Source organism: Lissotriton helveticus (genome assembly GCF_964261635.1).
Source record: "Lissotriton helveticus chromosome 1_1 unlocalized genomic scaffold, aLisHel1.1 SUPER_1_unloc_50, whole genome shotgun sequence".
Taxonomy (NCBI): domain Eukaryota; kingdom Metazoa; phylum Chordata; class Amphibia; order Caudata; family Salamandridae; genus Lissotriton; species Lissotriton helveticus.
The window spans coordinates 341,181-413,269 of NW_027611693.1; the positions used below are offsets into that span (position 1 = coordinate 341,181).

Genomic DNA, 72,089 nt, shown 5'->3' on the forward strand with positions numbered 1-72,089 from the left:
CTGTTTTTTCATGTCTCTCTGGATTCAGCAGAACACTGAGCGTCGGGCTGTTTCCCTTTCCTCTCTGGTATAAACTTTAGAAAGCGCCGGTCTGTCTTCTAGGTGGAGACTGCAGAAAGCAGGGACCTGGGCGTCTGCCAGCGGACGTCTTGTCTGCTCAATGTATAGCGCCCAGAGGCCTATGTACTGCTGCTTGGCGCATGACCCGCCTCCAGCAAACTCGGAATCAGGCTGCCAGCCTGTAGCGCTGCGAGGGCCGAGTCGGTGCGCTCTTTCTAACTCTTGCTGTGTGTGAGAATGTATCTACGCTGTCTTTGGAGTTAAAGAACAGCGGGCGACCTGTGAAGAGGGTCAGTGGAGGTCATGTGTGTTCACGTGCACAAAGGCTGCAGCAGAGCGCACTATGCTGAGATCGGTTACAGTCGTGCAGTGCATGGAAGGCAGTCTTCGTGGCACCCTCTCACAGCGCCTTGCAGTAATAACAGCCGCTCTCTCGGCACTGCACAAAGCCTCACTACCACGGTGTGCAATGGAAGCTGCAACACTCACTAGATATAGTGCCTAGAGGTAGCACACGTACAGCACACTGTATCAGCTGAGCACTCGTGGGAGTGCAGCCATCACCAAGCACTGCGCTGCTGCTGGCTTCGAGGCGCTAGGTGTGTCCCCAGATGTCACTCATCCACACTCTCCCTCTCATCCTGTCTTTCACTTCCCTTCTCCTCTATTGCAATCCCTTCCCTCTCTCTCCACCCCCATCTCTTGTGCCTCCTCCGGTTCACACTTTCTCCCTCTCTCTTCACGTGAAAATACTCTAAACGAATAGCACCACTTAGCAATGCTTCCGATAAACACAGCTTGGAATTTTTTTCTTGAAATAAATCTACTTTCTATAAGTAGGAACCGGAAAGATGCTGGTTGGCCATAGTGTGTTTAAAATATCACTACCAGCAATGCAGCCTTGCGATTATCTTTAATGTGGGTGATGGATTTCAGCATTCTTTTTCTTTATTTTTTGTCAAGGTGGAACAATTGCTAGCAACATTTTAGATTTCCAGAACTCATTACACACGTGGGATTTTGTGATTTCCTCTTCTAAAAACGCACTTGTTGAAGTGTGCTGTGCTTTATGAGGGGAGTTTGGCCTTGAATGAAAAATTTGACTATGTAGGCATGACAGAAGCCTGAAGGCAGGCTGGCTCTCTGAAGTACAACTATTGTGAACACAAGTAAACAGATAATGTCAGGTGCAATGTGTCCGTACCACGAAGCTGTGCATGGACCCCAGCACACCCAGACTCCAGCCTCTGGCAAGCATAGCACTGACATATCATGTTCGCTGCCGCATTTCTGTTTATTCAGGATGTGCATTTATGTAAAATGGATGTTTATAATACTTATTAATCTGTGGGTTTCAGTAATCAATTAAATGCATCCAATCGCATAGCCAATAGGTCTCACCTTTGAGACCTTATAAGTATTTAGATATGCAGCACAATATCCTTGGTGCAACAACATCAACTGTTGCGTGGCTAAACACTTATAAGGTCCCAAGGGCGAGATCTATTGGCTATGCCAATGCTTCTTTTAATTTCCTTTTTGAACAATCATTTCAAAATGCAGCTCCATCAGCCATCTGCCATCTACCATCTACACCTGTCACCCACGAATGTACAATGGTGATTTTGTTCACTTTGTGCTCGGCCTTGCTATCAGACAATTGGGAGGCTCTGTGACTTTTGTTAATGATCCGTCACTCTTCTGCAGAGAAGCCCTGTGCTCAGCCCGGCAATCACACAGCATGTGGGTCGAAGACTTTGTTAATAATTCATCTATGGTGAACAGAAGTCTGCCTGGCTATCACACAGCTGCAGCATCTCTGAGACCTTCAGTATTGATCCTGCTCTCTTCTGAAGTGGAGCCTTGTGCTCGGCCTGGCTATCACACGGCTGCACCTCTGCGACCTTCATTATTGATCCTGCACTCTTCTGAAGTGTGCTCGGCCTGGCTATCACACAGCTGCAGCTCTGTGACCTTCATTATTGATCCTGCACTCTTCTGAAGTGTGCTCGGCCTGGCTATCACACAGCTGCAGCTCTGCGACCTTCATTATTGATCCTGCACTCTTCTGAAGTGTGCTCGGCCTGGCTATCACACAGCTGCAGCTCTGTGACCTTCATTATTGATCCTGCACTCTTCTGAAGTGTGCTCGGCCTGGCTATCACACAGCTGCAGCTCTGCAACCTTCATTATTGATCCTGCTCTCTTCTGAAGTGTGCTCGGCCTGGCTATCACACAGCTGCAGCTCTGTGACCTTCATTATTGATCCTGCACTCTTCTGAAGTGTGCTCGGCCTGGCTATCACAGAGCTGCAGCTCTGCAACCTTCATTATTGATCCTGCTCTCTTCTGAAGTGTGCTCGGCCTGGCTATCACACAGCTGCAGCTCTGTGACTTTCATTATTGATCCTGCACTCTTCTGAAGTGTGCTCGGCCTGGCTATCACACAGCTGCTACTTCCTTATTGATCCTGCACTCTTCTGAAATAAAGCTACATGCACGGCCTGCCTCTCACAGGGCTGCTCCTCTACGACCTTCATAATTATGTTTTTGATAAATCTTTTTTATTGAGAGAAACAACGAGAAACAATATCAATAACCCATAGTTGTTCATTATTCATGCATCCATCCATACCAAGTAATTTGAGCATCTTTTAACCTTTTACCACTGTGTTTTCAATATAGTAACACAGCAGCAGCTCACTAATATTACAGCAAATAATCTCTGTGACACCCCCCACGTTCTCCTATACAAGGTCCGGATTTGATCTAAAAGAAACTAATTTATAGATGTTGCATGAAACATAAACAGAACATTTCTCTGCAGATGTGTGCAATACACTCTCGCTCATCACCCACATTAGTTAAAAACGTATAAGGTCCCAAAGGTGAGAACGATTGCATTGCAAATGCTTATTTTTGTATATTAACCCTAGGTGTGGACTGTAGAGGCTGCAAGAAGGGCACCTCTGCCTAGAAGAGGACCGTGTCTCATTTCATCATCTTGTGCATCACAAAGGAACTGACTGAAGAAATCTGCGCTCAGTCCCCGAGAGCAGAGTCCTCTGCATCAGCACTTGTCAGGGGTGTTCCTGTGGCTGAGATTTACTGTGCGGTGAAATGTGCTTCGCTCCTCCACACCTTCACTAAGCGTTATTGCATGGATTCAGAGGAGAGGAAGGATGGCCAGTTCAGACGTTCAGTGCTTCAGGGTCTTTAACAGCGTTATTTAACACCGCAATGACTCTGGGTGTGGTTCCAGAATCATGGAAGTCTTCCATAACTGTGGCGATTCACAAGAAAGGGGGGGAAAGATGACGCCCCCAACTATCAGCTAATTTCCCAATTAGGCAACATCAGGAACATTTTTGGGAAACTCTTACAGTCATGACTCGAGACCTGGACAGAGGAGAACAATATTCTCTCTAACCTTCAGGCCGGATCCTGAAAAGGCCAAAGTAGAATCGACCAGGCTCTGAGGTTGTACATGATCTGTATGAAGTTTGTGTCCCTGGAAACTCCCTGCTCTTCTTGGTCTTTGGGGACTTAAAAACAGGATTCTATTCTGTCACCGCTCGGTCCTTCGGAGTCTTCTTGAGGCAGGAGGTTCCCAAGCAACTATTTGAGTATCCGAAAGGATCTGCACCGGAACAATCATTCCAGAGTAAGACTCAGAGTAAAAGGAGAATGCACGTTTGAAATAAACAGTGGCGTTGGGCAGGGTTGCCTACTTGCCCCAGCTCTATTCAACATTCACATCAATGGAACTGATTCTCTCAGGAATCTTCGTCTTGATGTTCTGATATTGGAGAAGGAGAATATTCCGATGCAGATGATACAGTATTATTAGCACGTACTGAAAAATCAATGCATCGACTTTTGGAAGGCTTCGAGCTATTCTGTAAGGAACGGAAGTTAATAATCAATAGAGAGGAAAATATATGATAATTAATCTTAAATCAAAGTTATTGTTGACATTCAGGATTTATGGTAAACCAACTAAGCAAGTTAAAACATGACTACCTAGGCATATGAATGGATGACCAATTACATTGGAAAGCTCATGTGGCAAAGTCGGAAACAAACTTAATGCCACTATTCTAAATTTTGCTAACTCAAGCAGCAAGAGACCAATAAAACTAGCACTGGTGCATTCAAGACAAATGCACGGGTGGCCTGCTCTTATGGTGCTAATTGTGGGATTTTACCAAAGTTCAGGTCCTTCATAAACGGTGAAACATCTTCTTGTGACATGTACTAAACCTGGGTCCTGGAACCCCAATGACAGAATTAACAGCGGAGCTGGGGTTCACAGGAGGATCTCATCCCGTAAGATAATGGATGCGAGTGTGGTCAAATCTATCCTGTGCATCATATAGAATGGTCTCGCAGGAACTACGACGATGCAGGATTACAATAGTTTACCCCGGTTCAAGCACGCTGAGAACATTCTAACATACACTAGTTGAGTAGAGAAATAGAATCATCTGGAACTGATGAATAAGGCAACACTAGAACTGGTTAAATAGAAATATTGGGCATTCATGTGGAGCAAGCAAGAAGCCAGGAAAGGCATCCTTCAGACTAATTACCAGAAAGTAAAATGTGAACCGTGCCTGGAGCAGGTCTTGGACTTGCTGTTCCCTGCTGAGAAAATGGCTTTATATCTCATGTTCAGATTAGGAATTCTTCGGGTGCGGGCCTTTACTAAATCATGGGTAAAGCCCCTGGAGTTGGATCTGAAACGTGTCCCCGTACATACGGAGGCACTCAGTCATTTATGAATTTTATGCTTCTGTGTGATATGCCGCTTAAAATCCAAAGGTACGTTCACTTTTTCTAACATGTACTCTGAGATGCTGCAGTGCAGCACTTTTCTTATGTTATAGAACTGATCGTATGGAGATTTGCCAGGCAGTTGCTTCGTATATGCAGACCTACTACAAACAGCAGCGAAGGAAGTGGGTGCAAACCATAAACCAACTGTAGTGATGGTTTTATAATTTTCCGTTTATCTCTGGGGGCTTTGCTCGTCCTTTGACATATTTGCCCTCATAAACTGTAGCGTGGCTCGACTCCAACATGAAAGGCACTGGAGAACCTTATGGACTGGACAGAGCATCGAGAGGCATTGTTGCACATTTCTACTTGTACCTTCACTTTATAAAATGCTCGCTTAGGTGTTGGCCGTCTATTGGCCCATATCTGAGGGTTTAATTTCCACCCGGCTGTCAGCAAAACAAACTATTTGGACAATCCTTGTTTTTTTTAACACACTCGGTAACGTCTGCGCAGCAGGCTTGTGCTCTTCTTTTATTTCTGATGTTTATAAGACAGCTGTCAGGCTTGCTAGGGGTTTACTTGCTCTGAGTAGGCAACAAGCAGACGGAGACGCCGGTATCTGCACCTATGTACGTGCTTGTTAGCTGGTACGCTTTGTAAGATCTACTGACCGCTCTTTCTAATTGATTGGTTTTAAAAGTGATATACGTCATCCATTTGCACTAGATTATGCGCAAAGTGTAGTATTTGTATGAACTGTGCTTAAGTCGTTTTAAATCAACAAGAATTGTGATTGTTTTATTATCTGCTGTAAATAACGCTGACAATAAACCTACGCTATCAAGTACCACACCTGCAGGAATGCTCAGTGGGTTGTGCGAAGCTAGATTTAACATGGTCGTTTGTGGAAGTGTGTCCCTCCAGAAATCAGAGTAGATCATACAGTGGGGGTCAAGAAAGGTTTATCAGCACGGCACAAGTCGGGGGTAGCCACAGTTTGAAGGGGTCCCCCACTATTATCTAGAAACTTGACTCAGTTCCATCTAGCTCCTTAGCCTGCGACTGTTTGTTTGTGTGAGTGGCGCAAGAGAGGAACAGAGAACTTGACAAAATTAGCCCTTCTTTGCTTAATACACAGTAAATGTGAACCACTTTGGGGCTTAGGGGCTGGATAAAGAATAACATCAGGAAACAAACGCAAATTAAAAGCACATTTTATTTATTTGCTGAAAATTGTTTAAAAATGTAATTTCAAAGTTCCACATATCTGTTTAAAAATATTTACACTTTCAGTCATTTCCGAGTTTAGTTACAAACTAAAAGTGGGAAAAACAAATGATGTATAAAAACTGAAACCAAAAACGTATTTTTACATTATTTTATGTTTCTTGTTTTTTGTTTTTAAAACAGGCCATCAACCTTTCACATAAAAATTATTATAAGGACCTGACATCACTTCTTGTGATGTCACTACATGTGACGTCACTGTAATTTGCATATGATACTGGGCTCCATACTATTTTCCTTACTTGTGCCCTGTTTATTGGCATGACATGGGTCTATAGGTATTAAAAATAAACATATAAATTCACAGGTTTTCAGCCCGTTTCTCTGGTGATGTCACTCATTGACATGTATTCGGCTGCTTCTTCTATTTTTAGGTGAGTACATATAACGTGCCGTTCCCCCTCCTTCCATTTCTCTCTATTTCTCGCCCCTTTCTTTGTCTCTCTCGCTCTCTTTATCTCTCACCGTCTCTATCTCCCACACACTCCTGTTAGCGTTAGCTTCATGAATGTCACTGCCACTTCTGGCATTCATACGACAAATCCTTTAGAACGTTTGAGGACAGGGGACAATCAAGTGTGGGAGACGAGTTGCTGGGAGTGCAACTGATTGTCCTGGCACATATATGCTTTTCATGTGGGATTTCGCTATTTCACCACATTCTTCAAACAGAGTCGGCTGCTTACAATGGCTCAATTCTGGTAAAAAGAAAGAGTTTGGCAAGTCACAAACTGAATAGGGAGAGCCATGTCGGAGAGGAGCCACGGGTCACACTTAGTTATAAGGCCCGAGGCACGAGCTGATCCAGCAACCGATAACAGTGTGTAAAAGATGCAGCAAACATTACTTAAAAACAAGGTATGTGCTCTTTTATATCTAAAAACAGGTTATTTCTTGAACACCTGTGCTTCGTTTTAGTTCATTACATATACTGCAGTGGCATTTGCTAATAGCAATACATACATTTTACCAATGAAGCTTCCATCTCCAGAGCCCTGACAACGTGTTCACTCTGGGTGTGTTTGGTTTATAGGTTTTATCACTAAGCCGACAAGTTAGCTGAAAATATCGTTGCTAGTCCCAGTATTGTTCAGTGTTGCTTTTAAAGGAAGTGTGATCAGGTGCAATTGAATGTTTTTCTTTGTATCTCTTCTTCACCAAATAAAAATCAACAATTTTTCTTTTCTTTTAGTCCACATTGTGCTAGCCTCCCACTGTGTATCCTGGTACATCATGCTGCTTTGCTATGTGTACGGAAGTGAACAATCACTGGAAACAAACACTTTTATAACTCTGCAAATACTGTTATCTGTTTTCCTTCTTTACTGCTAGTCCGGTCTTCTATCATCTGGCATTTCAATGTCCCACATAATTTGAATTTAATTTTTTTCCGTAATTCATTCCTCTCACAATAACTGCACTGTTCTGCTCTTGTCTTTGTCTCTAAGGGGTCAATATTATTTTTGATGTTCTTAAGTTCTTTCCAGAGTCTCTGTGTTCGCTGATGTGTTTGGAGGTTTGATAAGTTACTAAAGCTTTTCCTACATTCACTGCCGTTGAATAGTTTTTCCCAAGTGTGTTTTTGCTGATGACTTTGAAGGTGTGATAACTGACTAAAGCACTTTGCACATTCACAGCGCTTGAATGGTTTTTCTCCTGTGTGTGTTCGCTGATGAATCCTTAATGCTGAAGAGCCGCGAAAAGTACTGTCACATTCATTACAATGTTAGGGTTTTTCCAGTGTGTGTTCGCTGATGATTTTGTAACACTGATAATTGACTAAAGCTCTTTAGACATTAATGACACTTGAATGGTTTTTCTACTGCGTGAGTTAGCTGATGATACCTTAATGCTGAAGAGCTGCGAAAACTACTGTCACATTCACTACAATGATAGGGTTTTTCCCCTGTGTGTGTTCGCTGATGATGCCTTAATGCTGTAGAGCTGCGAAAACTACTGTCACATTCACTACAATGATAGGGTTTTTCCCCTGTGTGTGTTCGCTGATGACTTTGTAGATGTGACAATCGGCTAAAGCTCTTTGCACATTCACTGCACTTTAATGTTTCTTTTCCTGTGTGTGTTCGCTGATGATACCTTAGTGCTGAAGAGCCATGAAAACTACTGTCACATTCACTACAATGATAGGGTTTCTCCCCTGTGTGTGTTCGCTGATGTGTTTGAAGGTTTGATAAGAGACTAAAACGCTTCCCACATTCACTGCAGTTGAAAGGTTTTCCCCTGTGTGTTCGCTGATGTCTTTGTAGGTCTGATAATTGACTAAAGCTCTTGACACATTCATTGCACTTGAATGGTTTTTCTCCTGTGTGAGTTTGCTGGTGACGCCTTAATCCTGAAGAGCCGCAAAAACTACTGTCACATTCACTACAATGATAGGGTTTTTCCCCTGTGTGTGTTCGCTGATGTGTTTGGAGGTGGTATAAGTGATTAAAGCTCTTCCCACATTCACTGCACTTAAATGGCTTTTCCCCTGTGTGTGTTCGCTGATGTCTTTGTAGGTCTGATAATCGACTAAAGCTCTTCCCACATTCATTGCACTTGAATGGTTTTTCTCCTGTGTGAGTTCGCTCATGATACCTTAATGCTGAAGAGCTGCGATAACTACTGTCACATTCACTACAATTATAGGGTTTTTCTCCTGTGTGTGTTTGCTGATGACTTTTTAGGTCTGATAACCGACCAAAGCACTTTGCACATTCACTGCAATTGAATGGTTTTTCCCCTGTGTGTGTTCGCTGATGTCTTTGTAGCACTGATAATTGACTAAAGCTCTTGACACATTCATTGCACTTGAATGGTTTTTCTCCTGTGTGAGTTCGCTCATGATACCTTAATGCTGAAGAGCTGCGATAACTACTGTCACATTCACTACAATGATAGGGTTTTTCCCCCGTGTGTGTTCGCTGATGACTTTGTAGCACTGATAATTGACTAAAGCACTTTGCACATTCATTGCACTTGAATGGTTTTTCCCCTGTGTGTGTTCGCTGATGTCTTTGTAGTACTGATAATTGACTAAAGCTCTTGACACATTCATTGCACTTGAATGGTTTGTCTCCTGTGTGAGTTCGCTGGTGACGCCTTAATCCTGAAGAGCCGCAAAAACTACTGTCACATTCACTACAATGATAGGGTTTTTCCCCTGTGTGTGTTCGCTGATGACTTTTTAGGTCTGATAACCGACCAAAGCACTTTGCACATTCACTGCAATTGAATGGTTTTTCCCCTGTGTGTGTTCGCTGATGTCTTTGTAGTACTGATAATTTATTAAAGCTCTTTAGACATTCACTGCACTTGAATGTTTTTTCTCCTGTGTGAGTTCGCTGATGATACCTTAATGCTGAAGAGCTGTGAAAACTACTGTCACATTCACTACAATGAAAGGGTTTTTCCCCTGTGTGTGTTCGCTGATGTCTTTGTAGCACTGATAATCGACTAAAGCTCTTGACACATTCATTGCACTTGAATGGTTTTTCCCCTGTGTGTGTTCGCTGATGTCTTTGTAGTACGGATAATTTGTTAAAGCTCTTTAGACATTCACAGCACTTGAATGTTTTTTCTCCTGTGTGAGTTCGCTGATGATACCTTAATGCTGAAGAGCTGTGAAAACTACTGTCACAGTCACTACAATGAAAGGGTTTTTCCCCTGTGTGTGTTCGCTGATGTCTTTGTAGCACTGATAATTGACTAAAGCACTTTGCACATTCACTGCACTTGAATGGTTTTTCCCCTGTGTGTGTTCGCTGATGTGTTTGTAGATTTTCTAATCGATTACAGCTCTTCCCACATTCACTGCACTGGTATGGTTTTTCCTCCGAGTGTGTTCGCTGATGTCTTTGTAGGTGATGTAACTGACTAAAGCTCTTGCCACATTCACTGCATTTAAATGGCTTTTCTCCTGTGTGTGTTCGCAGATGAATTTGTAGGTGTGATGGCTTACTGAAGCACTTTGCACATTCACTGCACTTGAATTTTTTTTCTCCTATGTGGTTAGACAGATGGCTTTGTAGGTGTGACGAGAAAGTAAAACACTTTGCATATTCACTGCACTTGAATGGTTTTTCCCTTGTGTGTGTTTGTTGATGTCTTCGTAGGTTTGATAATCGACTAAAGCTCTTCCCACATTCACTGCATTTGAATGGTTTTTCTCCTGTGTGTGTTTGATTATGTCTTTGAAGGTGTGATAACTGACTAAAGCACTTTACACATTCACTGCACTTGAATGGTTTTTGTCCTGTGTACGTGTGCTGATGAAGCTTGAGTAGTGATGACAAACTAAAGCTCTTGCTGTATGTGTATGATTCTTCTTTCTTGGTTAGTGTCTGTGGGTCGGGTATATAATGGTCTATATCCCTTGACTGTAGTTCCTGATGGGCCAACATGGCTGATAAAGCACTTGTGATTTCTCACACACTTTAAATGTGTGCAGTATTTTGCACGTTTGATTTCTGTTTTAACAATAAAATACAACAGCCACCAAATATTTGCCACACTCCTAATATGTAGAATGTGTCTTTGTAGGGGATTGTGCCTTTAGATTGGATTATGCCTGTGGACGCTTGCAGGTAAAGATGTATCTTCCTTCTGGCTGGTGCAAATTGGGACAGTCTGTTGTATTGTAGATAGAAGAGCTCCTCTTTCCTTTACCCGTCAGTTGTCTGGCTCCGCTCTGTTGTGCTTTTCGCTTGTTACTGTGGTTTGGCCAGAAAGAGTTTACAATTCACCTAGAGCACGGAATGATGGCTTGTCTTCATTTTAGAAAATAGAGCACTGCGGTAATCACATCATACCGATACATTGATCAAAGTTAGTATTTGACACTTGTTTATTCAGGAGGTGGTTTGTTATTGTTGTTGCCTTAATTTTCCTAAGGTAATTTCTTCGTCTTGTGGCGTGGAGGTGCACAGCTCAGACTCTTACAATCACTGAACTGCCCTTGATGCTTCATCCGGGATCTGTCAGTTTGTGTGCAGGTTCCTCTGTCGCCGACTGCGCTGATGTTTTCCTGAATACTGTAGCTCAATATTTCTGCTATTATTGAAGATTTACAGCATTCGCGTTATTATTGATGGTCAATTCATACATTCAAGGCTTGTTATCTGTAGGATGTAAAGATATTTAAAATTACTAAATTGAAACAAAATAGAATGAGAAATCACAATATTTATCTGGTTGTAAAAGACATTTCAGGGGAGATTTACCAAATCTCCACGCAATGTGGCGCAGGCCTCCCCCTGCGAGGTTGCACTGCATGACAGGGAGGGAGCAGGAGAGCACCATATTTTCAAAATTATGGCTCTCTCCTTCCCTTTCCCTTGCGCCGGCACTGATTACAGCAGCCCTGCGCCATGCACACACCTTAGCACCAGAGCGCTAGCGTGTGTGTGTGAGCCCAGCATAGGTCTTCTACAGGAAGGACACCCTTCCTGTACAAAATACTATGCCTAGACATGAGGGAAACCTTTTCCAACCTTGTATGCATGTTGCACAGTGCAGCACGCATGCAAATTCAGAAAAGGAAGGAGAAATTAAAGCATTTCTCCTTCCAAGCGCCTAGTTTAAAAGGGCGCAGTTTTCTCACGCTAAACCCAATCTACTGTATTTGGTAAATTGAGTTTAGCGTGAGAAACAATGGGGCAGATTTATGTCAGACTTGCGCCCCGTTTACGCTGCCGTTGCGTCACGCAATGGCACGGAAACGTGGCGCATCCCTGCAACCTATTCACAAAGTGACGCATCTAGGCAGATGCGTCACGTTGTAAAGCCCTGCGCCACATGAAACCTGCGTCAGGTTTCATGTGGGCGTTCTGTCGCAGGTTGGGCGTTCCCTCGTAGGAAAGCCCCATAAAACTGACGTAGTGAAATCTATAAGATTTCACTGAGTCAGTTTTACGACGCTGCTGGGTCAAATCCTTACGCCTGCTTGAAGCAGGCGTAAGGAGTGACGCACCACGTTATGTATGGGTGGCCTCTGTACATTGCAGGAGTTGCGTCGCACTTGCGACGCTACTCCAGCAATGCGCCTCCCGTACACCACATGATGCGTCACGCATCTGCACTTCCTTGCACCATGGTGCGCCGCAATGTAAATGCGGCGCATCTGTGGTGCCGCAAGGAGGGAATTGCGTGACGCATCAGTTCTGGCGCATCCCTGCTGATTTGCAGAGATGCGCCAGAACTCATAAATCTGCCCCAATGGGTGGTTGCACGGGAACGCCCATGCCCCACCATTGGCAGGCCCCAAGGTGCAAAGTAACGCGAAGCAGTGCAATGCGATGCTTCACATTACTTTTACGTTATTTGCTGGAAAGAAAATTAGGAAAAAAAGATTTTGCACTCTTTTGTGCCACTTTTGTGACGCAAACACGACGCAAAATCTTAGTAAATCGCCCCTTCTTCTTTACTGCCTTTGAACTTAGTAGGGAATATTTCATAATACACAAATATTTAACTAAAAGTTCTGGTGATCAGGTGACATCTTATTAATGTCTGAAAACTAGGTGATTTAACATTGTTCACTGAGTAACTTAGCAAAGTAAGGGTGCTCGGAGCTCCCAAGTGCTTAAGGTTTTGCTTAAGATAGATGCATACGGTCAAGATTTCATTCAAACAACAATAGAGTTTAGAAAAAGAGATGGACCAGGCGGGGCTGCAAAATTTCCAGTAACTCTTTACGAAGTATACAACGAAAGTAACTCCATTCACACACTTCTCATTTCTTTCCTATTCACTTAAGATTATCTCAAATACCAACTCCTGTCTTTACCTTGCTGTTCATAGGTCACCTTTGACACTTTCAACAGCTCCCTTTGTTCAAGCCTTTTTGGTTTCGTCTAACCTGGAAGAGTGGAACATTATTGTGGTTTGTCGGGGTTTCCTATCGCCATAACATCTGTCCATCTCCCTGAAACTAGTGCAGCTTACAGCACCCGGTTCTGGCCCGGAAAGTCTGGATTTTCTGAGCTCCGTAGAACATTAAGACAGTTCTTCCGCATCTAACACATACTACAAGACTCCAAGAGTCCACGCTACAAGTGCTGCTGCAAGGTTTAATTAACCCACTGTATCTGAACATCCCCTGGCAAATGCCAACTAGAGAATAAACATCCTGCCTGCACCAGCAGAGTGCAGAAAGCTTTTCAAGCTCCTCGAGATACATGGACTTTCTCTATCTGTCGTAACTGAAGATGTTAATCCTTGGCAACATCTATCACCTTTGGACAAGGTCCTCCATTTTACTATCAGAATGTAACTCATCCTGCGCAGACACAAAACCTCAAGTCTGTAGTGCATGAAGCTCGGTGGTTCTCACGCAAAAGAGGGCCCTCCACAAATTGCTGACATTTTCTTACACCCCCTGGACAGCCGTGGCAACACACAGACCACCCACACCCCCTCAGGGATCACCATTCCATATTCCAGGATGAAGTCTCAGATCTTTCAACCTTCTCTGTTACTGTCTTTGGAACGGCCTGTCTCTGGGATTCGTGGAAGCTCCACACTCAGTGAGCTCAGAGTTGGCTTGAAAAACCATCTCATGAGAGTGCAAGAAAAGAACATTAAGTGACACGCACTGCACAGAAGTGTAAATATATCTACCATTATTGTTCCATGTACCATTGTCCTAATGCTGATGTTTTGACATTAATTTTTTGCCGTCTATCACAGCAGCTTCTTCGTTTAAAATCTTACTCAATAGTTTGTTTTCCATCATACCTACTTTCCTATGTACTGTTTCTGACCCTACAGCATCTCTGGCAGACATGTTGTGCTGTCTGTTGCCAAATAAATAGGAAGTATATTGTTACTGCAGGAAGTGTCCTTGCAGTCAGATGCACTTGACTGGGATAAAAGGTACCATGTTTGTTAGAAAAGCTGCAACTATTAGAATAATAACATACCAAAAGCCGCACATACAGTGCAATAACACAGACCAGGTACTAGAAAAAAGTGATGCAAACAATGCAATAACACAGGCCAGGCATTGCAAGAATATGACACAATCAGTGCAATAACACAGGCCAGGTACTAGGAAAACGGGACTCAAACAATGCAATATCACAGGCCAGGCATTAGGAGAATCCGACGCAAACAATGCAATAACACAGGCCAGGCACAAGGAGAATCTGATGCAAACAATATAATAACACAGGCTGGGCACTAGGAGATTCTGATGCAAACAATGCAATAACACAAGCCAGGCACTAGGTGAATCCAAGGCAAACAATGCAATAACACAGGCCAGGCTCGAGGAGTATCTGATGCAAACAATGCAATATCACAGGCCAGGCATTAGGAGAATCCGAGGCAAACAATGTAATAACACAAGCCAGGCACTAGGTGAATCTGATGCAAACAATGCAATAGCACAGGCCAGGCACTAGGGGAGCAAGCTATCTTATCACCAGCAAGGGACACCACAAGCTCTGCGCAGCACCCTGGTGGCACAGGAGTTCCAGGGTCCACGTCGGAAACGCCGCTAGTGCCATCAGCCTACCAAGGCGCTCAACCTCAGTGTGAGGACTGCCTGCCCCAGCATCCCTTGATGTCACCGCGCTTATACCGCTGCCTCTCCCCCCGCAGTGCGGTACGCGTGCGGACGAAGCCTGGGCCAAGGGCTGTCCCCTCCTTGCCCTCATTGCCAGGAAGAGGCAGGGCAGGGCTACCCCCCTTTCCACTGGCATTAGGCATCTTGCCTACTCAGATTCGCTGGGCATTCAAGAACTGTTGTGGACAAGTCAAGGTACTGTTAACGCGGTTATCTCCCAGCATTGCCCAAACTACTCTCTTTGATTTTAAATAATTACGCTCTCTCTCCTGAGGGGTTTGTGGGGCCGGTATAAGGGTGGCCTGAGGGTTCTCATTGTCCACGGGGCCAAGAGGCCTGTTCATTGCTGAATGTGTAGACAGGTTGCTTTAGACTTAACTTGCGGTAGCATGGGGAAAGGGAAAACTATGGAGGGCAGTGGGGGAGGGGCGGGGAGGGATAGTAAAGGGAAAAAGGCTAGGAAGATACAGAAACATGCAGGGTGTAATTGTGCACTGGATAGGATAGACACCCGCATTAGCGAGTGCGAGGACATATTAGTGACAGATACAACCACCCATGTAGCAAATACTAAATCCCCACAACGCTCTACCCAACCAGCTAGTTTAAACAACCCTACTACGGCCCGCCAATTAGCTATTCCAGCTATGTTTCATAACCCACTAAAACAAGCGTTGTCATAGCCAATGGGTCTCGCCTTTGGGACCTTATGTGTTTAGCCAGAACTTTTGGCTATGTTGTACAGCGTTGTGGCTGCTGTGAATTTTGTTGACAAGTTAAAATAAAAAGTGTTAAGCATTTTTGTTAAGTTTATACAAACGAAGACAACATTATATACAACTGAAAAACCTGATAAAAAAGATTTTAACATAAAAAATGTCTTCTACTTTTTTTGTACTTGCACGGCTGGCAACTTTTTCCTGCCTGTTCTCATGCTTGTTTGTTATAATTTTTTTGTTATGGGAAAGCAGGACATAAATAACGGGGGAGTGCAGGTTGGAAAACAGTAATTTAATTAGAACACGAGCAGCGGACGGACACTAGGGGAGAATCAACAGATTCCAGGGCAGACTGACGTGATGATTAGGTGATGCATTGATACAAAATGGTGGTGGTGAATGATGACTAGTGCTCAGGTGGTGACAATATATGGTGTGGATTGGAGGTACGTTGTGGATTGTGGTGTTGAAACATGTTGTTTGGTGTGTAATTATGCAGTGTGTTTTGGAAATGTGGAGTTTAAATGTGTGGCCTGGAACTGTGGTGTTGAGTGAAATTATGCTTAGGAAAATTGTGTCATGGTGTGGAGTGCATTTATGTTGATTGGTGGTATGTGGTATAGAGTGCATTTATGTGGAGTGTATTTATGATGCATTGAGTACAGTGCAATTATATGGCGTGTACTTATCTGGCACTGACTGGTATTATATGGAGTGTATTTATGTTGCATTGAGTAGAGTGTTATTATGTCGTGTAATTATGTGGCACTGAGTGGTATTATATGGAGTGTATTTATGTTGCATTGAGTAGAGTGTTATTATGTGGTGTGTAATTATGTGGCACTGAGTGGTAATATGTGGAGCGTATTTATGTTGCATTGAGTAGAGTGCAATTATGTGGATTGTAATTATGTGGTACTGAGTGGTATGTGGAGTGTATTTATATTGCATTGAGTAGTGTAATTATGGGAGTGTAATTATGTGGCACTGAGTGGTATTATGGGGAGTGTATGTTGTATTCAGTGGAGTGTAATTTTGTGGCATTAATTGGAGTGTATGTTACATTGAGTGCAGTGTAATTATGTAGCATATAATTATGTGGCACTGAGTGGTATTGTTTGGAGGGCATGTTGCATTCAGTAGTGTAATTATGTGGTGTGTAATTATGTGGCACTGAGTGGTATTATTTGAAGCATATGTTGCACTGAGTGCAATTTAATGTGTAGCATATAAGTATGTGGCACTGTGTGGTATTATGTGGAGTGTATTAATGTTGAATTGAGTAGAGTATAAATATGAGGCATGTTATTATGGCACTGAGTGGTATTATGTGGAGTGTATTTATGTTGCATAGAGTAGAGTGTAATTATGTGGCACTGAGTGGTATTATGGGGAGTGTATGTTTTATTCAGTAGAGTAATTATGTGACACCGAGTGGTATTATTTGGAGTGTATGTTGCATTGAGTGCAGTGTAATTATGTATCAAATAATTATGTGGCACTGTGTGGTATTATGTGGAGTGTATTTATGTTGCATTGAGTGGAGTGTAAGTATGTTGTGCGTAATTAAGTGGCACTGAGTGGTATTATTTGGAGTGTATGTTGCATTGAGTGAAGTGTTATTATGTAGCATATAATTATGTGGCGCTGAGTGGTATTGTGTGGAGTGTATGTTGCATTCAGTAGAGTGTGATTATGTGGTGTGTAATTATGTGGCACTGAGTGGTATTTGGAGTGTATGTTGCATTTAGTGCAATGTAATTATGTAGCATATAATTATGTGGCACTGAGTGGTATTGTGTGGAGTGTATGTTTTATTCAGTAGAGTGTAATTATGTGGCGTGTAATTATGTGGCATGTAATCATGTTGCACTAAGTGCTATTATTTGGAGTGTATGTTGCATTTAGTGCAGTATAATTATGTAGCATATAATTATGTGGTATCTATCGTGATACCCCAAAGCGGACTCCAACTATGCATGCACCCAGGATCTGGGGACAACACCCTTAATTCTGCTCGAGTTAAGCATAGTGCAGAACACAAGTCACCTTAAAAAATAACACTACATCACAATGCAATAACAATAGACTTCTGTTCTGTTCCCTGAACCCAGACACCCCTCCGATCACTCATGGACTTTCCTTTACCTTTGCCCGTGTATAGTGCTCAGCTGCCTTTAGGGTAGGTTTGCGCTCTACAGATACCACATATGTACATAAATATTGAACCAAAGCCAATCAGGGAGGTTCAGTGCTAAATATGTCAGACATTGAGTGCATTTCACTTGTGCGAGCATTGTGCGCAGCCTCTCGTCTGGTGGATGGGGTGACCAATTCTCTGTGTTGTTGGGTTTATTTCATTTACTGAACTGACTGTGTTCTTACAGAATACTAACTCTGGTGTGTGACTCCTTCTGCGGCACACTGACAAATGCGTCTAATTAGTAAACGTGAGAACTAGAGAGAGGGGGGGCTTAGTTCGAATAAAGGACAAGAGATGGGAAGAGATAATAGAACATTATAAGGAACACAGAAGATCAGGTTTAAGGACCAGGGTGGAAGAAAGGGTGGAACCGGGGTACGAAAGATCGCCCCTTGAGCATCAGTTTCAGGAGCAAACTCCCGCGAGTGGTGCGCGCGCTCGTGTGAAATCTGACACAAAACAGATGGCACACTGCGCGCCGCTGCTCGTAACCGCAAGCCGTAGACCTTTTCACACGCTTCCAGACCGATTCCAAGAGGTCGTTTTCCTAGAGCAGCGCATGCGCACATGGTTTCAAAGGTCAACGCACATCCACTGGTTAATGGTTGGCAGGGTACCAGTGGATAGTTTAAAAACCAACAGCGTCAGTCCCAAAACCGGGAGTGATCCAGTAAGATAACTCCTACATTTATTACCCTTTGCCCATCACTGTTTGATACTTTAATTTAAGTAGGAAACAACATGAGATATCCCTTAACATATTGGTGCATATTACTCTGATGATCAAACAAGCGGTGAAGGCGTGCTTGAAGCTACTTTTTCTGTCACACTCTACTGACTTTGAAAATAGTGAATAAGAAACACCGTAAGTCAAACTCTAGGAAGAAAACAAAGGATGTGACTGGCACCAGAATTTTAGCTAAAAAGAGAAAGGAATGAAGCACATTGGCTGCCACCAGGGCCTGATCTCATTCCATGCTCTAGGCTTATGGGCAACATCAGAGGAAGAAGGTCCGAAATACTTGATGGCCTAATGATGCCCGGACAATCACTTCCAAGTTTGTCAATCCAGCAAGCAGGACAGAAGGAAGGGGCAAGCAAAAATCACTCTCCACCAGCCAAAGTGATAATCCCCATGTAGGTAAGGGCAAATTAGTAAAAGAATGATTGGCCACCAGAGGATGAAAGCCGACTCACTGTCCTGCCCCATTTCCATTCACAGAAGGCTGGGATAGCCTCTTCCACATCAGCACTTCAGACTCTGTCCTGTTGTGTTTGTTTTCTTACGAAACTCTGGCTCAGGTTAACCTTTTAGTGAATTATATTTCAAAATGTTCAGCTATTTATTTAGTACGCTATAAAAACCACTATTAAATTAAAATCGGTATCAACCAAATACTCCCTTACAATGTATCCCTCCTTAACTTAGGAGTATCGGGCCCAAATGATGTACTTATTGATGTTACAAGCGGCTACATTCAGCTGCTGCCCATGGGACATCCATGTTATCCTGGAATGTAGCAAGATTGAAGACGAAGACCATCTTCCCTGATTGGTTTGCTTTTATTGATCAGTTTGATGTCTGTTGTTTTCAAGAAACCTGGGCAATAGACCCCCTATACTGCTTAGGTTACTTAAATGTCTATACCCCTGCAACATGTGGGGGTAAGAGTCGACCCTCAGGGGGATTGGTAATATGGGTGCGCCAAGCTGGCGGTTTTAATATGGAGGTCCTTGAAACACAGAGTAATGATATTGGTGCGATCAGGTTGAAGTGGGGCCAACAAGGGGTTGTGGACGTTTCTAACGTTTATGCCAGGGGCTCAAAGGGGAAGAAGTCGGACGTTATAGCGGTTTTGGAGGACTTATTAGATCTACACTAGTGTCCCACCAGATCCTCTTACACCGCCTTGAGGAGGCCGGAGTTGGAGAGAGAGCACTCGAGTGGTTTCGATCTTTTCTCACTGATCGAACCTTTAAAGTGTCCACACCCCCTTTTGTTTCTGCTCCTCGCCCTATTTCTCAGGGTGTCCCGCAGGGATCGGCCCTCAGCCCTACCTTATTTAATTTATATGTTCAACCGTTGGCGGAGGTCGCCCATAGTTTTGGTCTCACCATGGTGTCATACGCCGATGACACGCAGCTGGCGGTGGCAATTAATGGGGAGTCCAACATGGATGCTCCCACCTTTCAGTCCGCTCTTAAAGCTGTGGCGGGTTGGATGGGGAACAATCGACTCCAACTTAATGCCTCTAAAACCGAGGTTATTATTTTTGGTAGGGAAAGTGAGCTCTGGGGCGATCTATGGTGGCCACCTGAATTGGGCCCTGTTCCCACCCCAGTGGCCGAAGTCAGAAACCTTGGGGTATGGCTGGATGATAAACTCTCCTTCACCACCCATACTAAACGTGTATCCGGTACTTGTTTTGGTGCCCTGCAGTGCCTTCGACCTATCTTCAAGTTTTTTTATGCGGACACCAGACAGATCATTGTCCAAGCTATGGTCCTGGCCAGATTAGACTACGCCAGCTCTTTGCTTCTGGGTGTTAATCAGGCAGAATTAGTCCGCCTTCAGAGGGTGCAAAATGCGGCGGCCAGGATGTTGGTCGGCCTTCCGAAGTTTGTCTCTGCACGCCGAACTATTCAGGATCTTCATTGGCTGCCTGTTGGGCAAAGAATTAAATTTAAGGCTCTTTGTTTAACTTTTTAAATTCTAAAGTTAGCCTCCCCCCCTATTCTTTCGCAGATAATCTGTCATTATGTACCTTCCAGAGCCCTTCGATCCTCAGGGTTAAATCTCGCCATTGTGCCACGCTTTAAAAGAGCCAGAATGGGTGGACGTTCTTTTTCTGTGATGGCGGCAGCTCTCTGGAACTCTTTGCCTGCCCCTCTCCGTTCCATCCCTGATCTGCTTTCTTTTAGGAAGGCCCTGAAGACCTTCCTATTTTCTACTGTCTAGTTCCTTCCCCTTGGGCCATTAGTTACCGTGTTGTGTTTTACCATATCCTAAGCGCCGGGACGCCACTTGGCTGCGGCATCTGTGCGCTTTATAAAATAAAATAGCATAACATAACATACACTCCTGTGGTTCAAACATTCTGATCGCGAGGGATTTTAATGTGACTTTTGAGCCCCTCACTCTTGAACATTGTTGTAGGAAGATGTCATCTGACTGCATGGTTGCCCCCACTTTTTTCCTGGTGTTTTGCTGGTTTTCGACTTAGTTTGGCTGGGATCCTGCTATTCAGGACCCCAGCCTATCTGCTTTCTCCCTAAAATGGATTCCATGTACAATAGGTACACTCCAGTTTGGTTACTGGGGTACCCTTGTGAGTCCCTAGTATATGGTACAATAGGTACTAAGGGCATAGGTACCCCAGAGGCCTACCAGGGGCAGCAGCATGCATTATGCCACCCCTGGGAAGCCTTCCAAAATGACATGCACCCCTTACTGAGATATAGGTTACCTATATCTACCTTAAATCACTACACATAGAGACCAATCAGTCACCCCTATGGCAGGCCTTATCAATCTTGAAAGCAGGGTGCTTGGTTTCATGTGAGAGGGTGCCCATGCATGAGCAGAGCCCCTCTGCAGCTTTCAGAACCATTCTCTGGGGCTGTTCTGTGATGCATCCTGACCATATACTCTGCATTATATCCTCGTGGTAAATGCTAACTTTGGGATGGCTGCACGGAAACATGTTGTGTTTGGTGTCAAACACTTTGGAATCCTACCCCCCGCCAGTCCTGGCGGCGGGGGTAGAATTCCACCCTCTCGAGGGAGAGACATTTACACACCGGTCTACCTGGTAATCAGTTTAAAGAGCTCTGGCATCACAAAATGGATGCTGCAGACACAAGTCTGGCCTCCTGATGCTGACCAAAACTCCGGCAGGGGAGGCCTGGACAATTGGTTTCCTGTCACAGGGAGGCGTAACCACCTCCCAGACAGGCCTTGGTGGATTAGGGCTGGGTGGTTACACTCCAGGAGTGCTTTGAAGTCTGCACTGGGGGCACATTTGGTGTCCCTGTGCATAGTCCAGCTCAAACCAGTCTGGCACGAAACTGGACAAAGGAAATGGGTGTAGCCATCCCTCTTTCCAAACCCTCCCATAGGTGGGTCCCCAGAGTTAGTCCAACCCCTTTCTTAGTTATAAGTAAGGACTCCCTGGCATCAGGACTTTAGAAATCCCTGGAGGAAACTCTGAAACTGAATCCTGGAACTTTGACGCTCTACTCAAGACTAGAGGACTAAAGAAATCTCCCTTGGGGTCAAGGAGTAACTCCCCTGCTTTACAGGCACCAACAAAGCATTTGCCGGTCTGCATTTCCGAAGCTCCCGACGGACTCTGAAGTATCTGCAGCCCAGGAAGAGGATTTACAGACTTCTCAGAGGCTGACCCGAGTCCCCAGCAAAGCTGAGACCCACAGCCCTCATGAGTGACGTGGAACTGGAACTCCTGGACACCCTGAACATTTGCAAGTGCATTGACTTCTCGACACCTCTTGCTTTAGATGTGCCCTGACTCCCCACCAAGTGGTGAGTCCCTCGGACCTTGCTGGCCCACACGGAAGCATCTTTCTCTTTTCTGCGTGGGTTGCTGTTGCCAAGGCTTGTTGGGTCCAATCCGGGCACAGATACTGCAGCACTCTACATACTTGGTGGGTCAGCTCGAATCTAGCTCCTGGTTGTCGTCGACGCCTCCTGGTCCTCGTGGCTGAAGAGTCAATCTTCACCTCCTTCACCTGAAATCCCCCGACATCGGTGGGCATCTGCCTATCGTGCCCCTGGTCACTGGCAAGTGACCCAGACTCTGTCCCCTCTTCTTTCAGGTTCTTCTCATCTTCAATCCAGGCTTGGATCACTGCGGACACTTTCCACTTCAACAGCAGTAGCACTTTGCAGCAGATCGCCGCTGGAAACAGCGACGATTCCCAACACCAAAAGACACCTATGCACCCGGCTTCCCTGGGTGAGGTAACTCGAGTACTACATTGCTCCTGAGGGTGTTGGCTCTAGAACCCCTTAAGTCTAAAGGGGTATGCTCAAAGTCCTCCTCTAAGTGTCCATTTTCTTTAAATTTCCAACCGCGACATTCCCAATTGAAGTTTAACGGAGATCCGCGGCTGTGTTCAGACACTGAAAGCGTGTCCCTTCTGGGTCCCCTGCGTCACTACCTTGGGTGGTTCCTGGTGGCCCCAGCACTTCTACAGGCTCTAGTCCTTGTGTCTATCAAAGTCGTGGTTCTTATACGACTTTATTGATATATGGTTTGGTCCGCCCCTAGGGCTCAACATATATTGTGTTAATTTACTGTGTGCTATTAAGTTTTCTGTATGTACTTTTGCCTCTAGCCTCATAAAGAGACTAGAGAGATGTGTTTAGAATAAATACATATATTTTATATATATTCCTTTTGTGGTTCTCCTTTCATTTGGTCATTCACGAGATTATAGACTGGTAAAACAAGCTGCTTCACATTCCTCCAATACATAGCCTGAAGGCTGCTCCATAGTTACCACAAGGATAGCTTTCAATAAAGGTTGTATGTAACCTATCATCAATAAGGGTTGTTTGGACTGGTGCAAGGTGCCCACTAAAATAGTGGACAGCATATGCCAGGCCAACTTCTCACACATTAATTCAAGTCTTGCTAAAGCAGGCACGACAAAGTGCACAGCATTGGCGCCCTTCTTCTTTGTATTTGCAGCAGCGTGCCATGAGCCCTTCCACTTTAATAACGCCTGTCGCTTATTTGAAATGCAGCCCACACAGCACTCGTGGGACGCCGCTTGTTTGTATTTGCAGCGCAATGCAGGATTTCACTTTGGGAGCGGCTGCCGCCCCACACAGCATGCGTGTCCTGCAAGTGCTGTGTGGGTCGGGGGCTGTTCTTGCAGTGGGAGCGTGCAGGGCCCGCTGCAAATGCAAACAAGCAGGCACCATTGCCCAATTAATGGATAACTTATCCCATGGCTTCACCAGGACCTTAAGTATTACTACTGCTCTCCGTCAGTACCTCTGGCGGTTCCAAAAGCCGTCTGGGGCTTTTGGAACCGCCAGAGGTACAGACGGAGAGAGCGGTGCCTCCTATGTCCTGATCAGTGGCCAGGTGAGGAGAGGTCTTATCCTCTCAAAAGACGGGAAATCGTCATTTACAGAGAAACTGTTATCCTTATTTGCAGGTAAAGAGGTTGTATCAGTTCCAACTCTTTACACACATTATATATTGTGTATTTATAACACTCACTTGCAGTAGCAATACTTAATGTCCTGACGAAGGCATAGGACAAGTTATCCATTAATTACTGAAACATGTTGACCCTTCACATCTAGACAGTTACTTGTTTAAGACTGTCGTTTTGCACTGTTTTTATGTCTTGATCTCTGAGAAGCACGAATAAATAATTTTGCTTCCCATTGGTAATTTTAACTCGCATCACATACACACTACTGCACTGCATTCACGATTCCCACATAATCGAGTACTCGCATCTAGAGGTCCAAATACAGCGAGTTTTATCGAAATAGGTCAAAACATCTACGAGCTCCCCTTTCCTGAAGCAAGGGTTGCAGCCCGTAGTGCCACTCGTGTGGCATTAGGAGGAGACCCAGATGATGAAGCATGTCACCACTAGTGAGTTATGGGAATCCGTCCTTTTAATAGAATTGTCCTTCACTGATTTGTAGAAACCAGATTAGTCCTGTTGCTAGTTTCTTACATTTATCTTGCTTATCAGACCCATGGATATTTGTGTTTAGAAAACAACCCTAGGCCAGACAATGGACAAGGCATGGTCTCTGAAAGGGGGGCGAACAATAGAGCACAGGGTCTGCATATGATTTTAAACCAGCCGAGACTGATTATTAATAACAACAACAAAAACACCCACCCTGCAAACAGCCTCCTCTAACAGGCACCTTCCATTCATTTGATAATTAAAACAACACATAATGCACATGTGTTTAGGTGTTTCCCTTTCTTTATTTCATAATAATACTGAATGGGATTTCTTTTCAATTGGAATTGGGAGTGCAGTTGTGGAAAATGACTAAAATCGGTATAGATAAGCGGCGTTCATTTCTGTTCACCATGGTCACTGTTGAGCGTAAAGTAAAAATCATGAAACATTGGCCACACCATCTTGCCCCTTTTTAGGCACCTTCGTGCGCGTAAGTGGCAGCCATTTTGAAAACCATGGTTTCCCTGCCCAGCGCCGCTAGCTAGCGTGTCTCTCCCTCTGACCTCGCAAGCATCCCCCGCGCGCTGATAGCCCCCGCTCTCTCATACCTGAACCATAAAACTCCCCTCCAGCGCTACTCTGCTTCGGATATGCATTCCGCTCCCGGACAACACCTCCCCATCCTTTGATGAACCCCCTTCCTCTGTGCCCAATCTTCCTGCCCGTTCCCAGGGCGCCACCTGGCCCTGCGGATACCATTTATTGGCCCCCTTACAGTAAGCAGCTGCCCCGATTCAAAGGATCTCTGACTGATCAAAGCCCCCTCCACCCCATGAGATCCGATCAGACACACATTCCGGGAATCGACGGAATGGCCTGGTGTGGGATAGTCATCACCTACTGTGACCGGGGTGGGGACTTCTACTGTAAATGTGTGGGAACAGGCCCAAAGTGAGGATTCCGAGGATGTCTTTCCGTACATCAAAGTATTGACAAGAATGTGTTTCATGTAATAAAGCAATAAACCTGTGTATAAGAGGCCAGGCCTCAAGGATGCGTCTAGAGCACCTCGAGAAGATACCCTGTTGTCTGATTTGACGTGTTCTGCTCCGTCGGAATAAACTCCTGTTTCCTGCCTTCCAGTCTCCAGCGCCTGCCTCTTTATTTGGTAACCGTGAGTTGGGTTAGAGGCGGCTAACGCCGGGCAAACCTTGAAAAGGGGTAATCGACCTGATCTGCCTAACCCTTTTTCTACACAGTATATTTGTCTCTTGGCTTGGGGAGTCAAGTTAAATAAATAATGTAATTCATTCAACGGCTTGTGTTTTGCTTCAGATGAGTAATCAACAGATTTTGCGTTTCCGATACCCCAAAACAAAGTATATTTATCACATAAAAGTTATACCCACTTATATTAGGGCACAAAATACAAGTTCCCGAATAAAAAAGGCAGGATTTCGTTTTGTTTGGAAGCTACGTTATGAAATCAACAGGTCTGTTTTATTTAGCTGTCAGATGCGTTCTCCCAGTACTTCATTATCCGTGGACATGACCATACTGTATAGAAGAACATAGCCCATGCCAAAGCATGTTTTTGCCACATGTTTGTCTTTCCCGGGTCAGTCATGTCTATCATTTTGAATGTGCCATTAATGCAGTGAAATCATAATATGTTTGAGGGCAGTGTCCTACTTGTATCTGTGAATTACAACTATAGTCCCTTCCTCATTTCCCCTCACCATCAAAATAATTTTTGGCATGTCATCTTGTAGTGTTCTTTAGTATCTTGTGACCGATCCGCTCGACATAGGCAGATCCAGCATGTCTATGAGGGTGCTTGTGAACCAGGTGTCCCTCAATGCTTGTGGTTTTTCCTGCCTGTGACTGGAAGTATTTAACTGTTCAATTGTGGGATTTGCAGTCCAAACTCTGTAGTTTTTCCCTCTTATTCTCCGCGACTATCAGTTTTTCCCTCACCCCCAGTGACCATTTTGTGATAACAAGTAAGTGAAACCAGCCCTCCTTCCCCCATGAGACAGCAGTAATCTGCCGTAAGATGTTTAAACTGTGTTTAATAGGGACTGTGCACTTCGTTTTTTGGCCAGGAGAGGGAGTAAAGTTTTATACAAATAGTGTTGTTAGAGGACAAGTTTGTTAGGGCCTTACCTGCAGAAGTACAAAGAGTGGATTAAGCCTGTCTGTCTCCTAGGAGATTTCTGAATAGAGGAGCAGCTTCTAACTCCCTGGCCAGCAAACCTTGGGGAGTGGTGTGGCTCACTGGTTAGAGGCGGCTGACCTGTAAGCAGAGAATGGTCCGGGACCAGGGTTCAATTCCCGACGCGGCAGGGTTGTGGACCAGGGTCAAAACGGACTCGATAATTCTCGCCTCGGTGCCTACTCTAATCAGGGAACACACTCGGCAACTCTGGGCATTAAGCTTGCCTCATCTCTACAACGGCCCCCCACAGACGCCGGGGATGCCTGGTTTCACCTTGGAGATACCCAGAAAGGGACCATCTCACAGGGAAAACCAGGACGGGTTCCCCAGCGGTCTTCAGCGCCGGGATACTCCTTGGAGTCACAGTGCGCTTTACAAGTATACCCACATTTACATTTACCTTGTCTGAGGTATCTGGGACCTAATATAGTCTGATAATGTTTGGTACATGTGTACACTGATTGGTGGTTGTCTCTGATGTTTCTATTGGATTAGGGTTAGTGTCTTCATTGGTTGGGTATTTGAGGGTTCTGATTGGTTTCTGGGTCTGTGATTCAATCAATGTAGGGTTGGGGCTAGGGTTAGGATTTCTATTGGAAGTAGGGACTAGGGCTTCCTGTGTTATTGGTTGTTGGGACTAGGGCGGGACTAGGGTTAGGGTTAGGCCTTTAATTGGAAGTAGCGATTAGAGCTTCTGGTGTGATTGGTTCCTGGACTAGGTGTGGGACTAAGAGTAGGGTTAGGCTTTCTATTGAAAATAGGAACTAGGGCTTCCTGTGCCATTTGTTGCTTGGACTAGGGTTGAGACTACTGGTAGGGCTAGGGCCTCTATTGGACGTAGAGATCAGGGTTTTCTAAACTGATTGGGTGCTTGGACTAGGGTCATGATTGGCTGTAAGGTCCTGGTCTCCAATTGGTTCTAGAGTTTAGGGTTAGTGTTGTGATTGGATAGTGTTTGGGCTAGGGTTCCCAATGGCTGAAGGGGTCACCTGACTACTAGGGTCATAAACAACCAAGGCTTAGGGCATCGCCGCTTGGGAGTCGGAGCTAAGGGTGGAGAGGACATGGGTGAGGGCCTGTTTAAACCTGTTAGAGATTGTCCGGGACCAGTGCCAGGAATGCTGGCCATTCATTAATACCCACCCTACGTATTTTTAATGGTTGAAGCTTTTATTCGATATGCAAGATATCTTGAAACCCTACGTATTTGTCACTCTGTATATATACATTTATTTTCACTATAGATATGTGCCTATCTTTGTGTATTGCTTTGTATAAACATGTACAATACCTATGTTATAAAACAACAAAAAAGACAAAAATCATCTTTGGTCTACATGTACTTGCTTCCATTGTGCATCTATGTACCTCCATGTACTTGGATCTGTGTGTCAGTTATTTTTCTCCTTAAAAAGCATATCCAATGCACTACCCTATTTCTCAACCTGTACCTCTATCAATATCTTTAATCTGCATATACTTACCTCCATTATGCATCTATATACTGTCAATTTACTTATGGATCTATATATTTATCACGTTCTTCTAATTTAGCATTTCCAATGCACTACCCTATTTCTCAGCCTATACTTCTCTCAATATATCTTCTAGCCCAATATTCTGACTCATCTCAAACTTCTTTCTACTACTCTTTCCAATTCACTACCCTATACATATGTCAATATATCCTCTACACCCACTCCCTTTTATCCCACACCCCATACCACTACTATGTTTCACAAAATAATCCTCTCTCCTACTCTATCCCACCTTGCATCAACAGACACCTCTTTTACTGTACCGATCCCCCAAAAGAAACCTTTCTAAACTCTCCCCTCTGACTCTTCCCCTCCAAAAACACTTTTTACTCTTCCAAAAGCCTCTTCCTACTGCTATGACCTAAAAAAAGGAATCCTTCACTCTTCTATCCCTCCACAATCCTTTTCAATCAAAATAACAGACTAACATGTTCACTTCTCTAATTCCATATTCCACCATATTAATTCACCACTAATCCTTTATGGGTTCCAGAGTAGCGTGCTACTCGCCAACAAAGCATTTCAACACCTCATCAGGGTTAAAAGCGCTATATAAATGCAAACCTTTTTTCCTTTTTTACCTCTCCCCAACCCTTCTCAATCCAAATAACTGACTAACATATCCACCACTCAAATTACTTCATATTTCACCATACTAATTTTCAACACTAATCCTTTATGGGTTCCTGAGTAGCCTGCTACTCGCCAGAAAAGCGCTTTAACATCCCATCAGGGGTAACAGGCACTATATGAATGCAACCCTTTCTTTCCCTTCTATCCCTCCGCTATCCTTCATACTCCAAATAACTGACTAATATCCACCACTCAAATTACTTTCATGTTTCACCATACTAATTCACCACTAATCCTTTATGGGTTTCTGGAATACCATGCTACCCGCCAAAAAAAGCGCTTCAACACCCCCATCAGGGGTTAGAAGCGCTATATAAATACAAACCTTATTTCCTCTTCTATCCTTCTGCTTTCCTTCCGAATCCAAATAACTGACTAACATATGCACCACTTAAAAGTTACTTGCATGTTTTACTATACTAATTCAACACTAATCCTCAATATGTCCCGGAGTAGCTTGCTACTCGCCGAAAAAGCGCTTTGACGCCTCATCAGGGGTAGTAAGCGCCAAACAAATGCAATTACAATACAATACAATATTGTGATTTTATTGCAGATGCTGATGAGCAATGGGGGATCTTAAAGTTAGAACTGCCACCAATTAAAAAATGGTCTGATGTGGCAATCCAAATCAATGCCACTTATCTAGAGAAGGGACCACAGGCGGCGAATGTCAGATCCACATCCGATAGGCATGGAGCAAATACTTTCAACAATGGCAATTGAGCCAGTCGCATCGACTACTTATTATTCAATCTGCGACTGTGGCATCCCTTAAGGGATGTGGTAGTAAGAGAGCGGCCAGAGAGTGACCACAACCCCCTGTGTGCAACTCTTGATTTGTTACCACAACGGGAACACACGCGATCAGAGAGTAATTTTCTCACCAGGGATGCGGTTCTATCAAACGACATAAAACGCCTAAAATGGTCTAATATACTCAAGCACCGCGAACCTTTAGCTTCAATATCCCTAGACGTTGAAGGGCGATTTCAGAGTTGGAAGTATGCATGCTAAACTCAGCGGCTCTTGACCCGGTGATCGGTACCCATGTTAGCATTTTTGCGAAGCTACGCACTTATTTCATTAGATGCCATAAGGCCAAGGGAGTCTATCCTAGGAAAGGCCCACAGTGGCTCAATATGGAATGTAAAGAGGTGCGTAGACAACTAGGAGCTGCAATTAAAGAGTGAAATCCCAGTGCTGTACGGCAACTAAGGTATAATTACCGAAGAGCACAAGTTAAGGCAGAAAAATCCTCAAATTAGAGTGCGTAAACAAAAATCCCAAACAGTTTTGGAACATAGCTAAGTGGGACAGGGGTGGTCTGCCAACCCAGTCGCAAAACCACGTTTCTCAGGATCATTGGGTCACTCACTTTAAGCCTCAAAATGAACGTAGCTCAGGGGAAGGGACGGAAGAGAAGCCCCCGTGCCGATACTACACAGGCACAGTTTTTGAAGATGCTGAAGTTAGTCTGGCCCTAGGGGCAGTAACAGGAGGTAAAGCACCGGGCCCAGATGGCATTCTGCCGGACATATTTCTGTATGAAAAATCTAAATGGTGCCACTACAACGCGATGGTGGCTAACGCAATTGCGCAGGGTGCCCCAGTTACTGATTCGTGGAAAGGGGCGGAGATTATCCCCGTTTTTAAAAAGGAGTTAAATCCCTGTCAGGCAACTATGGGCTTATCAGCCTGATAGACTCACTCCAAAAGATAATTCTGCATCTAGTTTTGAACAAACTGCAGGATTGGGTGGGAGAGACAGATAGCTTATCTCCTCTACAGGCAGGCTTTAGGGCATGTACTAGTACCATTGATCAGGTATTTCGTTTTATTATGCTCTACTGGAAGACTGTGGTCTTGAACAAGAGTAGCCTTTATGCTGCCTTTGTGGATCTTAAATCTGCTGCATGCTGAGGTGTGACGGAGGGCAAGAACAAGAAGATTGGGCTTGGATGTGTCCCAGAGTAATTACCAGTGGCAGAGGTGAACTCAAACGTTCCACCCATCATTTTCCATATTCATAAATATGCCAGGTGTGCCCAGATGTGGGTCCTGTGCTCGCTGCACCACTGGAATGAAGGCGCACCCTACAGTCAGGACCCAGATGTGGGTTCAGTGCTCACTGCACCGCTGGAATCAAGCCGCACCCTACAGTCAGGACCCAGATGTGGGTCCCGTGCTCGCTGCACCACTGGAATGAAGGCGCACCCTACAGTCAGGACCCAGATGTGGGTTCAGTGCTCGCTGCACCGCTGGAATCAAGCCGCACCCTACAGTCAGGACCCAGATGTGGGTTCAGTGCTCGCTGCACCGCTGGAATCAAGCCGCACCCTACAGTCAAGGCCCAGATAGGGTGAAACCGGTCTTGGGTTGCTTCTGTTCCGGTTCAGAAAGGATCTGGATTGGCTCTTCAGGCTGGACTGCTTCTATTGGAAGGAGTCTAAAGCTGATTTGCATATGTCTGCTTCCTGTTTGAGGTGGCATTGTGGGCCAACAACCAATTGATCTTCCTCTTCTGCTTGGCCTGGTGAGGACCTGGACGTGAGCCGGAGTCTAGTGAGGATGAGGATGTGATAAGTGCCTGGTATGGACCAAGACATGAGCCAGGGGCTTGTGAGGCTCAGGACATGAGCCGGGGCCTTGTGAGGACCAGAACCTGAGCTGGGTCTTGTGAAGACCAGGACGTGAGCCAGGGCCTTGTGGGGACCAGGACGTGAGCAGGGCCTTGTGAGGACCAGGATGTGAGCCAGGGCATTGTGGGGACCAGGACATGAGCCAGGGCCTTGTGAGGACCAGAACCTGAGCTGGGCCTTGTGAGGACCAAGGCGTGAGCCAGGGCCTTGTGAGGACCAGGACGTGAGCGGGGGCCTTGTGAAGACCAGGACGTGAGCCAGGGCCTTGTGAGGACCAGGACGTGAGCCAGGGCCTTGTGGGGCCAGGACGTGAGGCAGGGCCTGGTGAGGACCAGGACGTGAGCCTGGGTCTAGTGAGGACCAGGACGTGAGCCAGGGCCTTGTGAGGACCAGGACGTGAGTCAGGATCTTGTGAGGACCAGGACGTGAGCCGGAGCCTGGTGGACCAGGACGTGAGACGGGGCCTTGTCTGGACCTAGACATGAGCCGGGGCCTTGTGAGGACCTAGATGTTAGCTGGGGTCTTGTGAGGACCAGGACGTGAGCCAGGGATTTGTGAGGACCAGGATGTGAGCCAGGGCCTTGTGAGAACCAGGACGTGAGCCGGAGCCTGGTGGACCAGGACATGAGCCAGGGATTTGTGAGGACCAGGACATGAGCTGGGCCTTGCGAGGACCAGGACATGAGCCAGGGCCTTGTGAGGACCAGGATTTGAGCCGGGCCTGGTGGATCAGGTCGTGAGCCGGGCCTTGTGAGGACCAGGACTTGAGCCGGGCCTGGTGGACCAGGTCGTGAGCCGGGCCTGGTGGACCAGGGCCTTGTGAGGACCAGGATATGAACCGTGGCCTGGTGAGGACATGTTATGTTCCATATAGGTACCCATATATATGTCCGGGTAATATAATATACTTTCACCTTTTAGGATTGAACCTTTACCTAGTTCTAGTCCTGGGTGCAGCAGGAGGGTTTTTCCCTGAACAATAGCCTCCTATACCTTCATCAATGGACTCATACCATATGAATGAATATTCATGAGGGTTCTTGGAAACCAGGTAGAAGCTGCACCACCTGCATAATATCTATGTACAAGGTTCATCACCTACGTCATGCTCAAATCCAACAATGCCTAACACAAGGAACAAGGGACAAAGAAACACTAGATATTTTTTGTATAAATACAGCACATCTTACTGAGTTAAGAGAGAGGAGATCAGGACTTCCATGCCGACACACTAACGTGATACGCTGAAGTTCCTGCATGCAGACACTCCAGCTCGCAGTGTTCTGAACATCCCTTGCGGGTTGTCCAGTTCGAGACCAGAACGGGGGTCCCACAGTCTCTCAATTCAGGTAATAGGGTTTGACTTATCCTAGGAGGATTCTTGGCTTAACACCTACATACATGTTTGGTACACTTAGGTACATCTAGCTAGGATTACATTGTAGGAGTACGCATGTTACTGTAATGTATTTTATATGCTGGTATGCATTCATTATGTTAGCAGAATGGTAGAAATCTATCATCCTTTTACGTTTCTAGCGCTTCTAGTTATGTATATCCTCTACTGTCTATTGATTGCCTCAGCACATCTATTTTACACTAGAATAACGACTGTTCATAAAATACATATTGAAAACATCCCAACCGTTTATTCTGTGTATCTATCTGAGAGGATCAGAGTTGTCATGTTTGATAGTTGCCAGAAACTCTTCCCTCCTTGGTAAGAGGAGTTTCCATTGGCACTGTGAGCTAGCTGGTATACACGCCAACATACCAGATAGAGGTGTCCAGAATCAGTCTGACACCAATCCTATAGTCTATGTTGTATAAACGCACAGAACCCATGTGACAAGCCAGGACAGGCCTCTATGCCTACACCCCTGGACCGGCCTCTCCAACCCTGGACAGGCCTCCCCTCCTCTGCACCCCTGGACAGGCCTCCCTCCTCTGCAACACTGGACAGGCGTCACCTCCTCTCCTCCCCTGGACAAGCCTCGCATCCTCTGCACCCCTGGACCGGCCTCAGCTCCTCTGCACCCCTGGACAGGCTTCACCTCCTATGCACCCCTGGACAGGCCTCACCTCCTCTGCACCCCTGGATAGACCTCACCTCCTCTGCAACCCTGGACAAGCCTCACCTCCTCGGCACCCCTTGACAGGCCTCACCTCCTCTCCTCCCCCTGGACAAGCCTCACCTCCTCTGCACCGCTGGACAGGCCTCTCCTCCTCTGCACCCCTGGACAAGCCTCACCTCCTCTGCACCCCTGGACAGGCCTCACCTCCTCTGCACCCCCGGACAGGCCTCACCTCCTCTCCCTCCTCCCCCTGGGCAAGCCTCGCCTCCTCTGCACCCCTGGATAGGCCTCTCATCCTCTGCCCCCTGGACAGGCCTCACCTCTTCTGAACCATGGACAGGTCTCACCTCCTCTGCACCCTTGGACTGGCCTCTCAGTGAAGGATTCTCATTAAGAAAAGAGGAGCACAGAGTTCATTCCACCCCATATAGCGCCTCTGACTCCACTCTGAGCCTCGGGGCGCTATGCACAGGCCCCAGAGAGACACTGCATCCACGGACAGGCCTCACCTCCTCTGCACCCCTGGACAGGCCTCACCTCCTCTGTACCTTTGGACAGGCCTCTCCTCCTCTGCACCCCTGGACAGGCCTCTCCTCCTCTGAATTCTGGACAGGCCTCTCCTCCTCTGCACCCCTGGACAGTTCTCTGGACAGGCCTCACCTCCTCTGCATCCCTAGACAGGCCTCTCTTCCTCTGCTCCTTTGAACAGGCCTCTCCTCCTCTGCACCCCTGGATAGGCCTCTCCAACTCTGACCCCTGGACAGGCCTCTCCTCCTCTGCAGCCCTGGACAGGCTTCACCTCCTTTGCACCACTGGACAGTCCTCACCTCCTCTGCACCCCTGGACAGGCCTCTCTTCCTCTGCACCCCTGGACAGGCCTCCCCTCCTCTGCACCACTGGACAGGCCTCAGCTCCTCTGTACCCCTGGACAGGCCTCTCCTCCTCTGCACCTTTGAACAGGCATCTCCTCCTCTGCACCCCTGGACAGGCCTCTCCTCCTCTGACCACTGGATAGGCCTCTCCTCCTCTGCACCCCTGGATAGGCATCTCCTCCTCTGACCCCTTGACAGGCCTTTCCTCCTCTGCAGCCCTGGACAGGCTTCACCTCCTCTGCACCCCTGGACAGGCCTCAGCTCCTCTGTACCCCTGGACAGGCCTCTCCTCCTCTGCACCTTTGAACAGGCCTCTCCTCCTCTGCACCCCTGGACAGGCCTCTCCTCCTCTGACCCCTGGACAGGCCTCTCCTCCTCTGCACCCCTGGACAGGCCTCACCTCCTCTGCACCCCTGGACAGACCTGCACCCCTGGACAGTCCTCTCCTCCTCGACACCCCTGGACAGGCCTCTCCTCCTTTGCACCCCTGGACAGGCCTCTCCTCCTTTGCACCCCTGGACAGGCCTCTCCTCCTCTGCACCCCTGGACAGGCCTCAGCTCCTCCACATCCCCTGGACAGGCCTCTCCTCCTCTGCCCCCTGAACAGGCTTCACCTCCTCTGCCCCTCCCTGGACAAGGCCTCTCTTCCTCTTCTTCCCCTGGACAGGCCTCTCCGCCTCTGCCCCTCCTCTGGACAGGCCTCTCGGTGAAGGATTCTCATTAAGGACAGAGGAGCCCAGAGTTCATTCCCCCCCATACAGCGCCTCTGACTCCGCCCTGAGCCTCAGGGCTCTATGCACAGGCCCCGAAGAGAGACACTGCTCCCCTGGACAGGCCTCACCTCCTCTGCTCCCCTGGACAGGCCTCTCCTCCTCTTCACCCCTGGACAGGCCTCACCTCTTCTGCTCCCCCTGGACAGGCATCTCCCCTGCACCCCTCAGGACAGGCCTCACCTCCTCAGCACCCCTGGACATGCCTCTCCTCTTCTGTGCCTCTGGACAAGCCTCACCTCCTCTGCACCCCTGGACAGGCCTCACCTCCTCTGCTCCCCCTGGACAGGCATCTCCTCTGCACCCCTCAGGACAGGCATCACCTCCTCTGCACCCCTGGACAGGCCACACCTCCTCTGCACCCCGCGGGACAGGCCTCAACTCTTCTGCATCAGCTTCGCAGGCCTCATCACCTCTGCACCCCTGGACAGGCCTCACCTCCTCTACTCCCCCTGGACAGGCCACCTCCTATCCTCCCCCTGGGGAGGCGTCACCTTCTTTGCAACCCCCCTAAAAAGGACATGCCTCACCTCCTTTGCACCCTTTGTACAAGCCTCACCTCCGCTGTACCCCCCAGGACAGGCCTCACCTCCTCTGCACCCTGGACAGGCCTCACTCCTCTGCACCCCTGGACAGGCCTCACATCCTCTGCATCCCTGGACAGGCCTCACCTCCTCTGCACCCCTAGACTTGCCTCGCCTCCTCTGAACTCCTCTGGACAAGCCTCTCCTCCTCTCCACCCCCAGGACAGGCCTCACCTCCTCTGCACCCCTGGACAGGCCTCACCTCCTCTTCACCTCTGGACATGCCTCGTCTCTTCTGTACCTCTGGACAAGCCTCACCTCCTCTGCACCCCTGGACAGGCCTCTCAATGCTTCTCCAAGGAGCTCTCGGTGAAGGATTCTCATTAAGGACAGAGAAGCCCAGACTTCATTCCACCCCATACAGCGCCTCCCACTCTGTCCTGAGCCTGGCGGCGCTATGCACAGTCCCCCGAAGAGAGACACTGCTCCCCTGGATAGGCCTCACCTCTTCTGCACCACTGGACAGGCCTCACCTCCTCTGCACCCCGGACAGGCCTCTCCTCCTCTGCCCCTTGGACAGGCCTTTCCTCCTCTGCACCCCTGGAGAGGCCTCTCCTCCTCTGCACCCCTGGACAGGCCTCACCTCCTCTCCTCCCCCTGGACAAGCCTCACCTCCTCTGCACCGCAGGACAGGCCTCTCCTCCTCTGCACCCCTGGACAAGCCTCACCTCCTCTGCACCCCTGGACAGGCCTCACCTCCTCTGCACCCCTGGACAGGCCTCACCTCCTCTCCCTCCTCCCCCTGGGCAGGCCTCACCTCTCTATACCCCTGGACAGGCCTCACCTCCTCTGCACCCCTGGACAGTTCTCTGGACAGGCCTCACCTCCTCTGCATCCCTAGACAGGCCTCTCTTCCTCTGCTCCTTTGAACAGGCCTCTCCTCCTCTGCACCCCTGGATAGGCCTCTCCAACTCTGACCCCTGGACAGGCCTCTCCTCCTCTGCAGCCCTGGACAGGCTTCACCTCCTTTGCACCACTGGACAGGCCTCACCTCCTCTGCACCCCTGGACAGGCCTCTCTTCCTCTGCACCCCTGGACAGGCCTCACCTCCTCTGCACCACTGGACAGGCCTCAGCTCCTCTGTACCCCTGGACAGGCCTCTCCTCCTCTGCACCTTTGAACAGGCATCTCCTCCTCTGCACCCCTGGACAGGCCTCTCCTCCTCTGACCACTGGATAGGCCTCTCCTCCTCTGCACCCCTGGATAGGCATCTCCTCCTCTGACCCCTTGACAGGCCTTTCCTCCTCTGCAGCCCTGGACAGGCTTCACCTCCTCTGCACGCCTGGACAGGCCTCAGCTCCTCTGTACCCCTGGACAGGCCTCTCCTCCTCTGCACCTTTGAACAGGCCTCTCCTCCTCTGCACCCCTGGACAGGCCTCTCCTCCTCTGACCCCTGGACAGGCCTCTCCTCCTCTGCACCCCTGGACAGGCCTCACCTCCTCTGCACCCCTGGACAGACCTGCACCCCTGGACAGGCCTCTCCTCCTCTACACCCCTGGACAGGCCTCTCCTCCTTTGCACCCCTGGACAGGCCTCTCCTCCTTTGCACCCCTGGACAGGCCTCTCCTCCTCTGCACCCCTGGACAGGCCTCAGCTCCTCCACATCCCCTGGACAGGCCTCTCCTCCTCTGCCCCCTGAACAGGCTTCACCTCCTCTGCCCCTCCCTGGACAAGGCCTCTCTTCCTCTTCTTCCCCTGGACAGGCCTCTCCGCCTCTGCCCCTCCTCTGGACAGGCCTCTCGGTGAAGGATTCTCATTAAGGACAGAGGAGCCCAGGGTTCATTCCCCCCCATACAGCGCCTCTGACTCCGCCCTGAGCCTCAGGGCTCTATGCACAGGCCCCGAAGAGAGACACTGCTCCCCTGGACAGGCCTCACCTCCTCTGCTCCCCTGGACAGGCCTCTCCTCCTCTTCACCCCTGGACAGGCCTCACCTCTTCTGCTCCCCCTGGACAGGCATCTCCCCTGCACCCCTCAGGACAGGCCTCACCTCCTCAGCACCCCTGGACATGCCTCTCCTCTTCTGTGCCTCTGGACAAGCCTCACCTCCTCTGCACCCCTGGACAGGCCTCACCTCCTCTGCTCCCCCTGGACAGGCATCTCCTCTGCACCCCTCAGGACAGGCATCACCTCCTCTGCACCCCTGGACAGGCCACACCTCCTCTGCACCCCGCGGAACAGGCCTCAACTCTTCTGCATCAGCTTCGCAGGCCTCATCACCTCTGCACCCCTGGACAGGCCTCACCTCCTCTACTCCCCCTGGACAGGCCACCTCCTATCCTCCCCCTGGGGAGGCGTCACCTTCTTTGCAACCCCCCTAAAAAGGACATGCCTAACCTCCTTTGCACCCTTTGTACAAGCCTCACCTCCGCTGTACCCCCAGGACAGGCCTCACCTCCTCTGCACCCTGGACAGGCCTCACTCCTCTGCACCCCTGGACAGGCCTCACATCCTCTGCATCCCTGGACAGGCCTCACCTCCTCTGCACCCCTAGACTTGCCTCGCCTCCTCTGAACTCCTCTGGACAAGCCTCTCCTCCTCTGCACCCCCAGGACAGGCCTCACCTCCTCTGCACCCCTGGACAGGCCTCACCTCCTCTTCACCTCTGGTCATGCCTCGTCTCTTCTGTACCTCTGGACAAGCCTCACCTCCTCTGCACCCCTGGACAGGCCTCTCAATGCTTCTCCAAGGAGCTCTCGGTGAAGGATTCTCATTAAGGACAGAGAAGCCCAGACTTCATTCCACCCCATACAGCACCTCCCACTCTGTCCTGAGCCTGGCGGCGCTATGCACAGTCCCCCGAAGAGAGACACTGCTCCCCTGGATAGGCCTCACCTCTTCTGCACCACTGGACAGGCCTCACCTCCTCTGCACCCCGGACAGGCCTCTCCTCCTCTGCCCCTTGGACAGGCCTTTCCTCCTCTGCACCCCTGGAGAGGCCTCTCCTCCTCTGCACCCCTGGACAGGCCTCACCTCCTCTGCACCCCTCGACAGGCCTCTTCTCCTCTGCACCCCTGGACAGGCCTCACCTCCCCTGCACCCCTGGACAGGCCTTTCCTCCTCTGCACCCCTGGACAGGCCTCGCCTCCTCTGCACCCCTGGACAGGCCTTTCCTCCTCTGCACCCCTGGACAGGCCTCGCCTCCTCTGCACCCCTGGACATGCCTCGCCTCCTCTGCACCCCTGGACAGGCCTCGCATCCTCTGCACCCCTGGACAAGCCTCTCCTCCTCGGCACCCCTGGACAGGCCTCTCCTTCTCTACACGCATCCCTGGACAGGCCTCATCTCCTCTGCTCCCCTGGACAGGTCTTACCTCCTCTGCACTCACTGGACTGGCCTCACCTCCTCTGACCCCTGGACAGGCCTCACCTCCTCTGCACCCCTGGACAGGCCTCTCCTCCTCTGCACCCCTGGACAGGCCTCTCCTCCTCTGCACCCCCTGGACAGGCCTCACCTCCTCTGCTCCCCTGGACAGGTCTTACCTCCTCTGCACCCCTGGACAGGCCTCACCTCCTCTGACCCCTGGACAGGCCTCACCTCCTCTGCACCCCTGGACAGGCCTCTCCTCCTCTGCACCCTACGACAGGCCTCACCTCTGCTGCACCCCTGGACAGGCCTCTCTTCCTCTTCTTCCCCTGGACAGGCCTCTCCGCCTCTGCCCCTCCTCTGGACAGGCCTCTCGGTGAAGGATTGTCATTAAGGACAGAGGAGCCCAGAGTTCATTCCACCCCATACAGCGCCTCTGACTCCGCCCTGAGCCTCGGGGCGCTATGCACAGGCCCCGAAGAGAGATACTGCTCCCCTGGACAGGCCTCTCCTCCTCCGCTCCCCACTCAGCCTCAGCAGCAGGAAGAGCTGAGCTCTCCTGAATGCCGGGGGGGGGGGGGGGGGGCGGGGGGGTCTGATCTATGTATTAATAAATTGCAGTGAGTTAGCAGCTCTCCTACCTGAGCAGAAACCTGTCCAGGCTCTCTCCTCCTCCTGGGGAGAGGCAGATCTGGGGTCTGAGGGGGGTCTGAAGATGAAGGTCGCTGCACAGACAGGGCTCCTTCCTCCTCTGCAGCAGGCTGGACACACCAGGAGAGGCCGAAAGTGATGTCAGCACCGCTGCTGGTGCTGTCTCTGCTGCCGCTGACCCGGAAGAGGAAACTCTTCTCCCTTCATACAATGTGCAGCTCAGTGGGTTTCATCAGCAGGTGAGGAGCGGCCTCTGGTGGCCGCTGACAGAACCGCCGCCTCCAGGCTCCAGCAGGGAAACAAGCTTTGGTGACTGTAAAGACCTGGGTATTTAAATGTCATGGAGATGTGGACACACACAGTCCATGACAGGGTCTTGTATGGGAAACAAGCATTGGCACCTGCAAAGGAACAGACATGGCATTCAGGAGTGAATTTAAATGACGACTTGTATTTCATTCAATGTGTGCAATGTAGACACAGCTGATGCAATGAGTCTGAGCAGCGTTTCTAATGTTCCTGTTCCAGGGGGTGATTCTTTATATTTTACAGGGCCGTGAATCCTCAAACCATAGCTGCCAAGGTTTCAGATTGCTGTGTGTGACATTTTCATAATTTCAGTGAAATTATGAGTGACATTTCAATGACTATGAGTGACACTGACTTGCGGCGGGCAAAATCAAGTAATAAAGATTAGGGAAACAGATAAATATCAGAAATTACCCCCATTTCAGCAACAAGAAACTCTAACAAGGTCTTCAAACTGCAGCAAAGCACCAGAAATGGAAGGAAGGGCACTAACCGGAGACAGAAGCATGACTGCAGCTCTCAGTGACAGAGACATTTTCCCCCTGAAATAAAACCAAACACATAAGTCCATGGAAAAAGCGAAATATCAGAAATTACTACGCCCTTTAAAACAGTAATAATCTTTGGAAAGACGTTCAAGCTTCTACATAGCCCCTGAATTGCAAACTTACTAACCTACAGCCCCCTCCTAAGATGAATGTTACTGGAAGGGGGCCTGCTACAAAAGGCATATGTTTTAAAACTCACTATTCACGGGGGAGAGGGTCAAAGAAATTATACAACTCCACCACCCCGAACCCCCTAAGGCAAAGTATACACACAAGAAGGGGTGGAGAGATTAGAGTACACGTGTAACAACACGAGACAGAAAAAAGAAATCTGTTTTGAAAACTGCCCTCACCCACACACAAAATTGTGTGACATGCTTCATCATCGGGTCTGCTTACAAAACGCCCTGGTGTAGCCACACTCAGGCCGGAGCATAAGGGAAGGGGGAAAACTAATAATGTTTTGAGAACCCAGTCTTCTCTTCTAACACGACCCATCCTCATTCTTTTTAATCCTGGTTGTGGAACCTATAAATAAAGGTTTCATTGGTATCCACAAACCTCTTTTAAAGCACTTTCCCATTAACTGCACTATGTCTTATCACCATTCCCAGTCACAGGGTGATATTCACTGTTCTATCACTTGGTTTGTTACATTTGTGTTGTGTCTAGTCATTTCTCAATATTTTATTATTTTTTCCCCTTCTCTTATGCTCCGCCCTGAGTGTGGCTACACCAGGGCGTTTTGTAAGCATATATTTTAAAACTTCATGGGATATAAATTGCACACAGATGATCAATCATGGTAATTAAGAAATCATTTTTAGAAGCATTAAATGTGAACTGTAACTCGTCCAAGCATGTTTTTTTTTTAAGGGACCACTTCTCCCTTTTCCGTCTTCATACTGCTTTTCAAAAAAGGTTTTTGTTTGGTCATTTATAAAAACAGAAGAGTTCAGGTCTTACAAGCAATATTCTGCTTAGGCCGCATGTGGAGAGCAAGGCACGTGCACACTCCAGTACGGATGACAGCGCTAGGTCAGGTGTAACATGAAAACGAAGTACAGAACTCCCATGATCGCTTTTAGGTGACCCCGAGACGCCACAATGTACTAAAATACCAGCCCATGGAAAATAAAATGCAAAAGTTTAAACAAAAACACATTCATGTAGATAAGAACCGGAGTATGTGCAAAACAAGTGAGGTTCGGTATTAAATACACTCGTATCACTGCTAAACAATTCCCAAGCAGGCCTCTGCAACAGGTTATGAAATAATTGCATAACATTATGATGTGAATGCAGAGCCCGCACACTGCCCAGATGAACAGAAGGGCCCTACACACATTTGTTTTCAGAAGTGGCTGTCAAGGAGAGCTACAACATAGATACTGAGCACGTGAGCTGTGCTGAATTAAGTTTGCTAGAAGAAACCAAGAGTACCTGTTTACTAAATAGAATAATTCAGTCTAAAAACAAAGCTACATTGGCACAACTTAGCTGAATAGCTTAGACATTTGTGACAAATGAGGCCTCTGTCTTTACAACAATGGAATAAGACACCTGCAATGTATTCGCATGTCTTGTAAAAAAAAAAGCTCTGTCACACACGCTAGTTACATGATGAAGGAGAGCGCACAACGGGAACGTCGTACCACACATAAATCAAGGACAATTTGCAACTAAAGAAATTTTTACTTTTTAAGGAACGCTACAAATTGAAGATATTTTCCATTCTTATTGAACGATGCCACTCCAGTAAGCAGAAACATAGCCGGGACTGCATAGAAGAGGGTTTCGCTGTGAATAAGCAGCACAACCTTTTACTATTTAGTACAAACAACTCAGGTCACAAACTGGCACTGAACGTATTAGGAACGGCAGCACTAGCAGCGCGCTAGCGCTATTAATAAAATGTAAAGTACACTTTGAAGAAGACTGATACCTCTCGAGCAGCAGCAATTGTACGGTCCGGACCTCGCCGCAATGACTACCTCTGACAATCAACACTCTCCCGTTGCTTTGCACCACATCAGGGTTTGCATTTCTCTGCTGCTTTCTTGTTCACCTCCCCCTTCAAGGGTTCACTCATAAAACAAGGAAAGAAGCAGGTTGTAGTCACAATAAAGTCATAACACAGACCATCAGGTATAACCCACATGGGGGTCTCTCACTCAGTGGAGAGGGTTAGAGGATGGAGGGGGTAATTTTAACCACACAGGGGTCTCTCACTCAGTGGATGGGGTCTGAGGACGGAGGGGATGTTTCACCCACACAGGGGTCTCTGACTCAGTGGATGGGGTCTGAGGACGGAAGGGATGTTTCACCCACACAGGGGTCTCTTACTCAGTGGACGGGGTCTGAGGATGGAGGGGGTATTTCACCCACACAGGGGTCTCTCACTCAGTGGATGTGGTCTGAGGACTTAGGGGGTATTTCACCCACACAGGGATGGTGGCGAGGGTGAGGTCAGCGGAGCTAAGCTGGCGGTTCGGAGTGTAGAAGCTGAGTCGTCTGTTGAGGTACGCTGGTCCGGTGTTGTGGAGTGCATTGTATGCATGGGTGAGGAGCTTGAAGGTGATCCTCTTGTTGACGGGGAGCCAGTGCAGGTCTCTCAGGTGGGATGTGATGTGGCTGTGGCAGGGGATGTCGAGGCTGAGGAATGCAGAGGCATTCTGTATGCGTTGAAGTCTTTTCTGGAGTTTGGCCGAGGTTCCTGCGTAGAGGGCATTGGCGTATTCCTGCCTGCTGGTGACGAGGGCCTGGGTGACTGTCTTTCTGGTTCCGGAGGGGATCCATCTGTAGATCTTGTGGAGCATGCAGAGGGTGTTGAAGCAGGAGGAGGATACAGTGTTGACTTGCTGGGTCATTAACAGCGATGAGTCCAGGATGGACCCCAGATTGCATGCGTGGTCGGTGGAAGTTGATGAAGCTCCCAGTGTGGCCGGCCATCAGGCATCGTCCCAGGTGGACGGGGTACAGCCGTCTTGTCCAAGTTCAGTTTCAGACAGCTGTTCTTCATACATTCGACGACAGCCTTCATTCCTTCGTGGAGGATGGTTTTGGCGGTGGTGGGGGCCTTGGTGAGGGAGAGGATCAGTTGGAGCTGGGGTTGGAGAGTTCCTTCATGATGTTGAAGAGCTCTTTGCTGTTGTGTGCGTTGTTGTAAAGCGTTCCTTGAAGGAAGTCCTTTTGGCAGTTTGGATGAGTTGGTGGTGTCTGCGCTCTTTTGGGCTGCATTGCTGTCCGGTGTTTGTTCGTGGTGCCACTTCATCTCGAGCCTTCGACAGGTCTGCTTGGATGCCTGGAGGTCGGCAGTGAACCAGATGGCTTTTCTGTTGGTGAGTCTGTTTGAGGGTTTCTTTATCGGGCGAGAGTCTTGGCACAGTCGTCGATCCATTGCCTGAGGTTGCGTGCAGCAGTGTCGGTGTCGGCGCTGTCAGTTGCTGGGTTTCGGGCAAGGGTGGCGCTTAGCTGGTCTTCGGTGACTTTTGCTCCAGCTGTAGTGGGGGGTCCGCAGTGTGTGGTGGTGCATGGTGGGTTTCTCAAAGGTGAAGTGGTGGTCGGTCCAGTGGAGTTCGGTGGTGTGGTTGAAGGTGACGTAGTTGCTGGCGGAAAAGATGCTGTTGAGCATGTGTCTGGCGGAGTGGGTGGGAGTCGTGACTAGCTGTTTGAGTCCGAGGTTGTCAAGCAGGGTGGAAGAGTTGATGTTGAGGTGGAAGTTCAGGTCTCCGAGGCGGATGTAGTCCGTGGATGGAGTCGCTGCACTGTGTCCGGGGTGTCTATAAATGAGGGTTCCTCTGAGGGGGGTATTGGGGTCGATGTGGATCTAAAGTGCTGGTGTTCGGCCGCGCTGAGAGTGTCGTCGGTGCTGGTCAAGATTCTGAGGGTGTTCCTGTGGCTGATGGTGATTCCTCCTCCTGCACTGTTGGTACGGTCCCTGCGGGTGATCTTGTAGCCCTCCGGGATGGCTATGGCGATGTCGGGTGCAGAGGAGGGGTTCATCCAGGTCTCCGTCAGGAAGGCGTCATCCGGGGAGGATGAGTCGAGTAGGTTCCAGAGTTCGATGGCGTGCTTGCCGGCAGAGCGGGTGTTGAGTAGTATGCATCTGAGGTGGTGGCATCCTACCCCGGTGGGCGAGGTGGCGGCTTGGAGGCTGGTGAAGCTGCAGATCTGGCAGGAGAAGCGTCCTTGGGTGCGCTTCAGGGTGGCCAGGGAGCAGGTGTATGATCGGCCGGCGTTGAGTGCGTGAAGGGTGCTGGCGTCGTAGTGGCGTTCGGGGGGGGCAGGTGGTCTGGCGCTGGGCGCGGTTCAGACACGGAGGAGTGCAGGCAGGATTGCATTTGGTGCGCTTTTTGTACGGACGCCATTAGAAGGGGAGGTGGGAGGGAGGAGCAGGGGACGCAGCAGCGGGAAGGGGAGAGGAAGGCTGGAATGCTGGAGGGCTATAGAGCGAATAACGGACGGAAGCACAGAATACAAAGAAAAGGAATACAACAGTGGGCACAAAATAATACAGCAGCAGAATACAAAGTAGTAATACAACAGTGGGTAACAGATACTGCAAAAAGTAATACAACAGCAGACAAATAACAGGCAAAAAGGAACAGAGCGAGCACACAGATACTTACGGCTCACCACTGGGCCACCAGGGATGAGGCGCAGGTGGGAGCCTGCGGGTGGAGGAGGAACTTGAACTCGCGGAAGCAGCGAGATCAGGGAGCAGGGACATTGGCACACACAAGTAGAGCTGTGCGGCGTGGGGAGCGACGTGCCTGGATCAGGGTCAAGGGTCGCTCCTTTATCTCACTCTTGATTCATGGCTCTTTAATCCACCACCAGCCACTCTCGGCTCCTTTATCTCACTCTTAATTCCACCTCATGGCTCTTTAATCCACCCCAGACACTCTTGGCTCCTTTATCTCACTCTTGATTCTTCCTCATGGCTCTTTAATCCACCACCAGCCACTCCCGGCTTCTTTATCTCAATCTTGATTCCACTTCATGACTCTTTATTCCACCCCCAGACACTCTCTGCTCCTTTATCTGACTCTTGATTCCACCCCGTGGCTCTTTAATCCACCCCAGACACTCCCGGCTCCATTATCTCACTCCTGTAGGTCCCTGCTTTATCCCTTTGTCACTTTGTTTCATCTTTCTCTTCCCCTTTCTTCCCCTTGTGTGTTTTTCACTCCCTTGTTATGTGTCAAAGTCTGATGAGGAAAAATAAGTGCCGGCCCTCAAAAAGAGAGTGCTGATGGGCCCCACCTGCGACCACCGGCTCAAATTAAGATCTAATTAACATCTTACCTCTTGGTTGATAAATAAAAGAATTTAGGGCAATCTGGCAGGATGGGGAAAGAAGAAAAACAGAGAGGAAGGAGAAGAATTAAAGGAAAGAAAACACAAAAAAGAGAATGCTGAGGAAGAGCATACACGCGAGTCACTCCATGACTGCATCTCCTCGACCCGCCGCTGTGGACTTCTGATACAGCGAATGTCTGCGTCTTAGCCGTTGCTTCTTGCTCAAATGCTATGGTGGTCTCAGGATCCTACGGGTGGTCTGGCTCATGGTGGTCTCATGATCCTATGGGTGGGGGGGTAATCTGGCTTGACTCATGGTGGTCTGATGATCCTACGGGTTGTCTGGCTCTTTCTTCCAAACATCTTGTGTCGGTGTAAATGCCGCCAACATTCTTTATCTCATCTTTTTCTAGTTCACGCTTGACTGGATTCAGTCAATCGAACGCCGTCCTGCTGCAGGTCTCTCCCCCTCAGTCTGGAAGCCCAGAGACTCTGGGCCTCATTTATGAGAGCGGGAATCATCCCTGAGCAAATTATGTTTTTGAATGACACTGTCCAACAGACGTCTTGTCTTGGGATAGCCAAGATAAAAGACTTGAACAATCCGTCTATACCTACACCTACACCTGTTAGTGATAACACTTCAGAGGGGGTGGGGGGGTCGACGTACATACTATTTTGCATCACAACAGAACAGATCCAGATTGGAATAAATGGTTGATCTGGCCCACAGACACAAACAACTGTCAAGATAGATTCCTGAATAAAACAAAGGGGTTCACATTCATTAGGCCAGAACCAAGATATGTTCAAAGTCAGCAACCAGGAATAGTAACAACATACAGTGTAGGTAAATTTTGCCCTGATTGGCTACCTAGATCTACACTTAAGGATGTAAAGCAACACTTATCTTTACTTAAAGATGGCGTTGATCTCAGGGAATTGTTGCAAAGACCAAGAACACCGCGTCATAAACATTTTATATATGCCGGTATCTATACTGCTTACAATGAAGCATGGAAAAACTCAAGCAGAGACTGCAGAACGAATACGAGAAATTGATCGTATTAATTTAGAGAAATCTCTCTCTGTGGTTGACAATGGGTTAACGACTCTGTCGTCTAGGATATATTCTTTGGACAGCATAATGTCTTCTTCCATAGACCCCATGGAACAGGACTTGGTCATGTTGCAACATGGTCAGTGGCAATTACGTTCTATCATGCTATTAGGCTGGACGTTGCAAAACCTTTGTTCAGGCTATGTGCCTTGACCTTTAATCAATACTACGTCACTGTTTTCAGAATTCAATCTCACTGATAAACAGATCAAATTGGCACAAAGGGGAGCAGACAATACGGTGCTGAGCATTAAAAAACTGGAAAGATTGCCATTTACTGTCGCTGAAAAGCCAGTTATGGAATGGATTATACATTGGAACAATCACTCTGCCTGTTACAATTTTCCATTTTCAATATTGCCTGCAACATATACCAGCAGGCACATGTAAAAGGTTGGGTAAAGAATACATCAAGACATCCTGGGAATTACCATACACATATAGATGTTGGAGTCTTGAAGTGTTTCTTAGCGGGAAAACTGTTAAAACGCACTAAGCAGTTCTCTCTTATGTCAGGGTTTAAACTTACAAGGGCCTGCGATGGTTCCTCTAACAACTTATCCTGCCACCTGCAAGGTTCACCAGCCGCGGTGATTGACCCAATCTTTGGACAACTCTCGAATGGGAGTTACCTTATGTTGAATTTTCAAAGCTGCTGTGGCATGTTGCCAGGAATACCATATCTAGTAACTGTGTCAGCCAGGGTCACTTGCTGTATGCAAGTATTGTTTCCTAAAACCAAGACAGACCGGGAGTCCCAACTTTGGCCTTCACTGAACATCTCTTCTATATGAATTGATACTTTAAGCAGAATGAAAGCCATTCTTTAGCAAAAAACTGTGCACTGACCTCGGACAAAGAAACCTTTGATCTGCAAGTTGCAAGGACTTCTGCAGAGTTACATTCTCTCTTAACTACAAATTGCCCTATACATTTCTCCGAAAATGTTAAGTCATTTTTTAAACATGTCTGATACGAGTGGTATTGTTTATGTATTTAGGACCTTATTTTCTGGACTGTTAGCACCTTTTGAAGCAGTCCTAGGAATATTTCCAAACTTTGTGCACTCTGTGTTTGGCGGATTGCCTCTCATTTTGGGACTCGCTGCAGGAATACTATTTTTGCTCCTATTGCTGCGATATGGCAAGTCATTTCTACAAATCCTCCATAGGAATGAATTAGAAATAATTCGGCATAACGGGCATCAGTAACGCAGTAGGCACTTCCATATAGACACCACTTGAACGCGACACTATAACAAGTAAGGTACACTGCACTCGTAAAACTGTAGTGTTAGCTTTATTTGTGAAACGAGAGAGGGCCATATTATCAACCCTTGGCGACAAAATTATCACCACTTTATCGGCAGCAAACTGCCGCTAAAGTGGCCATAGGTTTGGTAATATGCTCTATGGAATTCCAATCAAAGCTCATGTTAGATGTGAAGGACATCTGACATGAGCTTCGATTGGAATTCCATAGAGCATATTATCAAACCCATTATCGCCACTTTAGCAACACTTTCCTGCCGATAAAGTGGCAATAATTTTTGTCGCCCAGGCTTGATATTATGGCCCAGAGTGCGTAGTGTACAGCAGCTTCTCTGTAAAATCTATAATTACCTCCGAGCAGTGACAACGGATAGGTTACAACAGTCTGACAAACAGATCATCAACCTTATTACGCCACTTTTGAGTCACTTTTACCATGGGTAAAGTGATGCAAGGAGCTAGTGAATCTACATCTGGTTCAACAAAAAATCTCAACTCCAGACTCTGAGACACGGTTTTAATGTTTTCTCTATCTCTCACTCTCTGTGACATAATTTTACTATCTCTCTTAAACTTAGACACTGCTGTCTACTTGAACGTGTAGAAGACCAGCCCACCTGAAGTTGTCCATCCCAGTGGCTGCAGTGTTTGGCCGCAAGGTTTATACAACGGTAAGCACAGAGGCCTAGATCTACAAATCCTTCATAGGAATGCATTAGAAATAAGTCGCCATAACGGGCATCAGTAACGCAATAGGCACGTCCATATGGACACCTCTTGAACGCGGCACTATAACAGAACAGGAATATACGAGTCACACTGCACACGTAAAACTGTAGAGTTACCACAACTTGTAATGCTTCAGCTCATTTACTCACATCTACATAATTCTAAACTCTAATTTTCTTTTTTCTTTTGCAGATTACCAATCGGACACCTTTTGGAATCCATTTCACAATTTCTTTATTACATTGTTTAAGTTATTTTGCCAGTTCTAATACAGTTATAATTGAGTTTTGTTTATATTTATTGTTTAATAAAAGGTAACAAAAAAAACTACATACTTCTTTTATTTTGTGGGGGAGGGGTATGACGGTCCACAATAAAAATAATGTTGAAATACTATAGTAAGATATTCAAGACTAGGATTGAAAACTACTGAGTTCTAACTAACTGATATAATAAATACAACGGTGAGAAACTACTAAAATGGCGGTGGACGGAGTACGTAATCAATGTTTGGTGCCTCGGCACTACCTTTCAAATATATATAAAATATGACTATTAATACTGTACTAAAGTACAGCACCGGATGAATCACACGAATTGGGAAAAGAAAGCGACAGATTTACTAAATGATATGAAGAAAGGTTTGCTTGTTGAACTTGAAGAAAAAGAAAATGTGAACTTCGATACGACGCTGAGCATGCGAAGAGAGTACAACTGCTACACCAAAAAAAAGCAAAGCTTTACATACAAAAGGCGATACATTATCGCCGCTTTTATCGACAGGAAACTGCCGATAAAGCGGTGATAATGTGCTTCATAATAGGCCCTTGTAACTTCCCATAGCAGCCCAGGTTCCGATCCTAACCTAGGCTGCTATGGATATTCACAAGTACATATTATCAATCCCATTATCTCTGCTTTATCAGCAGTTTCCTGCCAATAAAAGTGACGACAATGTATCGCCTTTTGTTGATAATATGGCCCATTGCTCTTTTTTTGACCAGTAAACTTAGGTGCATATTATCAAGGAACGGTGTTAAAATTATCGCCGTTTTATTGGCAAGAAACTGCCGATAAAACGGCGATAATGAGCTTGATAATACGGCCTTGTTATTTCCCATAGAATCCCATGTTAGCACCAGAACATAGGCTTCTATGGGAATTAACAATGACGTATTATCAAGCCCACCCTCCCAACATTAATAAAAAACTCCAGACAACGCAGATACCCAGAGCTGGAAGGTCATTTTACATATCACTGCCCCAGAAAGGTGGCGTTCCCCGCGACGTGTACGGGGAGAGAGAGAGAGAGAGCTCAAAACATATATTTTTTTTAAAAAGACCCGAGGGCTGCAGCTCACCGAGACTGCGGGGAGTAGGACCGTAACCCCCTCTGCATACGTTAAAATAAAACCAGAGGAGTGCCGTTCCCCAGTGCTCGGGGCACCTTACAAACCCCCATTATGCAGAAAAATTGCCCCCGTAATTTACCCCCCCCCCGAGCCCCTAATGAAGAAAACGGACTTCTACTTTTTTTTCACCTTTTCCACCACGTACAAGTACTGAACAAGTACCCCGCCATTTTTTATTTAAAAAAAAATAAAAATGGAGCCTAAAGATCCATGTACCACCCCCTGACCAAGACTATAGGCTCAGAATGTTTCTACCCGGCCCCCTTTCCTTAATTCTCAACTTTGTTTTACTGTTTTCTTGTGACTCTGCTCTCCCGACAAACAACATGGCTGCCAACACTTCCTGGTTTGGAGTATTGACAGCCAATCAGCATGCAGCTCCTGCTCGTAAATGTAGGTATTTATATACGCGTACGCCGCGATTTTTCTTTAAAATAAAATACATAAAAAATAGAGCCTAAACATCCATGTATGACCCCCTGAGCAAGCCTAGAGGGTCAGAATATCTCTCCCCCACCCCCTTCCCTTATTTCTCAACTTTGTTTTACTGTTTTCTTGTGACTCGGTTTCAGCGAGGCACAAGATGGCCGCCAATACTTCCTGGTTTCGAGTGTTGACAGACAGTTCAAAGCCAATCAGCATGCAGCTCGTGCTCGAAATTGAACAGATTTCAGTTTGTGTACTGAACTCCGACTCTAGATATCGCTATGATTTTACTTGCTATTTTCTCAGAAACTACTGTACGGATTTACACCATTTAACAAAAAGCACAATCTGCGAAGGGAACTCTACCTCTCTGCCAAATTTCGTTTAATTTCGTTCCGCTGTTCGGGCTGTAGCCCTGGCTAAAGGTCCCTATGGAAAATTGCATGGGGAAAACACGTTTTGGGTCCCCCCTTTTTTCTCAGCCCCCACTTGATGAATCACCCCCGGAACTGAGCAGGCCATTTTCTTGGAGAAATTCACGAAGATTCGTCCACCGGCGCCAAAGTTATTCCAGAAAGAATGTTGTGGATTTCCTATGGAAACTAAGTCCTAACTATAACTACCTACTGGTGACCGCCAGTAGGTAATATACATATACACCAAGGTGTATTGAAGAATGAGTGTGTGTATGATCACCAACACAGCTATACGTACACTCACTCACGTGTACAGACCTTAACACACGCACTCAAACCCATATACCCAGTGAATCACCCACTCACACATCATCCATGCAGGAAGTCACACCCACACAGACATTCAGGCACTCATACAGGTAATCAGACAATCAATCATTAACCCATATTGACACTGATGTAGCTACTCACCAACCCATACACTTACACACCAACTGAAAGACTGATAGAGACATTCACTCAGATTAATCGTTCACCCATGCATTCAGCAAGACACGTTTAATCACTCACTTAAACAGTCAGTCACGGACCCACTAAATCATCCATTCAGACACTCATACACCCACACATTCTTCAATACAACTTGGCATGTAAATATATAAATATATAAATTATAATGAGAACTACAGTTACCAGCATGCCTTTAAAGATCACACCGGGGAAAAATTTTGTGCATGCACATAAGAACTGTAACAGCAGCTTCTTCTGTTTTCCAGTGCTGTATCCTCCGCCGAAGAGGCCAGGAGGCCTTGAAACGCGTTAGGATGATGCCATAATAAATTAACTTGGGACGGAGCAAACATGGTGTCATTAATTCAGGTCCCACTCATCGCAAGTTCTCACAGCAGGGCAACTTGTTTGATGGATTTAAATGCGGCAGCCTGGCTGCAGAGAACTTGCCACTATGGATATTTTCACGGGGCCATCGACGAAGGAAAGTGTTTTCACATCGTAATTTGGCACAGTGGTACTTTCAATGATTTTTGCCTGTTTCTCATGCCCGAGGCCCACTTGGGTATTTTCATGGACTGTGAAGTAGTGTTGGATTAACAGTGCCACCTGGGGTTAATAATGTTCTGCCTATTATAATGAGATCTAGTTACCAGCATGCCGTCAAAGATCACACCTGAGAAAAATGTTGTGCATAAATACTGTAACAGCAGCTTGTTCTGTTTTCCAGCTCAGTAGCCTCTGACGAAGAGGCCAGGAGGCCTTGAAATGCTTTAGTACAAAGAAACTAAGGAGATGATATTTGAGGTCCGCTACCTCGCCGTGAGCCCGACGCCGTCAGAGGCAGGAGAACTCGCAAAATTGCTATGACACATATTAATAAAGTATCCTGCCCGCCACTACGACGTTTGAAATAACACCAGGATTATAAAGGAACCGTGAAGCGCTCACAGCTGTGAGGCGAGTGGCGGAGTTTTCAGGACATCCGTCGATCAGCTGGTTCACCGGAGCAGTAAGAGGAGTCCCAAAACCGTCTATTGCGAACGCAGAGAGGCTGGCGAAATCGGTATGGCTGAACGAGTTCAGCTACAGCCGAATAAAGCATATAACGTGCTTGTGAATACCATGAGAGTGCTGTGTTTGGGATAACAAACCCCGAGTTGGAAAATCATTATGGCAGCGAATAGAGATGCAAAGAGACGATATGCGGCTGAGGTGCGGTTTGCCCCCATGTCTAAGGAAACGACAAGGGTGAGAAGCCAAGTGAGTTTCAAACAAAAAACAATTATCGGACAAACCGTGGAAAGCAGCCAAATTGGAACAGGCGAAGTGATGGGAAGCAACAGCTTTACAAAAGTATGTGGAATGTAAGAGTCCCAAGGGGTTTAAGGATCTTCATCACTCCCAACCTTTAATAAACCTGATCCTGATTTAATTAATGAATGGGCTACCAATAACCACAACTGTTCCACTGTTATGTTGAAATTATTGCTAAAATATGCACTAAAGGACACACTGAGACTATCATTGGAGATTGAAAAAATAACAAATACATTGAAAGAAAAATAAACGGATACTGAATTAAACTTGGAGATGAATAAAGTAAATGCGAGATTAGACAAAGCAGATGATGAAATTAAAATGACGAAACAACGAAAATTTCATAAAGATTAAATTGACTAGGAAATGGGACAGAGTTTCAAATTTGGATAAAAATGTGATCATTTAAGCGAAGCAAGCCAGGACAAATCTGGAGGAAATAAGCAGTGATACATCCAGTCTTACAATAGGTGATATAGAAATTTGACACACAATGAGAAAATTGGAAAGCGGTGAGGGATGGATTGATAACCCTATGTTGAGTCTAGCAAGAGAAGATCTTGATATAGATCGTGTCAGTGTAAGTGGTTTTAGACCTAAATCCATGTTTTTACACAATGATGCAATAGAAGGGTTTGAAAGATGTGTAAAAAATTAATTAGAAAAAACTGGACAAACGTAAAAACTTTAAATACAATAACCTAACTTTAGAACAGCAGAAGGCAATTAAAGAACTACATGACAACAAATCAGTAGTAATTAAAACAAATCTGAAAAGGGAAGGAATGTAGTTGTCTAGCCCTTAGAAATGTATTTGAGTGAGCTGGAAAGAAGCAATGAGAGATACAGAGCCAATCTAACAAAATGGAAAGATGATTGTTTATTAACAATGGAAGAGTATAATTTCTTTAGCTGAGATTTTTTCGAATCTATCAGCAATGTATATGTTGCCTAAAATCAACAAGGATAACCCTGCGGGAAACCAATAGTCTCGTCCATGGGTAGCCTAAATGAAATACTTGAAAGTATATTGACTACTTTTTGAGACCCTTTGTGCAACTTCTTCCATCCTATGTAAGAGATACAGGCTACTTCTTACGGTTGATCAACAATATAATTTGGAAAAAAAGCCTGTTGATGATGGTATTGGATGTAAATAGTCTGTACACATGCATACCGCACGATTTAGGCATGAATGCGTGTCACCATTTCTTAAGAGCACGGTCCAGGTCCTACTTCATGCATACTGACATGTTGTTAGACATGATGTAGACATGTTTGACAAATAATTTCTTCATTTTCAATCATGTAATATACAAATGGGTCGACTCCTGAGGCGGAAAGCCGGGAGTAAGGCAATTTGAATTGTAAATAATTGTGTCACTGAATAATCTGCAATTGAACTTTTTAAAACTTTTAAACTTTATTGTCACAGAGTACTTGTGCTACTTATTGTCACAGATTACTTGTGCATCGCTTCCACTTACCGGACAGAACGGCCGTGTACTCAGCGGAGCCAGCGCTGACGTCACACGCGTTCTCCCCCTCGCGCCCTCCCGCCACGAGCGGAGGCCACGCCCCCTTTAGGCCACGCCCCCAAACAAACACTCGCGCATAAAAAGCGCGTGTTAGGGCACCTAGCAAAGACAAAGGGTCGACTCCTGAGGCGGAAAGCCGGGAGTAAGGCAATTTGAATTGTAAATAATTGTGTCACTGAATAATCTGCAATTGAACTTTTTAAAACTTTTAAACTTTATTGTTACAGAATACTTGTGCTACTTATTGTCACAGATTACTTGTGCATCGCTTCCACTTACCGGACAGAACGGCCGTGTACTCAGCGGAGCCAGCGCTGACATCACACGCGTTCTCCCCCTCGCGCCCTCCCGCCACGAGCGGAGGCCATGCCCCCTTTAGGCCACACCCCTCTGTTCCACAACCTCAGAACAGTATAAAATATGTGTCAATCTCGGTCGCGCAGCGGGCGAGCGCAGCGGGCGCGACGTTTGCGCGCCGAAGGCGCGCTTAAGGCAAGCCCGTCTGCGCCCGTCCGCGACCGACCGGGACTAGGGGCTATACCCCCTGCAGGCTTCAGCTCATCCTCGGTCAAACCCATCCATTACTCCCGCAATGACTTACTAACCCTTAACAAAACTACCACGGTTGCTAGATCGCTCCCGTGCGTCCAATCCGGCCCTGGTCTATCCTATGGACCTACCTCTTGCCGTTCATGCCGATGGTCAAGCCTGGGTCAACTTTCAACTGTTCACCACACACTCTCCACTAACAATCAGCTGGAGTTGGACTGCCTATATTTTAACGCCAGATCTCTACCTAAACATGCATTAGACATCTGGGACATATTGACATCCAGGAACCCTGACTTGGTTTTTATCACCGAAACATGGTTATCTGATGCCAGCGCTCCAGACCTAGCCAATGCCCTTCCACCTGAATACAAAATAATCACACAAAACAGACAAAGCAAAAAGAAAGGAGGCGGAGTCGCGGTGATTTTCAGAGACCACCTAACATGCCTCACGGAGACGATAACCGTCTACCCCGAACATGAGATACTACCATTTAAAATTCTCGTAGAGAACCTTATCATAGTAGCCGGTGCTGTCGTCTATAACCCACCAGGACAACAAACTAGCGTTGGCACTAAACTATTGAACCAATTGCTCCCATCCTGCCTGAAACATAAAAATTACATGGTCATTGGTGACTTCAATGTCCACTATGAAAATCCGCATGCCCCTGGATCATCACAGCTAAAGTATGACATGGAAATCTTGCAACTCAAGCAGCTGGTCGAGGGCCCCACACACTCAGCAGGACACACCTTGGATCTCCTCTTTACTAATATAGAGTCGATCATCATGAAGGAAATCCTCCCCCTGTCCTGGTCTGACCACTCCATGCTATCCTTCTCCTTTAAACTTCACGGTAAACCCGCAAAGTCCAGACCCACCCTCCCCATCACCAGCAGAGCTTGGAGACTAATTAATGACTCCAACTTTCAAAATCACTTTCTGGAGATAGACGTTACTTTGCAGGAGGATTCCACCATCTGTAATAACGTCACTCTGCTAGAAACCGGAATCCGCCAAACGCTAGACAAACTAGCACCCCTGCGGGAATCAAGAAAAAAAACAACTACCAGAGAAAAATGGTATACCCCTCTCCTCAAAAGCCTCAAAAAGGAATGCCAAAAAACTGAACATCGATGGAGACAAACCAAAGACTCAGAAACTAGAGCAAATTATGTCACCAAGCGGAAACAATACATTCTTGCCATTCGAGATGCGAAAAAAGCATTCTTTACGCAACGAATCCATGAAAACCACAACTCCACAAAAGAATTATTCAAAATCGTAAAAGAGCTTAGTAATCCATCTAGTACCTCACAAACCCTCACCCCCTCAACTGAGGCCTGTGAACGCATTAGCATCTTCTTTACCGAGAAGATCAACAAAATCTACCCTACCTTCACTCCCTCACTTTCCCCTTCCTTGCCTGGCAACACCGATGAATATCTGCCTACATCAGATAAAGACAATGTCCATTCAGATGCAGGCAATTCCCCATGTCTTACTAACTTTCAACTATTTTCTGAAAGCGAGGTATTATCAGTTCTAAAGACAATCAAATCCGGCTCTCCCGCAGACCCATGTCCCCACTTTGTGTTCTCCGAAATTGCACCGACACTTTGCCCCTTTATCACCAAACTTTTTAACCAGTCCCTCACCACCACGTCCTTCCCAGAAATCTGGAAACACGCATCTGTAACCCCCCTCCTGAAGAAAGCCGGATCTGACATCCTTTTTTTTTTTTTAAAAGACGTTTATTTAATATTCCAGTTGTACACAGCGTCTTGCACACAACCCTGAGGCTGGCCGCTATTTATCATATGAAATTATCAAGACAGTAATACAATGTTAACGACCATCCCCGCCCCGTTGCTGAATATGGATACAACATCTGGAGTTATTCGGATAACAATAGTCACTGAACTAGTCCGTCTTATTTTATATAAAACAACCATAACTTGTCTCTATCACCAAGAGTATTAAATCATTCGATGTCCACATCCTACAGGGTTATACATCACTAGCATTGGTAAACGGGTCCTAAGCACACATATCATACTATGGAACAATCCCTATCACAAGCTACACCACCCACCCTGTGTGGCACTCTCCGTGCCTCCTCCCATCTAGCACGACATACCTCATAATTCCAACCACGAACCCCCCCTAGGTGAAGCATAAGCCTCAGACGCCAAATTGCATTTCCCTGAACCACTGCTCAGCAGACGTAGTCCCAAAGAAGTCTCCCTCCGAGTTTCAAAACATAGTGAAGGCCAAGACAGAGCACAGTCATAGCATCATCCGGTTCTAGCAGTTCTTCCGGGGGGTCACATAAGTTCCCTCTATATTCGTTCCAATTATTCCATATTTTTGACCATTTCTTAGGGCATCCTCTATGCACATATACTGCTTTCTCTGCTACCATTGCAGAATCCATATAGTTACATCACCGAGTACATGAGGGTTTCACACCAGATCCCCATCTCCTAGCAATGTTACGCTTTGCAATGGCCATCCCCAGTGTTGCCCAGAGTTGCAATCCCTTGTTCATATCAGTTGGTGACCAGATATTCAGTATACAACACTTAGGTTCATTCTGCAACACCACCCCCGTCGCCTCCGATATCTCAAACAATACCTCCTCCCAATATGATTGTATTTTGGGGCATTCCCATAGGGTATGAAAGAAGGTCCCTGGGGATCCACAACCTCTTAGGCAAGTAGGTTCCAGGGTGCGCCCTAGCTTGTGCAGTAGAGTACGTGAATAGTACACTCTATGTAATACTTTTAATTGTACCAGTTTCAGTCGCGAAGGTATGGTGGTCTCCCTGGGTGATGCCAGTGCATGTAACCAGTCCTCATCCGCTATGTCCCCCAGATCCACCTCCCATCGACTGCGCAGGACCACCGTGGGGTCAGGGAGATTATTGACGAGCTTCCGATACGTAAGGGAGATCGCCTTCTTATCCAGGTGATCAGTGAGGAGTCTATCCTCCAGGGGGGAGGATGCAGGAAGTATTGTACCAGATGGGATAGCTCCCTGCAAGGCATGTTTGATTTGTGCATAACGGAAGCGTTAATTTACCCCCATTCCATACTTCTCTTGTAGGGCAGGGAATGAAATAATCTCCCCTCTGATCCAAAGGTCTCCAATTGTCGAGATGCCAATTAGATCCCACTTCCTGAAACCTTTCGAATTTGACAGCGTGCCAAGTTTGTGGGTATCCCAGAGTGGCGTAGCAAGTGTAAGAACCCCCTCCCACCCCAGAGCTCTCTGCGCAGTGTGCCAGATCTTGATTGTGTGAGCCGTGGGGCCCGTGAGTTCGTGGCGGCGTTTGTCAAAATACAGCGCCCTCATAAGTTTGTCTGGGGGCAGGACGGTCCTGTCAAGAGCGTAGGCCGGATCTTGTTGCGGGGCATGAAGCCACTGATTCACCACCATAAGCTGTGCTGCCCAGTAATACAATTTGACGTTCGGTAAGGCAATGCCCCCATCGTACCAACTACGTGTCAATTTAGCCTGTGCTATGCGGGCCGGTTTACCGTCCCATAAGAGTGCGGTGATCTCTGCATCGACCGATTTGAGGTAAGTGAGTGGGACCGGAAATGGGGTGTTTTGCAAGACATAGAGGAGTCTAGGAAGTGAGAGCATTTTAAAGAGGGCCACCCTGCCTAGTAAAGTCAACGGAAGGGAGCGCCAGTGCTTCACATCCGACTTCAGCCTTTGCAGAGGCTTCAGCAGGTTTTCTTCCATAAAGACTGTGACCTGTGGGGTGACGTATATGCCGAGATATTTAAACCCTCTGGTTACTGTTTGCAAGGTGCAGCCATGGGGTAGTGTGGGCGTTGAACCGTGCAGGACATACAAGAGCAATTTTGCCCAGTTAATTGTATATCCCGAGACCTCTCCGTAGGTCTTAAGTATGGTCATTAGTGTCGTTAGGGACGGGGTTGGAGACATTAAATACAGCAGCACGTCATCCGCATAGAGGGAGATGCGGTCTTCCCAGCCCTCTCCCCATGATATGCCCCGGATCTGTGGATCCATACGGATTTTCACCACCAGCGGTTCTAGTATGAGGGCGAATAATAGCGGGGATAGGGGGCATCCCTGTCGTGTGCCGCGACCCAAAGAGATCACTCGTGACGTGTGCCCATTCGCAACGATCTGTGCCAGAGGTGCTGTATATAGGAGCCTAACCCAGCCACAGAATTTAGGGCCAAAGCCCATTTTCCTGAGCACCGCAAAGAGGAACGGCCACTCCACAAGATCGAATGCCATGGTTGCGTCTAATGAGAGAATTGCGGCATCCTCCCCGAGGGAAGGAATGCGGTGTAGTATCCCATTAAGACGCCGCAGATTAAGGGAGGTGTTTCGCCCTGGCATAAAGCCGGACTGGTCGGGGTGGACAAGTGTCGTGAGGTGGGGCTGCAGACGCTGAGCGAGGAGTTTCGCTAGCACTTTAGCATCCGCGTTCATCAGCGCGATCGTCCGGTATGAGGATGTCAGGTCAGGCGGTTTACCAGGCTTGTGTATGGTGACAATAGTGGCCAACCTCTGATCCGGCGAGAGGGAACCCCGCTCCAAGCAGTCTGAATACATGGGAAGCATATGTTGAGTAAGGACTGATGACATCGTTTTATACAGTTCGATTGGTAGGCCGTTAGGTCCCATTGCCTTCCCAGTGTTTAGGGCTGCTAGGGCCAGCCCCAGCTCCTTGCCCGTTAGGTCATCTTCTAGTGACTGTGCATCTTCCTGCGAGAGTGTGGAGAGAGGAATGTCATGCAGGAAGTGTGCGCAGTTATCCTCCGATATTCCGGCACGTGCTGTGTACACTGATTCATAGTAAGAGCCGAGTTCCTCCACTATTTCAGCGGGAGAGGTTGTGTGCGTGCCATCTGAAAGTGTTAAGGTCGCTATCCATCTACTCGCCCTTTCCTTCCTCTCAATCCATGCCAGCATTTTCCCGGTCTTATCCCCTAATTCATAGACCCTGTGTAACGTATCAGTTAACCTCGACTTTGTCATGGCCTCTGCATACGCTCCGAATTCCTGAGATGCTAACGTCAGTGTGTGTGCTGAGTCTTCCGTGGGGTCAGAGGCGTGCGCCAACTCCGCAGACTGGACCGCCGTTTCGAGTGACTCGATGGCTGCCCTCTGTGCTGCTTTATGCCTAGTGATAGTGGAGATAGCTTGTCCCCTGATCACTGTTTTGTATGCCTCCCACAGTATCGATGGTGAGTCGACCGAGCCCACATTGTCTTCGAAGTAATTAGTGGTATCCGTCTTTAGTACTTTAGAAATGGTACAAATCTTAAGATACCCAGGATAGATCGGATAAATCCGTTGCCTTCTGGTGGGGTGTACTGTGTAGGTGAGTAGCACCGGGGAGTGGTCAGATATCCCCCGCGGTAAGTGTTCAATGGATGCAATCTTTTCTGGGGGAACGGCTAGTGTCAGTAGGTAGTCTAATCGGGAAAGACTATAATGTACTCCCGAAAGAAAGGTGTAATGTCGATCTCGGGGATGCTTGAGTCTCCATATATCTAACAAACCCAGTGCATCCAAGAATTCTCGGAACAGGTGATCCGCCCTGGTAGCCTCCCGAGGAGGCTGTCGATCCATAGCAGCGTCTAGCACCGCATTGAAATCGCCTCCGTTGATTAATTCCCCTTCCGGGAGTCTAAGCAGCAAGTTGCCCAGGTCTTGGAAGGCCCCTTGATGCAACGCCGGGGGGATGTAGACCGTCAGTACATTGTATGGCCGTCCCTCCCATTGGCAACTGATCGCAGCAAAGCGTCCCTGGTCGTCGGCCCATGTGTGTTTAATAAGTAGGGGTGCATTTTTGGAAACCAGGATACCGACTCCACGCGAACCAGAGGAGAATTCAGCGTGGGTGACCATTTTAAATCCCCAGCGGTTAAGGGCCTTACAGGCTGTACCCACCAGATGTGTCTCCTGGAGTAATACTATTGTCGGTGCCTTTCTCTTAAGAAATTGGAGGACCAAACCCCGTTTAATTTTGTGGCCCAGCCCATTGACATTCCAGGAGATGATCGTGAGTGGGGGGGTAACCAGTGATTGTGAGTGGGGGGAGGCGTTAACAAGTTTTGGTCAGCCATGGGTGTAGGAGCTCTTGTGTGTCAGTGGCGCTGAATACAGCATGCGGTCCGGGGTCCAACAACAGTGCGTATGGGAAGTTCTGTCTGTGCCAATGAAGAGTGCTTGGCGTTGCGCTGAGGCAACATAGAGAGCGTTCTGTGCTAGAGTGTAGAGCTGGCCTAGATAGGAACCTGAGACTATGGGCACATTGGGATCCAATTACTGAACAATCATTGTTTACTAAGTGCCGGGGCGGCAACGCCCCCGAAGAAGTCACTCGGACCGGGGTCCCACACCATCTATCGTATCGTGTATTGCACAGAGCGGTTCCAAACCCCCCGCCCCCTGTCTAGCTAGACGGTCCCTGGAGAACACCGGGCTCACCAGGAAGCCTCGTCTGTGGCGGCATTGAGGACCTAGCAGTGTGTAGTGGTGCCAGAGTAATTGCCCTGTGGACGTGTGTACATATAACCCTAGGAAAAACATGAGACTCAAAAGAGAACAATAGAACTTTGCAAACCATCCCCCCTGCCCATCCCCCCTCCCTGCCTCCCTGCTACACGGACATAGAACCGCCCGCTTCCCCAACTTAGCAGAGTGCCTACTCCCATTTCTCCCCAATGTACTTGCTTGCGGGGTAAGTGTTCCGTGGCTCGAGTGACCCCATCAGTCACAGTCTGCTCTTCTCGTACATAGTCCAACGGCCGCCCTTTCACCTCACGTTGCCACCGATGGATCTTACAGCGCCATTAAGGAACTCATATGTCAGGACCGTGTTCGTCGGCTTCCGGCCCCTCCTCCAACTCCCTGTCCCGATTTTCGGGGGTCGATGTCGGTGAAGCTCCTGCATTGTCGGATCGATGGTTTCGCTGGTCTCTGCCCTTGCGCCCAGTTGTTTCCACACGACGCCAACCGTCCAGCCAATCCCACGCCGCCTCCGGGGTATCAAAGAACCAGGCTTTATGGTTGTCTATGACCCTCAATTTCGCCGGGAACAGCATCGAATAGGGCAATTCCTTTGCTCGCAAGGCCTGTTTTACCTCCATGAAGGTCTTGCGGCGTCGGGCCACCTCGGCAGTATAGTCAGGAAAGAAGGCCAACGTGGAGTTTTGTATTTTGATGGGTGGGGAATTCCGACCGAGCCGCCTGGAGTATGACATCCCTGTCCCGGAAATTGAAGAGCCTGGCCAGGACAGGCCTTGGCGTCGCTCCCGGTTTCGGCGTTCCACCTGGGACCCTGTGTGCCCTCTCCACCGAGAAGAAGTTCGATAGACCTTTCGGTTTCAGTTCCGTCTTGATTAGGTCTTCTATGTACAGGTCCATCGCCCGTTTGCCTTCCGACTCCGGTAGGCCAAGGATTCGGACATTGTTACGCCTAGCCCGCCCCTCCTGATCGTCCAGCCTGTCCTGCAGCTTCTTAGTGACCGCCTCCATCCGTTCCACGGTCAGCTGTAGTTCGGAGGTGTCCTCAACCAGGGATTTCGTGACCACTTCAACCTGCGCCACCCTCTCGGTCATCTTGTGAAGGTCCGCCCTCAGTAATCCGACGTCCGAGGAGATGGCCCCCACTGTAGTTTGGACATTAGTGAGCGTCCTCATTAAGTCCTCGAGTGTCACCTTTTTCCCTCCGTCACCTTCGGGCTTTTTCCTGCGGACGAACGTACCTCTGGGTGTTGCGAGGGGGTTTTCTCGAACGCGAATTTGTCCAGCCTCGACTGAGCAGTGTTGTGTCGCGTTCCCTTTCCCGCCATTCCACCGGCCTTTCGTGGGCCGTCAGGCGTGTCAGCCCTGGCTAGTGTCCTGACAGTTTCTTGGCCCCCTGAGGATCAGGCGTGCAATTAGGACGGTCCGCTGACGAGGCAGGCCCCGTCAGGCGTCAGGGGCAGGCTCTGAGACTGGCACAGCGGATGGGATCCCCCAGGTCCGAGGTCTGCTAACGCGGCGAACAAAGACAGAACGGGGGATGAGATGAGGCCTGGACAGATGGAAACCTCAATGCAGAGCGCCTCGTGATTTGCAGGCCGCTACGCCACAGCGTGCTCACCGTCACCCCGGGCGATCAATGTCTCAGGGGAATGAGGGCGCACACAATGGTCAGTACTTGCTCTCCATGTAATGGGGGATCCCTTCAGGTTCAATGCGCCCCCTCAAAGTTTTGGCAGGATCGCAGCACTGGCTGGTGCACGCGCTACAGAGCCCACAGGACGGAGGCCCCGGTCCGGGGCGTATCTTCACTCGCTCGCCCCCAGGCACGAATCCGGTATGCCGGCACCTCACCAGCTCGGACCCCTGGCCCGGCAACAGCGTATGTTAGGTCGGCTCCGCAGGATGGACGGTACGCCCGGTAGCAAACGGTCGGGTTTGCCCCATCACCGCAGCAATGGATTGCTCACCTCTCGCTGGCAGTACAGGCGGTGTCAGGGGGGGGCGAGGGGAGGATCAAGCCACAGTGGCAGTCTCACCCACCCTCACAGATGTCGCCGAGTCCCCGGCCTCAGGACGTTCTCCACCGGCCCCTTCGACCACTTCCAAGTCAAGGGAGGGGGGGTGGTGCGGGGGGGTCGCCGACCCACCTCAGGAGCGCGCCGTCACTGGTGCACACGTCCGTTGTGCAAAGCAGGATATTTCCTCCGGGCTATGGTCGGAGCCGCGATGCGGGAGCTTCCGGTCCGGTCTCCCGGCGGCCCTTCACTTCCGGCCGGATGGGGCTGCAGGACAGGCCGGTGCAGCCACGATGCGGGCAGGCCGCAGGTAGGCGCTCCACCGCGGGGCAGTTGCCGGTGTCGGATCAACACCGGAGTTGTGGCGGAGGACGCCGCTTGGAACCCTTTCACAGAAGCAATCGCCTGAGCAGCAAAGATAGCGGATGAATGCGAGGATAATGATATGGGGTCTCGGTTACCACGGAGCTCCTCTGCTAGTCAGCCATTCCAGTCGGCTGCTAGCCACGCCCCCCCGGATCTGACATCCTTAACCCGGAGAACTACAGACCAATTTCCAAGCTCCCTTACCTCTCCAAGGCTTTGGAGAAAATGGTTAATTCACAACTATCCAGATACCTGGAAGAAAACTCACTTCTGGATCCCACCCAGACCGGCTTTAGAGCCAATAATAGCACCGAAGCAACGTTGCTGGCAGTGTCGGACAGTGTCAGATGCATCACAGATCAAGGGGGATCTGTGGCTCTGATACTGCTAGACCTGTCAGCAGCGTTTGACACGGTATCACATGACTGTCTATTAAACATCCTCCTGAGCAAGGGAGTGCAATCATCTGCGTTAAGATGGATTAAATCATTCCTTAGCAATCGCACCCAAGCAGTGCACATGGGCCAATTTCACTCAAAACCCTGTCCCATCGGCTGTGGGGTCCCACAAGGGGCCTCACTAAGCCCCACTCTCTTTAATGTCTATGTTTCATCTCTGGCCGACATTGGAAGAAAGTGGGGCATCGGCATATGTTCTTATGCCGATGACACACAGCTGATGGTGACAGTGGAGGAAGGGTCGGAAACAACGAAGAAAAACCTTCACAGTTGTCTCTCCGAAATGGCAGAATGGATGCGTAACCATTGCCTAAAACTAAACGCCGGGAAATCGGAGATACTACTGTTCGGAGGAGCCAAACTCTCATGGAATGACACATGGTGGCCACCATCTCTGGGATCAGCCCCCATCCCGAAACAGTACGCCAGAAACCTTGGTATCATGATGGATGACGCACTGTCTATGAAGGACCACATTCGCATACTCTGGGGCAAAGGTTTTGCAATTCTCAAACTCCTGGCAAAAATCTTCTCCTGGATACCTCTGGATTGTCGACGCACAATTACCCAGGCCCTCCTGGTCAGCCGCCTGGATTACGGTAATGCCCTGTTCGAAGGGATGAACGAGCAACTGTTCTCCCGCCTACAGGTCCTGCAAAAGCAGGCGGCTAAACTGGTCTGTAACAAAGGCAAGCGAGACTCGGCTTCCGCATGCCTTAAAAAACTTCACTGGCTACCAATGCGTCAGAGGGCCACCTTCAAACTACTCTGTCACGCGCACAGAGCCCTCCACAAAACGGGCCCTACCATCCTTCAAGGGAAAATCGAATTTTATATCCCTAACAGGAATCTAAGATCCAACAACTTAGCCCTGGCAAAACCTAAACGCATCTACAAGGCAAGGACAGGTGGACGCGCCTTCTCACACTTGGCGGCTAAAAGATGGAATGAGCTACCTGTGGACCTCAGACACACCACAAACCTCCTCCAATTCCGCCAAAAATTAAAAACCCAACTCTTTCCCAAAAACTAATCTCCCAGCACTGTCTCAGCAGTCTCCTTTTTCTTACAGCGCCGTGATATCCCATGGGATGAGTGTCGCGCTCTACAAATGCAAGAAATAAAATAAATAAATAAAATAAATAAACCCAGGGAACAGAAATGGGGACCTAATTCGCCCCTAGTTATGCAGGGTTGTACCTAGGCTGGTGGGGGGCGTAGGTGGCCAATAGCATCAACGCCTTTGACCAACATGTCATCCTCTGTGTAAGGTATATCAATGATATATTTTGGATTTAGAAAGGAACAGAAATGGATGCTAATGATTTTGTGGAAACCCTGAATAGGAATGAATTTAATCTTAGATTTTCTAGTGAAGTACATGCAAATGAAAATGAATTTCAAGATGTAAAAATAAGGGTTGTAAACATCAAATTGGAAAGCACATTATTTCGCAAAAAAAAGCTGGCAATAGTTTCCTGCATGCTGATAGGTGTCACCCCACAAATTTAATTAACAGCATACCATACGGAGTACTTTTTAGGGCAAGAACGAACTGTAGCTCCGAGGAAGCTCTCTATGATGAAATGATTAAGAAGAAAGTGAGATTCAGAGAAAGAGGCTACTCTAAGAAAGTGATAGAACAGGCAAGTAATAAAAGTAACAACTGTGAAAAGGGATGAATTACTGTGGTTTTGACAAAACAAACTGACACATTGTTTGCTAATAAGCCTTGATTTAGATGCCAATTATTGGCTTGGATACAAGATATAAATATTCTAACTTGTCAAAATTATACTAGAGTACCACTAAAGCAGCTACTTTAGTATTCAAACAAATGTATGTAACTTCACTCGCTGTCCATCTTTAGTGTTGATATGACCAGTGGGGTTTAAAAACAGATCATCCGATCACATCACAAGATGCATATGAAAAAAAGCCTAGAGGAGGCTGAAACACGTTATGCTGAACCTTCCAACTAATTAATACAGGATTCTAAACAACTACACCGGCTGGTGGTCTCTATTTGCCTCTGGAAGCAGAGGCTGTCTCTTTTGGAATATATGATACATTTGGAAATATATCAATATATATATATCAATATAGTTTCAGTTTCAGTTTATTTAGCTTTATTCGATTTTTAAGCAAAATCATAAAAGCACATACATACAATATTTCAGTAAAATCAATTCAATTAATCAACAGAGTTCACAAAGACATACTACGTTCCCGGCAATGTGCATATTGTTACAAATGAGTAGACATACTGAAATACTAAAAAGCTAGCTAATCCAATATTACATAAGTTAAATAAAACGCATAGTTTAAAAACAAATAAAATTCATTATATTTCAAAAAATTGTTTAATATAAAACAAAATTAAAAAAGGTCTCAGTAAAAAACATTAACTTGCTAACGCTCTACACAGATCTCCTAAGTTACATGGTCTTCCTCAAGGCGATCAAAATTCTTAGATAAGAAGCCACTGCTTTGACCTCCAGGGCTGTTTCCAGCTGCTCTAATTTGTAATATGCTGCCCGAGAACCTCTTATACCCCAAATATATATATATATATATATATATATATATATATATATATATATATATATATTACCTACTGGCGGTCGCCAGTAGGTATATATAGTTAGGATTTTTTCTCTATGGGATTTTTGAAAATTCTATGTCTAATAACTTTGGCGTTTGTGGACGGAATTGGCTGAAATTTTCAGGAAAATGGCACATTTTGTTTCTGAGCAGCCCTTGAAAATTTGGGGGGGGTTCGTCAAGGGGGGGCCGAGAAAAAAGTGGGGTCCCAAAACGTGTTTTTAACATTGAGTTTTCCATAGGGCGGTTGGCCTCACTTTTAGCCCGAACGGCTGAATGGATTTGCACGAAACTTGGCAAAATTGTAGGGACTGGTAGCCCGATGTGCCTTTTGTAGGTCTCAATATATGTGCTACAGTGGATTTTGAGAAATTAACGTTTAAAAAAAGATATATATCTGTAACAGCGGACCGGGCAGCGCTCCAGTACGCGTACTTTTCCCGCAACGGAGCTTTGTGAAGCGAAGCTGATTGGTTCTCCGGCATCTGTAAACATTCCAAACAGTCCGTAGCGGCCGCCATCTTGTCTCTCGGTAGGATCGAGAGAGAAGAGGAGGCCAAAGCGAAGGGGCAAATGACCATAAGGGGGCATAGTAGATCCTCGCTGACCCCCTAGGTTTGATGTGGAGGTTTTAAAAGGGCCCCGCGGGGCAAAAAAAATAATAATAATAATAATCGAACGGCTGAATGGATTTGCACGAAACTTGGTAAAATATTAGGGACTGGTAGCCCGATGTGCCTTTGCTAGGTCTCAATATATGTGCTCCAGTGGATTTTGAGAAATTAACGTTCAAAAAAAGATATATATCTGTAACAGCGCTCCGCTTCGCGTACTTTTCGCGTTACGGAGGTTTGCGAAGCTGATTGGTTCTTCGGCATCTGTAAACATTCCAAACAGTCCGTAGCGGCCGCCATCTTGTCTCTCGGTAGGATCGAGAGACAAGAGGAGGCCAAAGCGAAGGGGCAAATGACCATAAGGGGGCATAGTAGATCGTCCCTGACCCCCTAGGTTTGATGTGGAGGCTTTGAAAGGGTCTCGCAGGGCAAAAAAAAAATATACAGTTTTTTTAGTTTTTTTGCGTGGAGTGCGCCCGGTTCGCGAACCGGGAAGCGTTCTGGGGAGCGTACTTTCTTGAAAATTAGTGAAAAAAGTTAGAGTAAAATAATAATTGTGAGTGATCAGATGTAGGGTAGCTCTGAGAAGAGCTTTTGGGTTTATGGTACATTTAGGTACTTATAAGTAGGTACCAATGCACAGTCTTAAATTCAGAGTGAAAATTCTGTTGCCCTCATCTGAGAAGTGAACTCCATCTCCTCTGTAGATATCTTGCATGTAGTAACGCAAGTTATTGTTGTACAGGGAGCCCATTCCATGGTCTCTCATGTAAGCTGAAACAGATTTGTTTACATGCTTCCTCGATTTCTCAATTTGTGGACAAAATTGGTTCGACCACCTCCATTTTTGTCTTTGGCATATATTTGAATATACCAAGGCAGTCTGAGGAAAAAGTGCCATCAATTGCTCAAAGGTGTCCTTTAAAAGCATTTCCAGACCTACCCCAGTCAAAGTGCCCAAATCATTACCTCCACAGTGCACAATTAACAGGTCAGGTTTTGGCAAATGCATAAAGGTTTTCACCAATGGTATCAATTGGTGACATTTTAATCCTCTGTGGCCAAACCACTTAATTTCCACATCTTGTAAATTGAGGTTAGGTAAATTCCTGTTTTCAGCGTACCTTTGAGCCCAATAGATATAACTATGTCCAACAATCCAGACAGAAAACATGGCGAGAGAAGGTTCTCCTGCAGTCAGATGAAGTGTGGCAATGAAATGGCAGTTGAAAAAATGAGAGTGTAAAATGAAAAAAACTGAGGAGTTTCTGTGTTAATGAAGCAGTAAGAGTGATTGGTGGATTTTGATTGCTGAAAACAGAAAGTTAGTGTGCATGGATGAGTTCGTTGAAAGATGTATTTTGAGTGGCGAAGAAAAAATCATTAAATGAAAGAATGCTCTGGATATGCAGGTGCACTGAGAGTTCAGAGTTCAATTGCAACATTGTTGTGTGAACTTGGAAACACCAGAGGTCTTGCAAGAGGTGGTTGCTATGCAGAAAAAGCAGAGAGGGGGCAGGGTTTTGCTTTGAAAAAAAGTGAGGGAAGAGTTTTGATTGGTGTGACATGAGAGATATGTGTGAGGAATTACAGCATTTCTGTGCTTTTGATAGCTGCAGACTCTGGAGTGCATACCTTTTGCTCTGCTGAAGACAAATTGGTGTGTTTCTGAGACTGTTTTGAAACTCAAAGTATGAATATATAAAAAAAAAGAAAATCGTTTTTGAGGTAAAGGAATGTTTTCAAAATGTATGTGCGCCATATGCCCCCAAATTTCTTTTTCGGGGGTGCAGCAGGGTGTTCTTGAGACACCCCTGCACCCTCGGAAAAATTCGTAATTTGCGATGAGGTAATTGCTAATCGCAAATTGCACCTTCATTCCTATGGGCCTCCTGCTGCATGGAAATGAATGGGTAATTTGTAATTAGCAAATAGGTCATCGCAAACTAGGAATGGTAAAGAATCGCTATTTATTCCTTAAAGTTCGCTATTTAGGAAATGCAAAAAACTTTGATGATACATATGGCGGTTCATCTCTAACAAGATAAGAAGCATAGGGATAGATTTATGATGACTGGCGCATCACCAGGGATGTGTTAGTCATTCTGTGCCGCTGTTCCGTCACCTATGGTGTGCTGCATTTACAATGCGGCGCATCATGGGGCAAAAACAGCACAGATGCGTGACGTATCTGTGCCGTAAAGGTGGCGCATTGCTGGAGTTGTATCGCAAGTGTGATGAAGCTCCAGCAAGGCTCAGGGGTGCCCCTGTCGCAGGGTTTCTGTTCTCACACAGAACTGTGGACAGAGGATTGGAACCTCGGCGAATTAGGGTGTCCCAAAACTCACCTTAGTAATCAAAACCCCTTAGCAAGCTAGGTACAGTGTCACATTGGCTATAACAAACTCTCAATGTTTAGACAATCCAGAATATGAACTTATAGTACCTCAGGATACGTGGAACTCATGAACAGTCGGTCGTTATATATTTCTTAGAAACCAGAACATGGAGTTAAGAAGAACACATGTGTATTTGAAATGTTTATTTACTAATGCCGTCTTCTCAGGCGTAGTATCTTAGATAATACAAGTACACATATTATCAGTAGCAAAATTACCAGCATAGTTACTAGTACATAAAAAGCGAATGGTGACAGTATGTTAACATGCTGTAAATGAATAAGAGTTAGCAACACTTATAAGCAGCCGCGGGCCGTGGAGGGAGTTACGGTGGGGCAGGGAGGCGGGGAGGGGGAGGGGCAGGGTGGAGAGGGCTCCACCCTGCCCCTCCCCCTCCCCGCCTCCCTGCCCCACCGTAACTCCCTCCACGGCCCGCGGCTGCTTATATCTCACCCTCCCTAATACACATATTATATTATTTGCTAAGAAGGTCTCTTTGTGTTGGTTTAGGGCGTGCCCATACTTTAGTGTCTTAGATTTGAAGGAATCACATCAGCATACACCAGCTCTCTCTTCATGTGAACCGCATCAACTGTTGTGTATGTGTGTTCGGCAAAGCAATATAAAACCCGCCTCATGCCCAGAATTGGCAGAAGTTGCACTTATGTTATGAGTATGAAGTCGTGGAGATCAGACCTCATAACAATTCTGTATCGTGTTGTTCTTGAAACTTCAGCACTCGCTGTACAGATATAGTTTAACAAGCAAAGCAGATAGTAGAGCAATAACATATTATTCTCATGTAAACCACGATGAACTAGTAGGTTGAAAGCTAAAGCAACAACTAAGTGTCGTGTGCAGAAGTTGCAAAAAAGGAAAAATGGCGTTTAAACCGGTAATGAGCCCATGCTAACTTAACACGGTGTAAAGATATCCAGGACCTAGATGACACCTCCCCATGATCCGGAAACGAACTGAATAAGATAATAGAAGTGCCATCTCATGAGAGCAGATTGCAAGTTTATATGTGGACGGTCCGCAAGGTAAAGCATTAAAAACTAGGAAAATTTAATGCTAAAGAAAAATAAAACAGCCAAGTACTTTATCGAGTCTTAAGCCAATAGGCAAGCTAAATAATAAAAACTTGACAAATAAGTCAATGAATTGTCAATGAAATGCTAGTACTCAGCATATCAAACATGAAAAAGGTCTATGACATAACTGTGTATGCAAAATAAGCTGCAACAGCCTCCAATAGGAAGTCACCGTCTTCATCCGAAAAGAGTTCAGCCATCCAATTTAAAAGCGGAAAAGAACATACGTGCTCTCCCAGCACCGGATCCTCTATCACCATCAGAGGACAGCTCGGTGGGTTTTCAAGAAAGCTCTGTTCCAAGAAAGACTGTGTTGCCGCCAGTAAATTCCAGGGACCAATTAGTCCATGCATCAATGCCACAGCCATAATCCTTTCGCCAGGACAAACCAACTCGTGAGTAATGATAGGAGTCATCAGCTGATTAAAGTCGACGTCAGGAGAAACCGGTCCGCAGAGACACAAATCAATGGCCCAATCGAAATCACAGGTCAGGCAGTGAAATACAGGCTGGACACAGGTGAAGTAGGAGAATCGAAAAGATAATCCATATGCCGTGCTTAATATCGCCAACGGCATTGTGCCATAATATTCTAGCATGCGATTGCGGAACAGTGTCAGCAGCTGCAGGGCGGGAGCTTGCACAGGAGGGACATCCATATTTAAAAATGTAAAAAAGCACAAGAGCGTCCGCTGGTAATGCAAGTAAAAATGGGAATCCACGAAGCAGAGTGGAAAAAATAGAATGAAAGAAAGCAGGGATGACTCCAAAGATTTTCTCAAATGAAGTCACGAGACCACTGGTAACAACTTTAAAAAAGTGCGCCAGGGCCTTTGTGGAGGACGCGTTAAAGATAGTCCGAACCATCTTGCTGAAATGGAAAGGCAAATCTGTATTGAAAAGGGTCTGCACCTCTGTACGGGTGTTCGCTATGTGAAGCACGAAAGTTTCACGGGCC

The 72,089-nt window shown here is 47.3% G+C and overlaps 1 protein-coding gene across 1 annotated transcript; it reads right to left on the bottom strand.

The window, feature by feature from the left end:
• Positions 1 to 6,055: 6,055 nt before the first annotated feature.
• On the bottom strand, positions 6,056 to 39,995 carry LOC144806174 (uncharacterized). Its single transcript, XM_078672594.1, has 2 exons — positions 39,585 to 39,995; positions 6,056 to 11,248 (listed from the first exon to the last, which is right to left on the bottom strand). The coding sequence occupies exon 2, from the start codon at positions 10,529 to 10,531 to the stop codon at positions 7,925 to 7,927; it is 2,607 nt and encodes an 868-aa protein (XP_078528720.1). The 5' UTR covers positions 10,532 to 11,248; positions 39,585 to 39,995; the 3' UTR covers positions 6,056 to 7,924.
• Positions 39,996 to 72,089: the final 32,094 nt, after the last annotated feature.

Coding starts and splice junctions, on each gene's coding strand:
- LOC144806174 (XM_078672594.1), bottom strand. CDS start 10,531: ATGTTGGCCCATCAGGAACTACAGTCAAGGGATATAGACCATTATATA.